We start from the raw sequence: 60,948 nt of genomic DNA on the forward strand, positions 1-60,948 counted from the left end.
ACGCACAAATGTTCAACGCTTGCAAAGACAAATGGCATTTGAGAATGATAATGTGCTATATAAATATTTTTGATTGGTTGATTGAGAAATGAAATTTCTACATAGGTCAAACTGTATTCCACAGCCCTGCTATTATTTCACATACACATGAAATTAAACAATAATTAAGGAACTAATGTTAAAAAACATTATTAACAGATAATTACTAGTGCATGTAGTGGTATCTTGCATATCTTTTAAAAGTATCTGCAGTATCTTCTCTTGCTTTATGTAATACGTCAGTGTGGAGATCAATGCAGAACATTAATGGAATTAGTGCAGTCGAGTGTATTGATGCAGCTGTGTTGCGTGCAAAGAGGAGTAGACAGTGCCCAGTGGGACACAGACAAAACACACATAGACAAAACACACATAAACACACAGTTGGCACCTCTGGGCCTGCCCATGAAACTGCTTCTTTTACCCCAAGTTTGCTCCACCCGTTCCATGTAGAGGCTAATCAATATGTGTAATGACTGGCAGTGACTGGCACTGCACAACCAGCGAGTGGAACATTCGGAGGGGAAAACGTGCAGCTTCATGGGCAGGCCAGAGGTGCCGACTGGGTCTATGGAAGCCTGAGCTTTATAGACATATCATTTGCCATTTGTTTGTCCTAGTAACATGACCCTTGACATTGCAGTCAGTCATGCTATTAGCAGTTAGCACCAGCCGTATAAGTGGTTCCATAGATGTGAATGAAGCACACAAGCAAACACACACAGAGACACTGCACATACTGTACACAAACACACATACACGTACACACACACGTACACATACACATACACATACACAAACACATACAGTACACATACACATACACATACACATACACATACACATACACATACGCATACACATACACATACATATACACATACACATACACATACACATGCACATACACATACACCAGGGGGCATGTGAATCCCTGCACTTGTGTGGCGTTCGATGGAACTAACCTAAGCTCTTGCCAGGCCTGTGTGGATCCATATAGCTCAACGTAGGGGACCCCACAAGCTCTTATCTTTTATAAAGCTCTCCAATCTGGAACTTGATGACGTGATTGCAATAACAGTATTCTAGACCACATATTCTATAACTGATTCTACAAAAGATGAAAACAGAATGGCTTGGAAGGAATTGGCACTGTAGCCAGGGTGGACAGGGAAGCCAAAAGGCAAAGGGTCCAGTTGTCCCGGGCCCAGGGGAAGTGGGGATTGCATTGTATGGAGTTGCTAAGGAGGATGGACAAATGGTACATTAAGCTGCACCTTCTTAAAATGAATCCAACATGTTCTCGATCTAAGGGGTTGAGCTCGCAAAGTTGTGTGGGTCTGGTGGAATACCTCAAAGCCGCAAAAAAAACATTGCTAAGTCTGGAAATATAGACTAGTTTTGGTCTTCACTCACTCTATAGCAGGGCTATTCAAATGACTGCCCTGGTGCCAGATGCAGCCCTTGGACGGCAAGGTTCTGGCCCCAATAAGCCAATAAGCCAGAGATAAAAGTACTGGTTCCGTATCAAGCTGAAATGGGACACGGGATGTTAAAATGCAGGAAATTACATCTAAGAAATGCTAAACTTTCTGGGGGAGGACCACCACACCCCCCACCTCAATGAACTGTAAAATGCTCATTGACAGTCGCCAACGATAATACATACATAGCCTGTAGTCTGGCCCCTTTACTGGGAGGAATTTGAAAAACTGGCCCTCGTTGACATTCAATTGAATAGCCCTGCTCTATAGGTTGACATCAGAGTAGTTTCAAAGAAAAGTACAGATAATGACAATATACTGTTACTTAGTGCAATAATACCGGTATACCGCTGACTGAGGGCAAAGTGAATACAGAAATGCCTTTCACCCTCTTTGAGACATAGGTTTATGAAACTACTGTTGGCTACTTTGTGCAGCTTTTTAAGTCCATGCTGGTTCTCACAGCCATTAATGTGACACAGGCTTGCCTTTTCATACTTTTCTTCACATTTTATTTTTCAGAAATTATATAGGAAGGCTATTCTGACTTTTTTTCAAAATCAACCATGGAGGATTTTTTTGACATGGTGGCACTAAATCAAAAGAAGTTTTTGGATTTGTTGCCTTGTTATGACATTTATGTATATCGTAAAATGTAGTGTCCACATTCATTTTTGTTTACCAAAGGCGATGTAAGAAGCTTAAAATGAATCTATTTGATCGGGGAGATGCTTATACAAATCCCCGAGCTGTCAGTCTTCATGCGTGATTAACTGTTTCATAACAACTTATCCCCTTTTTTGGTGGAGTAAAGGGACATCTCTCCATTTAGGAAAATTACACTTTTTGGGAAATTACAATGACACATCTCTGCCTATCACTTACTGATCCAATCTGCGATAGTCTGGATCTCTAACTCCAATATCTCTCAATCTCCTAATGAGAGGGGAGGGGGGTGATGTCGTGTTGCTATGGTAAATATTGCCATGTTACTTCTAATTCAATTTCTTAGGACTTCTAGGACCACTTTTCTTCTATTTCTAGGACCACCAAGAAAAGTGTTTTAGAAGAAAGAAAATTCGTACACTCGGTGTTGAATCAACACTGCATTTTTTTTTCTGAGAGCGGTTTGGTGTGTGTATGTGTGTTGGTCCTCAGCTGGCTGGCTGCTGCTGCTGACATGTCCAGGGGACTAATCCCTTTCTGAGAAACAAATCAGCCGCCGTGGTGGCAACAGCACTTTCCATGGCTAAATTTAGAGAGGAGAGGAGAGGAGAGGAGAGAGGAGAGGAGAAGAGAGAGAAGAGAAGGAAGGAGAGGAGAGCAAGAAGAGGAGAGGAGAGGAGAGGAGAGGAGAGGAGAGGAGAGGAGGGGAGGGGAGAGGAGATGAGAGGAGAGGAGAGGAAAGGAGAAGAGAGGGGAGAAGGTAAGACAGGAGGACGAGAAGAGAGGAGAGGAGAGGAGAGGAGAGGAGAGAAGGGAGGAGAGAAAGGAGGGAGGAGAAGAGGTGGCACCACCAGCATCAAGCTTAGGCGGCAAACACCACCATAGCGTCATCACAGCAGCAGCAGCAGCAGCACTAACCGAGGCATCCATGCAAGCCAATCATCACCAGCTTGACTAGACACAGCCGGGACTACCGCCTCCCACCAACCCTCTTCTTTATTTCATACAGCCTTCCAAGCCCCCCACCCCAGCTGTAATGGACAAAGGCAGGGGACAGAGCACAGGGGAGGCAGCAGTGGGAGAACCAAGACAGGGCCAAGTCACAAGGCACATTGGCAGGGCTGGATCAACACACAGGCTAGATATGGTTGCAGCCTAGGGGGGCCCACGCCTGCCAAGGTGCCCGTGATTGCCAAAAAGATGTTTTTTTTTAAATGCAGAATTGTGACGAAATGCAATAGAGAAAATTCATCTATTGTGTAGAGTACAGTTGTTAGACACGCTATCCTGAATTCCTAGCTCATAATTATGACACTGTCTTCATCATTTTTTGGCAGAATTTACCTTCTGGGGGGGCCTCACACAAACCTGTAGCCTAGGGGCCCCAGGCTGTCTTAATCCGTTCCTGCATATTGGAGCTGCCAATCCTTTCCGTAGACACACACACACACACACACACACACACATATACACACACACACACATACACACACACACACACACACACACACACACACACACACACACACACACACACACACACACACACACACACACACACACAGCCTTTTCAATGGCTAAATTTACAGCAGCACCACAGTGCCACCCTAGGAAGCTGGCATCACTACCACTGGGTCTAACATCACTCAACCCTCCATGGTGCACAGGCTTTGTCCTTCAAAGGGCAGAGCCACGTGCCAAGCAGTTCCCAGACTAGTCCCCAATAGAGTTGTTCATGTACATTGGTGCCTTTTTCCTCCCTTGTTTTTTTGGTTCAGTTGTATTTGGGTCAGCACTCTAACCTGTTAGGACACGCCGTTATAAATTTGCTGTTACCAGAATGACAATGACCAAGTCATAGTGCATTATTAAAGGCCCTCTGTTGCGCCATAGTAGTGTAGTACTTTCAGCGTGCCACAGGAGGTACAGCGTGCATTAAGGGGCTACAAACAAATTAATTTTGGTGACATCTGCTCCTATGACCTTACCATCACCCCTCTTTGCAATGTGCAAACACTCCCGATGCCACTGTTCCACTGTGTCCACTCAGACCCAACAGACCGAGCTACTTAATGGCACGGAAGGGGCTGGAGCCACTTAGCACTTGGAGCCAAAGTGACAGGCAGCTTTTTAAGTATTAACACAGCCATAGAAGTTCTTGCAAATGGAACTGTAATCGCCTCTTAACAACTCACTGAGGGGCTTGGAGCTGAATAGACAGACAACAAGGAGAGGCGCAACCACACGAACACACGCACGCACACACAAACACACACGCAAGTAGTGTATAGTATGGTCGATGTGATGCATGCTGACTCATAGCCTGCCCTGAACGTTTGACCGCATCAACTTTCGCTCCACTCAACTGGTGACGAACAACACAAATCGCCAAGGTCAAGTGGAAAAGACACAGACACAGGGGTGGTAAAGTTCAGTAAAGTTCCAGGTTGCTGGATGAACACACTGGATGACCCGTGGTGAACACCTGCAGGGTGACTCTATAGGGAGGGCTGAGTGGCTGGGCAGATTGGCTCAGGTCTGTGCACCTGTGTATGCATGCCTGCATACGTCCATGCATGTGTGTGTGTGTGTGTGTGTGTGTGTGTGTGTGTGTGTGTGTGTGTGTGTGTGTGTGTGTGTGTGTGTGTGTGTGTGTGTGTGTGTGTGTGTGTGTGCGTGCGTGCGTGCATGTTTGGGAGGGCTCCCAGTGAGCACCAACTGTCAAAACATGCCCACACTCACATCCACACCCTCCATTCACACTCACGAAGGCACGATACTGAACTCAAAAGCACTACCAGGAACAGACAGAACCAATGGCCGCCGACTGGGCAAGCTGCTGTGAACCATCAATGCCTAAAATAAGACACAGACGCAGCATTGAAGCCTGTGCAAAAAGATAAGATGGTTATTTATTTATTTATTTATTTATTTATTTATATCCCCCTTCGATGAAAGCTCCACAGTGGTGTATTGACGAGGCAGATGGGGGGTCCTGGCATTAGAGCAAAATAATCAAAGATCCAACAGCATGGAAGCTCACCAACACCAACGGCCCAATCGGTGGGCTGGCTAAAAGAGGGGGTGATGATGGGGGCGATAGAGGAGTATACAGAGCGCACAGGGGCGTAATAGTACAAGGCAATAGTACAAGTCTACTCACTGCAGAATATGGGGAATTTTGGGATTGGAGCTTTGACATCGAGCCAGTGCTGGTGGCCAAGCTAGAGCTTTAGATTTGTTGTGTGTGTGTGGGTAGAGATACAGGCATGGCCATCAAAACAACCTTTCATAACAAGAAATCACTTGGTGCGAGACCCTTCTGAAACTTTTTTGAGCAAAATGAAGAAAACAAATACTTGCCTGATCTCAGAAGGTGGTTATGCATGGAGATATGGCACATGCTGGGGCACAGACGGATTTAGTTTACGGTGCGAGGGAGGAAAGAGGCGACTAAAACATAAAAGGACCAGCCAACCCATAGCTAAAGTACACACGGAGCCCTCCCTCCAGGCACAACTCTGACGTCTTCCATTGATGTGTTCAGCATTTTGGGCTATGCAGGTGAGTCAGTGGGGGGAGATCAGTGGTTGTTGCTTCTGATGTGCTGCTTATGATCTCCATAGTAACTGACATGCAATGGCCACCCTGTCTGCTGACAACCAAAGACTGGTAAGCAGATATCCTTATCCTACTGCCTACTTTTCTGTCATATGAGGAGGGTTTAGGGTCTACAGACAGTGACCCAGAGATATACTGCACCTGCTCCAAAAAGAGGTGAAGGAGAAAACCAAAGTTGCACACACAGTAATGAAGCAAAATAGCATTTGTATTCACATTAGAATCTTCAAGCTTCATAAAGAAGTCCAGCTTGTTGATCATTTATGGTCCCTGCGATCAATGAACTAAAAGTAAACAATCTCCACTCCACTATTTATTCAGAAAAGAAAAGAAACTATGGAAACTTTTCACATTTATAGAAGCCATGTGTCAGCGAAATCTCCAATGCTGGCTCGGTGTGTCTGAGAGCAGACTGAGTGTGGGCTGGACTTCTTTCTCCTTCCCCTTGCCAGCTCACTACATTCGGCATGGCATTGATGAACACCCACTGCCTGACGTGCTTATTATACGCCAGGTTGGACAAATGAGAAGCGAGCGTGGCAATCACTAAAGACTAAAGACTCTAGAGATGAGCAAATGAGATAATGAGAGTAACTTCTTGGATGAGGCCAAGAAAGAGCAGACAGACGCCATTATAGTATCTGGCTGAATCATGCCGCTCCATTAAGCTTGGAGAAAAGAGATTTGGGATAAAAGAACTTCAACTATCTTTGTCCAAACAGGACCTTTATCAAACACTGGTGTAGAGGAGTACAAAAACAGATGGAATAATGGCAGGGTGGTTTCAGACAGTGGTGGGCCTTTTTTCTGTGTGTGGGTATCTCATCTGTTGAGCTATCATGCTTTAGTATTGTATTCAGAAACTGCCCTTCCCACCCAACTCCCCAAACACTCAGTGAGAAAAAAACAGTCAGACAGACACATGCATGGACACCTGCGCCCACACACCCACGCATACACACACACACAAATACTCTCACACACACACACACACACACACACACACACACACACACACACACACACACACACACACACACACACACACACACACACACACACACACACACACACACACACACACACACACACACTCCTGATTCCCCAGTCACATCAGAGAAAAGAAGAATAGATTAGGCAGGTAAAGAGGTCCCATTGAGCTTCATTAGAAACCAGAAGACGGACATGTTTTGAGAGATTGTCTTGTAAATGACAGACTGTCCTGTTATCTCTCTCTCTCTCTTTCTCTCTCTCTCTCTCTCTCTCTCTCTCTCTCTCTCTCTCTCTCTCCTCTCTCTTGTCTTGCAAACGACAGGCTCCTCTTCTCTCTCTCTTTCACTCTCTTTGTCTAACTCTCTCATTCTACTCATCGTCTCTCCCTCTTTCTCTCTCTCTCTCTCTCCCTCACTCAATCTCTCTCTCTCCCGTATAGTCTCTGTCTCTCTCTTTCTTGCTCTCCCACTTGCTTGCTCCCTCCGATACCTATCTCCTTCATTCCTGTCGTCTCCGCCAATTACATTCTTATAGGGCTCCCAATCAGCAAACAGGGGAGGCCAGCGCTAGACAAACACCACCACTCACCTCCTCAATCACAGAAAAGAAGCAGCAAATTAGCAAGTGATTTGTGGAAAGAAAAACTGGTCACCTTCTTTTCAGCAGCGTCATTGTCTATGATGAGGTGTGTGTGTGTGTGTGTGTGTGTGTGTGTGTGTGTGTGTGTGTGTGAGAGAGAGAGAGAGAGAGAGAGAGAGAGAGAGAGAGAGAGAGAGAGAGAGAGAGAGAGAGAGAGAGAGAGAGAGAGAAAGAGAATGATGTGTGTGTGTGTGTGTGTGTGTGTGAGTAGTTATAGCCTGTGGCGGGCTCCAGAGTTGAACAGTGTGTGCTGTAAACAGGTAATCAGTGATTGGGTGACACCTAATGAGCAGGGAGCCGTAATCAGCAGCTGTGCCCTCAATATTATATCTGCACGCTCAAATAATACCGCTGACTCACCCATCACACTGTGTGTGTGTGTGTGTGTGTGTGTGTGTGTGTGTGTGTGTGTGTGTGTGTGTGTGTTTGTCAGTCATTAAGCAAGCATTGAATGTCATCACTCACACACACACACACACACACACACACACACACACACACACACACACACACACACACACACACACACACACACACACACACACACACACACACTACCCGCTATTCTTGTCCTGGTTTTCCACACATGAGCACGTTCGTTGTCAGGAAGGATGTGGTCTCAGGCCTCCAGTATGCTGCTCTGTCATCATCTCTCTAAATCCCTGCATGATTACAATGCCATCCGCTGGGCTAATTACCCTCTTGGCCATTTGTCTCAATTTCCTATTGGCTTGCAGATTCCAATGTTTAATTACCTCACATCATCGTCTTTTGCTTTCTTGCTTATTTTTAGTCCCATGCGGCAATTGTACACGTTGCTTTGTCGGTCGGTTGTCAGTCTGGAAAAAAAACATTTTTTCACACCATGAAGGTTTGTGGTCCTTGTTTCAGATATTGAGGAGACACACTGTGATACACAAGCTACTTCTAAATAGATGATTTTTAATTGTGTCTGAAAGCAATCTGTGTTGTTGCACATCCGTCTTTAAATCTGCCTTGAGATTTCTGTTGTGTTGATTTGCTTTATGTTCAGTTGTGTTTTTTTCAGAAACTAAACCTAATAATTTAATAGCGATTCTGTCTAGGTACATGATGCCCATCTGTCATGCTTCAAAAGCATGCTCCTTCACAATGAGATTTCTTTGATCTTTGTGTCGAGTTGTATTACAGGGACTGGTCCTGATGCTGACCAAGAACATTTGTATCAATTTTCTGTTAGATTGGAGATTTCATAACGTTAGCCATCAGTCTTCATCTCCCCCCCCACCCCCCCCCNCCCCACCCACGCTCAAATTCAGGGGGATTTTTTGTTTTTTGGTTTTTTAAACTATTCACTTCTTAAAATTGTCTATGTACACACAACCCCCATGGGGATTATTTAAACACGGAAACATCCAACATCAGAACTGCCTAGAGATTTCTTCGATCTTCATGTCAAGTTGCATTATTGTGCCTGGTCCTCACGCTATCCAAGAGCATCCTGGGAGGCCATCCTGGGTTCATCTCAGTCCAAGCGTCTCAGGCTAATCAGTCATAGAAAATCATCCGTCATGTCCGGCTGACACATCCCCTCTGAGTAACCATGTCTCGTTCCGCATCAGAGATGGACAGGAAAGATGAGGAGGAAGAGGAGGAGGAGGAAGAAAAGAAGGAGGAAGAGAAGGAGGAGGAGGAGGAAGGAAAGGAGGAAGAAGAAGGGGATATAAAAAGGCTTGTACAGCAATGGAAATGGAAATAGCCTGAAAGCAACATGCCCAACGATCACTTTGATGCCACACTTCACTTCAAACTGAATCAATCAGCCTTGTGGCTGCCCATCTCTAGAGGGGTGGAATTGGTGGTCGTAGGAGACGTGGAATGGGGGGGGGGGTGTTAGGGGAATAAAAAGCAGAGAGTGCTCCACTCTGCCACTCGCCTGTTCGCTCGCTCACGGACAAACTGGCATGCTGTGTTTGCTAAAGGCTGGCTATTGCTGGATATTTCTGGGTAGTCATGTCTGGTGGGGGGGATCTGAGAGCCCTTTTCTCTGGTCCCTGGGGAGGGACTATAAAAGCACAGTTTTACAGGTAGGTCTCCAGAGAAACAGCCAGGTCTCTCCATGAATGAGAGAGGGGGGGGAGGGAGAGAGAGAGAGAGAGAGAGAGAGAGAGAGAGAGAGAGAGAGAGAGAGAGAGAGAGAGAGAGAGAGAGAGAGAGAGAGAGAGAGAGGGAGGCTAAAAGTGAAAAAAGGCACCTGAAGCACTACAGTGAACTGACGATACCCTCCACTCCCATCACAAGAGTACTCCCTCTACACACACACACACACACACACACACACACACACACACACACACACACACACACACACACACACACACACACACACACACACACACACACACACACACACACACGAACAGCGGCCGCGAGAATGGCGGCCACCACTAATAGCCAATATGGAAAAAATGGCCCATCATCAGTGACTAGACTTATGAAAATCAATATTTGCTACAGTGAAAAACTGCTGGGCTGACTTCTTTTCCTCAGCAAAAAAAACACATTATGAGGACAATTTCAGTGCCACAAACTAAGCAGGGGTATTTTCGGGTAAATTCCTCCTTAATCTCTACCCCCCAACCCCCTACTCCCCCTCCTCCACCGTGCATTGACCTTTTCTGCGGGCAAAATGAAAAAGAAGAAAGATTTCCCTGCTTCACCACCCAACCCAACATATTTTCTTGGAGTTGTAATGGCAGGAAGTGCAAAACAAATAATGGGATTCAATGGCATAAAAATGAAGTGGACATGATCCCCCACTCTGCTGCTCACTAGATATAATAAGCAGAGGAGGAGGAGAGAGAGAGGGGAGAGAGAGAGAGAGAGAGAGAGAGAGAGAGAAGGAGGAGAGAGAGAGAGAGAGAGAGAGAGAGAGAGAGAGAGAGAGAGAGAGAGAGAGAGAGAGAGATTCCCAAGGCAGTAGGGAGAGAGCCATGTACGTACCTGCTGCAGCTCAGCTCTACAGATTGACCTGCCAGTCAGGAGGCTCACAATGCTCTGAGGCACTGGAGCATGCTGCTCACTCAGCTGTGCACCACAAATACACACTAACACGCGCGCACACACACACACACACACACACACACACACACACACACACACACACACACACACACACACACACACAGTGTCCAGTGCAGCATTATTTAAGGATCAGGCATCAGGGTCATCAGGGTCATCTGTGGGGTCTTGGCTCTGTGCAGTCAGCGGAGCGACACTCTAAAAGCAACACACTCTGATTGCCCTGCTGGAGGACATTTGTCTGTGTGTGTGTGTGTGTGTGAGTGTGTGTGTGTGTGTGTGTGTGTGTGTGTGTGTGTGTCTGTGTGTGTGTGTGTGTGTGTGTGTGTGTGTGTGTGTGTGTGTGTGTGTGTGTGTGTGTGTGTGTGCATGTACAGTGTGTGTGTGTGTGTGCGTGCATGTACAGTGTGTGTGTGTGTGTGTGTGTGTGTGTGTGTGTGTGTGTGTGTGTGTGTGTGTGTGTGTGTGTGTGTGTGTGTGTGTGTGTGTGCATCCGTCTGTCTGTCTGTCTGTGTTGTGTGAGGGAGGGTAAGCTAAGGCAATGCCACTTGGCTGACCTTGCCGTCATTTGCCCAAAGTCTGACAAGGAGGAGGAGGAGGCTTCAATAAGCATTTGGCTCTGGAAGTTGGACAGAGGGGGGTGGACGGGAAGGAAGCTGGGAAAGGGCTTTCATTTGCTAATGGCTCCCCTCCTCACCCAAAAGACAAGATCTAAATCTTATCAACACACACTTGTCTTACTTTGGACAGCATCCTCAACTCACTTCTGCTTCTTCTTCTCCTTCTCCTGTATCCCACATTCTTTCTCTCTCTCCCTCTGACGCTGTGCCTTCCAGGCGATCCATTTGCCTACTTGCCTGATTAGCTGGGGGGGGGGGGGGGGGGGGGGATCTTTAGTGGGTTTTGCCAAGATTTATGGCCAAATCAAGTCTGAAAACTGTCTTGGCAGGCTGCTGGTCTGAGACAGATGTCTACAGGCACTTTGGTAGCCAGAGACAGAATAATACCATTAGGGACAGATGCCAGTGGACACACACACATACCCACACTGTAAAAAATGACATCAGTGATAAGTCATGATAACTTATATACCGGTAGTTATTTTGCCATACATTGCAATGGTAACAGCATGGTTTAACTTGAAATCAAAGGTTTACCAGCGGCCTCAGAATTCCAAGTCAATTGAAATCTTCATTTTAAGTTGTGTGGAGTTGTGTGTGTTGTTCGAACACAACGCTGCAATTCAGAGCGTCACACAACTTACAATAAGGATTTAAATTCATTGGGAATTCTGAGGCAGCTGGTTTCATTTTCATGCATGAACGCACGCACGCACGCACACACACACACACACACACACACACACACACACACACACGCACGCACACACACACACTGCAGACTGTTCACCCTTCGTCTGCCAGCCCATCATCATGCCCCATCATTCTGTCCCCATTGTCCCCGCTGGGCCACCGTAGCTGCTCGTTGGCCCATTATATAACCTCCATAATGGCGCCCAGACAGCGTGAGATCTGCCTCATTTATACCATCTTGCATCGCCCCGCGTGTTTCTCAATCTCCACACTGCTGAGTCACTGAGGAGGAGAGTGTCCACTTAATGAGCTCTTAGTCCATTACCTTTGATTAATGCACTGGGCCTCTCCTCCACACCTCCTAAAAGTACACAACTGGGTATTTGCGTATGACCATAATAACCTTTCCTACTCCCAAGCCATCCCCCAACCAAAGCCCCTTAAGGCTTTCCACAATGGCTTTTTAAAGGTATTACAAGTAGTTGTAAAAAGTTTGGAGGCATCCCACTGTGTTCAGAAGGGAGCCTGGATTATAAAAGGCACTGATACAATTTTAATTGAATTTTGGGAGAGGGTTGGAGGGGCTAGGAGGCACAAAAGGCTTCCTGTGAAAGAGAATAATGAAGCGAACATCCTCCTTTTTAATGGCTCCAGGAGGTGTAAGCACTGGGGTATTTTGGGGGTATTTTGAACATTTTAGAGGAAGCTGCTCAGCTCACCTGGCTTCCACTGGACTCTGCAGAATGATCTCTGGGTTGCTGGTGGGCTTGAGTGCAGGCCGGGTCAAGCGGATGGGCTGAGGAGACGAGGGCCTGGAGCCAGTCACTCCTGTCTGCTTCACAAGAGGGGGTGGAAAAGAAGAAGAGATGAGGGAATGGTTTGTGAGGTTAGGAAAAGAAAAGAGAGAGGGAACCTGGGGAAAAAAGAGGGCAGGAGAGAGAGATAGAGCGAGGGTGCGGTGGGGGGAATATATGCAGACTGAGAGGGAGGATGGAAGAATAGAGTGATATGGACACAGGTGGTATGCAAAGGACACAAACTCGCTATGCTTCCATGACACTGCCACCTACAGGAGAGCATGGTTAGGACATGTGCATACGTGTACGTGTGTGTGTTAATGTTAGGGAACACACACGCACACGCACACGCACACATGCACACAATCCACACATTTCCCATTGGATTTGACCCAGTCTCACCTTTTGTCATTTACACTGGCCCAAAGGCGACTTTTTCCAACAAGCTAATGTGAATTGCTCTTTTTATTTCTATTTTCTACCAGTCTAATCTTTTGTAGCACATTAACAAGCCCTCTTCAGAGAGGCTAAGAGGCCTCCCCAAAGGGTCCACAGCGGAAAAAAGGATCTAATGCCACGGTACAAGAGGCTACTATGCTGCACCAAACACAAACAAACAAGGCTATTTTTTTAGATGCGTCCCACGCATCTCTATAAGAGGCTTTGGTGTCCGTCCGTCCGTCCGTCCGCCGTCCGTCCGTCCGCCCTCCCGTGATGGGTTTCTGAATTGTGATTCCCTCTTGTGATTCCCTCTTGTGTCCACAAGGTGGCAGTCGCTCAGTTTTGGCCTGGAGCTCATGCGTGCAAACCAAAACGTCTACCATAATGGTTAGCAAACCGGCTACGCAGCTGATTGATTGCATTATCGGACACAACTGCAGAAGCACAGAAGTCTGTATGCATATTCCATTCATGTGTGCCATGAAATAGGAAGGCATGAGACATTTGCAGATAGCGTTTCCTATGTACACATCTATGGCCAAGAGACCGTGCTCTTTGCCAGTGAGAAAAACATGGCGGCACTTCCTGTTGATTTTCACATGAAAGTTTTGCTTAATTTAAAGTCCCTAAGCGACTATAAATGTTGTGGCTTCCATATATTGATGTAAAAGTGCCCCACGAAGTAATGAAGCACAACAAAGTTACTCCACATTACCATTTGACCACTCGTTTTTCTATGCTAACAGGGTAGCTAATGTAGCATTGTAAATGATCCAGGGAGAAAGGGGGAAATGTTGTGATTTCAGTCCGCCTGAGGCAACGATTTTCGTGGGGAAGATGACCTGCATCTCGGTGGCATTGAACCACGCCCCCGTGCCTTATTTGGCTCGCTCAGCACGTGCGTCCTCAGTCCAATCGCAATGCTTTATTTTCCCCAGACGTTTAATCGCATTTAAGTGAAAGTGCCATGTATACACATCGCAAAATAACTCTTAATCCGATCTATTTAAATTGCATTTATTAAATCGGACTTAAAAACATCATGTACACGTAGCCAATGTCTCATTGATTAGTTTATGGAACTTACGGTTTGTCTGTTACGGTCCACGAAGACAATATCCACGTGAAAACGCAAACGCCTGCAAACCACTGTTTTGACAGAAATACAGTTCACCTGTCGCCTACTCTGTTTTCTTCCCAAAGCGGCATTTAAAAGTATTCCATGAAATCCAACATCAACGTCACTTCAAATAGGTGACAGCATCATGCACACACATGAAATAACACTTCAGTGAGGGGGGGACATCACTGCTCTCATATTAAAGTGAAAAGAGAATTTCACATTTTAGTTTATTTAATGTAGCCTAGGCCTATGCAAAATTGCAAATAGCCTATTCATTGAAATCTGTCCAGAAAGGGTTGTAATGTTTGCCTGTTTTTTATGTTTGTAATTATTTTTGTTTTTAAAATAAAAAATCGTGATTAAAAAAAAAATAGCCTAACAAAAATAGAGATTTTATGTTAAAAAAAAATGTGATATGGGATGGACCGATGGCCCCCCTAAGCTAAATTCGCCTTAGGTCCCCACATTGCTAAATGTAGTGTAAGGGATTATTTTGAAAAGACAGTAACATGTAATCAGCAATGCATTACAGTTTTTCAGTAAATTGCCCAACACTGTTGAAATCCTATGGTACTTTTTCAAATCCAGGCTTATACAGTACATGGTAGGCTTATTGATAAATTGCCTTGACAGGTTATGAGGAGGCAAAGGGGGCGTTTGGGCAAAAAAGGTTCAGAACGGGCATAGACGGACGCATCTGTTGTCCGCCTGTCGGACTTGTTTACTTAAGACTCATTTGTAAACCACTCCTCCCTCTCTGAGGTCTTGGAGAAATACTTTGTGTTTTTGACTGAAACAAATTTGGGTAATGGAGAGATGAGAATGGCAGTGCCAGTTTTACCTTATCATCCTCTGTCCCTTGTGGGCTCTGAAGAGTCTACCTCGATTCAAAGCCAGTATTAGTTTGAGAGTATGTTTTCATCTCCTAAAATTACAAAAGTGTGTAAAATTACACTTTTTTAATTGCAAAATCATCTTTAATTCGGAAGGTGAGTGTGGGTATTCTCATTTGTAAGCCCGTAAATCTGTGAAATAAGACCTATTTGATATGGGCCATACACACCTGCTGTGGAAGCCAATTCCTGGCATTGACAGAGCACCATGAGCAGCCTCAAAGAGTGTCGAGTTTACTAATGATTGTTTGCTTCCCAACATAGTGGGAGGAGTTCCCGAATTTGAGGGAACTCAGAAAGTACTTGCATCGCTCTTGACCTGGGCCTCGTTTCCGGATAACGATGGTTGTTAGCCTTAAGTGTGTTGTTAACCGGTGATTCTACGAATGTTCTTAGATTTTCTACGACTGTTTCCCAAAGACACTCGTACATGAACGCGCGTGCACAGCCTCTAACGGTAGGGACACATAGGAGGCGAAGCAAGCGAAGCGAAGAGAGGCGAAATCCAACCGTCATCAGGTCGTCGCGGCGAATCAAATGGAATGGAACAGTTATGTTGTTGATTTGATTGGGCCGCGGCAGGCGAATTCGCTCCTCATTTGCATAACATTAAACTTTCTTTAATAATTTTGCGTCGCTTCGCTCCTGTTCGCTTGCTTTCGCTTGCCATCGCTTGCCTTCGCCTCTCTCATAGGAATGAATGGCAAAGTTCGCAAATTCGCGTGAATGTGTCCAAGATCATTCGTAGCGTCGCTCTTAAGGATCGCTGTCCACATATGTGGTGCTGAAGTGTCCTTGGAGTGAACTGCGCCGTCATGCTGCTAAACCATTTACAAAATGTAAGGCGTGTGTCAGTATCAAAAGTTGTTTTCTATAAGGGTGGGACTACATTTGTAGCAGTTTGCAACTATCGACAGGAGTTATTGTTGGCAAATTAAATAAAATGCACACACACAATGAAATCATGCAACACCGTTAAACCAGACAAAGCGCGTGCAGTTGGCTACCGTGCTTAATATTTAAGAAGACAAGTAGGCCTAGAAGTTCCAAATTGGGATGCGCATTTGGGGAGCGGCGCACAAAGTATCGTGCACTCAAGGCTTTCACAACCGTGAGGAACATTTTGCACGGCAGTCTGCTGTTATTAAAACAAAAAATCTGCACAAATCCCCATCGCTGCCTTTTTTTATGTCATAGTTTACCCTTAGCCTACAACTATCGTGTATTTTCGGTACTTGAAAATGAAAGAGGGCGCAACGACTCGCTGACCGTTTTTCTTTTTTTTAATGTTTCGGTAGTGGCCTTCCGACATCACCACTCTTGTCTCTGGTCGCCGAAGCCCCCTATTTATTTTGCGTGTGGATGCCTTGTTCTTGTTCACGAAGCACCCACACAAATTATGATTGATCACAGTTTAATAATGCCCTGATTTATCAAACACAGCTGAACTATTTTACTGCCTGTGAAATATTTTCCAAACACATTGCTTTTATTTCATAGGGCTACACTTACACACAATTAATGTTACCTGCTTATTTTCGTTACAGTATCAACTGTGGTGCCATGATATTTACACTACCGTCTTAAAACATCAACTTGAAGAGCAAATTTCCTCTTTTCCTGTGGGTGTCTCCACTGTGCCATGCCACTCGCGTCTTAAAACAGCAATCTTATGCGCAAGTTTCTTCTTTTCCCTTCATATCCTGTGGCTGTTACTCTGTAAACTTTCATGAAAAAATCAAATTTCGCAATAGGCAACCAGTTTCAATGAGAAGCATAGTTCTACCATAGAAGACTCGATAGGCAAAATGAAATGAAAGATATTTATTGATATACAAGGAGGTAACAATTGTCTTTAGCGCAGGTCCCCGACCGTCCTGCAGAATAAAATTGTAAAGGGGGCTCATATCCTGCCGATGATGAGGCAGGGGGCCAAGCCTACCCCCATTACAGGACAGGGACCAACTGGTGACGGTGGCTCATGGGGATAAGGCAGAAGGTGGCTGAAGTGGAGCAGGGAACCAGGGCATCCGGAGAAGGAGGTTGAAGGAGATGGAGGTTGAAGGGGATGGAGGCGTCGGCGTCGGCTTACTCTGAGTAGCAAAGAGCGGAAACAAACAGAGAGTTTTAAAACAAACGCGTATGCATTCTATTGGCTGAACGCTGGGGATGAGCGAGTGACGTGGCGGGATTCCCCAACCGGGAGCTGTGATTGGATAATTAAGGGCAGTGATGAGAGTGAGGTACCGTCTCGTCTTCCTAGCAGGACTTAACGCCACAGGCTTACATTTCTACCATAGAAGACTCGATAGACAAAATGAAATGAAAGATATTTATTGACATACAAGGAGGTAACAATTGTCTTTGGCGCAGGTCCCCGACCTGCAGAATAAAATTGTAAAGGGGGCTCATATCCTGCCGATGATGAGGCAGGGGGCGAAGCGTACCCCAAAGAGTGTGTATGAAATATAATTACTCACCGGATCCCGTAGGGAAGATCGCAACTGTAATGCGCAAGGTGATATTAAAATAACTTGCTTGGGGCGCCCGGAAAGGGCGCAATGGTTATGGAGACTGCAATTAGATAATCGTATTTAACAGTTGAAGGTATTAACGGCATGACAAGGAGACTGAGGAGTGTGCTCATATCCTGCCATGGGAAGGCAGGGGGCGAGAGCCCAACCCCAAAGAGAGGGGATGTGTACACATAGGAGAAAGAGGTGGCGGGGGGGTTAGGATACTCACCCAGGACTGCGGATGAAAGCGGGACCTAGAGAATTGGGCAAGGACAAAACAAAGAAAAGTTATGACGACAGGGAGAGTCGTGCGCAATTAGCAAGAGAGAGACGGAAGGAACACAAGACAGGCAAAAAATGACAATGAAATTCAAAGAAGGCGACGGGCGTACGGTCGAGTTGGGCCAACAACTCTGAGCAGGCCGGGCTACCGGCCGGGCTGGGCAACCAGCCGTAAAATTATGCCGGGCTACCGGCATAGCTGGGCAACCAGCTGAAAACCGAAGCCAGGCCACCGCCTGAGCTGGGCAACCAGCTGAAAATTGAAGTCGGGCCACCGACTGAGCTGGGCAACCAGCTGAAAACCGAAGCCGGGCTACCGGCCGAGCAGGGCCACCTGCTCCAAGGCGCGTGTACGACGGTCGATCGGGCCACTGATGACCGAAGCCAGGCCACTGGCCTGAGTGAAAACGGAGCACAAAAAGAATAAAAATAAAATACGATAAAACAGTAAGGCCGGGCTACCAGCCTCCGTGGAGATTACCGGGCTGAACCGGGCCACCGGACTCGGCGAGCGAGAAAAAAGACAAATGCGATGGTCATTGCGCGAGTCTCGGAAATGAGTAAATAATTAAATAGTGACAATAACAATAATAACAATAATAACGTGAGTGATAAGAATAATTGCAATAGCAATAATATAATAACATATCATGATATCGATCATGCACGGTTTAGACATGCACACATGAGGGCTAAGCAGAGCCAGATATAGGCTATATCAGCCTATGTTAATTGTGACTGGAGCCTTGGTTACCATCGTTGGGTTCAGAGAGAAAGGGAGAGAGAGAGAGAGGAAAAGAGGAAACACTCGTACCTTACATTGAGGAGATAACGCGCTGAGCGGCTGCGAGACGGACGGATGTACGAAGCGTAAGCTTCGGACGCCCATCTTCCTAGGAGTTTGATTGCTGACGTGGAGAGACCTCTTTGGGCGGCGATAGTAGCCGCTCCGATCCTAAACGAATGAGCCGTGTATTTTGCCGGTGATAGGTTGCACCGGACCAGCATTGAGGCCAGGTGGCCACAAAACCATAGACGATGCAGGGGTGAACCATCGGATAGTAGGAAAAAGGGGGAAGAGACAGACCTATCGCAGCGAAGTTTGAGATAATCCACCAAAGAAGAGAAGGGACAGAAATCCCAGTGCAATCTAGATATGGAAACTGAGAGAATCAGATTTAGAATGCTTCAGGAAGATGGAGCAATGTGAGGGGGAGAAAGTGAGATCAGATAGAGTGAGATCAGTAGAAGGGTCAAACACTGGTGAGGGCGAAGTAAATTCTCTGCAGTGCAGCAGCGCAGAAAGTCATAGAAAGCAATGAGGAAGACAGCTTCCAATAATTTATCGATGTAATGTGAAAAGACCCCAAGCCTTAAGGCGGACACCAGCTGGTGGAGAATATTGAGGGTGATGGGAAGACGGGAGTCGGGGGAATGAGGGCAGGATTTAGACATGCCTTTCAGAAGGAGTTTAACTGAGGGATTGGAGAATAAACTTGGGGTTTCGGGGATACTGAGTCTGGCGTTAAATTGGACGCTGGCTAACAATTTGTGAATATAGGCAGGTTGGAGGTGCCGAGTGTCGAAACAGAACACTATGAAGGCGCAAACGGATGGTACTTCCGGGCAGGGGAAGAGGAGAGAGAATATAGGCGCAGCAGAACGCAGAGAACATAGACCAAGCTGAGGCATAGCATTTGAGAGTAGATTTAGCAACTCAGTTCCATGTAACCCCTCGCCGAAGCAGACAGCGATGAGAGGGGGGGCCTAGAACAGGACGAGTTCTGAAAAACTCGGGCATGGGAGAGGGGTCGAGCTGGCCGAAGGGCATAGTCTGCGGAACTCCTGCAATTGGAGATGAGAGAGAGAATCAGCCATAACGTTAGAGTGACCAGGGACATGAGCAGCAGAAAACATAAAGTTACCAATAACTGACTGCCAGGTAAGGCGCGCCATCAATTTAGGACACTTGGAGCGGCCTTTGTTAATGATGGCCACGACGGCGGCATTGTCGCAGAAAAACGTAATATGCTTCCTACACCAACCAGACCCCCAAAGGATGCACGCGACCACTATTGGGTACATCTCGAAGAGGGCGGAGGATTCGTATCCAGAGGTGAATGTGTAACAGGTGGGACCACAGACATCATATATGAAGACTAGATGCGTCGTCCGCGTTCCCGTCATGCAAGTCGAACGTCCGCGCATGGCGGCCATGTTAAAGCAGCCTTCTGGCTCAACCAGTTGCAGTGAGTTTTGGGTGTTGTATACTCTTCAGATGGCCATAATTCCCTCACATTTATATCGATTTTCGAAAGGGTTGTTTTTTTATACAGTATAAAAAAATCCAAACGAAAGTATATGTTGATACTGCATAGTGATGCATATTCACATTATTATTATATTATATTACATTATATTATAATGTTCATAGGTCTAAAATCATGTATAATATAATTCAGTAGGCTTATTCAGGCAATTAAATGGATCCCATAAACAAATGCACAAAGTAATCTTTTGTATTTTCAGTAAAATAACAAATAAACGTTCACTTGTGGTCTACATTCTACTTTGGTTTCGACAGCTCCACCTTGTGTCCAAAATGAGTCGTGACGCTAAAGCCATCCAGATAGAATAAACTTGTTGCGTGGTAGGCCTACATCTCTTTTCCAGTAGGCCTACGTTATCTCTGTCGTCTATAATTTGATTCAATGAATATATCCATGCCGTCAACGTAATGCACGTGGTTAAAATGTGTATTTGCTGTAGGTCTATCTATTTTTTTGGACAAATAGGTTAAGTGGGAAGCATAGGCCTATTACTCTCCTGGGCGTTTTCCCCCAGTCTACACGTAAGTTTTAAGGAGCCCTACCATTTATAAACACGTGTCAATATTTCAGCGAAGCAACAGTATACATTTTCAAGTATCCCAACGTTTCAACTCTTCCGTTTACTTCAGGTGTAACGGAGGGTCTGTGGAGAGTTTAGGCTGCGCTAATATGGCCGACCTGTGCGGACGCGCTTGAAATACGCGATGACGTATCTAGTCTTCATATATGATGTCTGTGGGTGGGACTGTCACTGTTACAACAAAATTGTCCCTCCATGGCTTCCATAGCCGGTGATGTCATCGGACTCAGCTTGCTGCTGATTGGCTAGCCAGTTAATGGTGGCTAAGGCACCAGTTTTATAAAAACAGCCAGAATGGGTAGACTTGCTGGAACTCTCCAGGGATTTGTTTGTGTTCAGCATGGTGCGTGTGTGGTTGCTGTAGGCTGAGGTCTGAGGTCTGATGGTTTCCAGCCTACTGCATGTCTCCTCTGTGAAGATTTAAGGTATGCCTGTGTAAACTGTGTATTTGTGTAAACATTCGATGTGCCGGTATGCCTCATCTGTACATCTAGACCTATGTATTCACTAAGCCTATTGTTTTGTTGTTGATTGCCAGGGTAGCCAGGTGATCCCCTGGCACATGGAGCCTGTCTTGCGCCGTATCCACCAATGTTGAGGTATGCGTGAACATTCTTTTGTATGTTTTCTATGGTGTAAATGTGTACCTAGTGGTTGCAACTGCTAACCTTTCTGTTGTAAATGCTTGACTCCTCAGAGGGTATCATCGAGGCATCACCGGCTATGGAAGCCATCAAGGGACAATTTTGTTGTATTAGTGACAGTCCCACCTGTTACAAATGCAAGGAATTCCTCTGGCCACTTGTCAGCGAACCGACGTACGGGGCGGCATCAGTGTACAACTCGAGGGAGGGAGAGGACTCAGCGAAATCGTTATAAAAGACTGAGATGCCATTCCAATCATTAATGAGCTTTAGCCAAAAGCCCAGATCAGAGTGGCATCCTTGGTAGAGGGTGATTGGGTCCGACAAGTTAGGGACGGAGTGTGCCAGATCTAGAATGCGGGCAATAAACGAACGGCCGTGCGGAATGATACGCATTGCGAAGTTGAGGTGGCCGAGGAGGGAGAGGAGATCCCTCTTAGTCATGGTTTCGTTGGCAGATAACGAGGCGCAGATATCAAGAATGCGAAAGAGCTTTTCCTCGGGGAGCAACGCCCTCCTAACGACTGAATCGAGCACTATGCCCAGAAATTCCAGGGAAGTGCATGGGCCCAGGGTTTTCTCAGGTGACAGGAGGACGCCCACTTAGCAGAACACCGAGCGTAGGGTGTCGAGGGCTGTGGAATTTGGTATCGAGGGAAAATCGATAAGGAGGAAGTCGTCTAGTAGGTGTAGGACGAACGGCAATTTACACACATTCAGCAGTATCCAGCACAGAGCCTCAGAGAGGTTGTTAAAGGTTAAATGTGAGGACTGCTACAACACCCGAATGTGAGCCTGAAAGCAAAATAGAACGAGGACTGCCATTTAACGCAATAAAGCGGCCACTCAGCGGGGTGAATGGGCATAGTTTTGAAAGCGTTGGTTATGTCAGCCTTTGCCAAATGCGCACCCCTACCTGCAATCTTAATTAGCCTAATGGCGTGGTCCACGGTTGCGTAATGCAAGGAAAACGGTTCCAGGGGGATAGTTTTTTGTTAACGCTAGCCCAGGAATCAGAGGGGGGGACGACATGTCAGATATCAACCTCTTTTTTCCGGAGTATTTGCGAGTGGCCAGGCCGAGGGAGTTTTCGCTGAACGGGTTGAAAGGAGGGGCGGAGAATGGACCGACAATGTAGCCTTCATTTAATTCTTTGGACAGGAGCTCGGTAACTACATCGGGTTCTGTCAGAGCGAACCTAAGGTTTCGCACAACGTAGGAGGTGGACAAGGGGGAGGAGATGCCCACGCGGAACCCTTGAGATAGACCGGCCAGGAGGTAATCAGTGAACACGAGATCTGGGTGGGTAACCAGAAGGCGAGAGAGAGGGGACAGAGATGGGGGTAGAGGGGTGGGATTTAAACATTTCTTGGAAGAATCCCATCGAAGGCCAAGCCGGCGGGGGCAGACATTCTTTGGGTGGGGGTCCCTGCAAAAGCTACATACATGCGAAAACATGCAATTAGAATGGGATCAGACAGCTTCGTTGAAGTTATTACAAATAGCGTGGCCGTTGTAGTACAACACAGGACGCCCCAGTCTATCCTTAACCTGTAGGAGCCACATTTTAAGTTGATTTTTCTTGCACTCATGTTTTCTTGTTTTTGTGGATTTTGTGAGAGTGCGACCCCTTTAGGTGGAGAATGGTGCCACCTCAATAAAAGAGATGCCAGCTGCGCATGACGGGAGGAGAGCAGGCCGCAGAGATACAATTCTTGACCTCGCCCGCTCAAACACCTGCCTGACTCGCTGCTGCTAAATTGTCTTGCAGTTGTAAAACAATAGACTTTATCATTTCTGCATCTCATTGCAACTTTTGTTTGTATTTATTTTTATTTGTAATAAAACCGGACACATTCTCGGATAAAACCATCTCCTTGGATTTTTGGGTGTGAGTCAAAATACTGCCAATACCTGCCTTCTCAAAACTGGATGAAAACGGATAGGACTTTAGGACTTGGCTACAGGAAAAGCCAGAAACTGTTTTTTTCTGCCAGTACATGCCCTTACAGGCTGGGCTTTCCAGGAATTCGACGTGGTGGTCGTGGTAGTGAATGCTTTAGCCGCGGTGACGCGGGGGACACTGAAGACAGTTCTGGGGCACATGACAGCCGAGTGACCGCGTGACGAGCAGATGTTGCATGCGAGTGTGCGCTAGCCGCTGAAGTGGCGGATGACAGTTCCGTGTCCACGATCGACCAGTCCAGGCGCAGATTAAATAGGCTGACGTACGAGGCAGTCTTAGCGGAGAAGGATTTGTGGTACTCGTTAAACAATGTGCCTCCATATCGGAGGTGGAAATCGGCTAGCATGGTGAGGTAGGTGTCCAGTTTGGCGCGACGGTCTAGGTATGCGCCGCACAGGACGTCACGGAAGACCCCAAACGCCACTACGAACTCGTCAAACGAGAGGTTTTTCAGGAGACGAGGGTCGGATGTCTTGAGTATCACAGAGACGCCGCCGCAATTAACCAGTTGCCGGTCGATGGGCGATGTCGGGATCAGAAGGGAGGCAAGGTTGACGTCCTTACCATTCACGATGTTGGTGCGCACCGTGGGCGAAACAGACGCGGCAGCCTGGGCTATAAAACTCCTGCCTTGGAGGGGCGTGGGCTGCGCAGATGCCAGGGAGAATACCGGCGTGGAAGCCGGGCCAGCAACGGACGGCGCCAAGCCCGGGGAGGTCCGGTTGAAGGGGGGGGGGGCAAGTTGAGGGAGGAGGGGACATGTTGAGGTAGCGGGGGAAGAGGAAGAGGGGCGGCGGGGAGGAGTATGTTGGCCATTCCGGCCTCAGACGTGGAGTGCTCGGGGCGCGCGCCGCGCCTTTCCAAGGACTTGAACTTGGTGGTAGAGAGAGACTGGAGAACCTCAAGGATAGGGCCCTCCGAGGAAGCAGGTTGAGCAGGGAGCTGAGCGGTGCGCCGGGCAACCGAGGCGGCTGCTGGCGGTCTACCTCTACCCTTGGGCTGGGCGACGTGCTTGGCCTTGGCCTTCCTCTTGCCAGACTGGCAGGGGTTTTTTGTTGGGCTGCGGAGCCGAGTCAGCGGCAGCTGAGTCGCTGGGAGCTTCCGGGTTCCCCAGAGTGGAATTGGCGAGTTTGACGAGATCTTCTCTGCTGAGGTCGTCTTTGGCCCGGATCCCTGCCTCGAGGAGGGCCGCTGAGATTTCCTCTGTGGAGAGGGATTGCCACCCAGTTTCCGGGCGAAGCAGACGAGCGCTCTTCCTGAGAGTTGGCTGGGACGACCTCTCCAGCTGAGAGGAAGGTACAAAATCATCGTCGTTCTGAGAAGAGGACTCTTCGCCGAGGAGATGAGGATCGGCACCGCCCGACATCATAGCAAGATGCTGGGCAGCGGACAGGTGGAAAATTTGGTTTTAAGAATACAGCGAGACGAGAGCGATATGCGTTGGCGTCGGCATACTCTGAGTAGCAAAGAGCAGAAACAAACAGTTTTAAAACAAACGCGTATGCATTCTATTGACTGAACGCTGGGTATGAGCGAGTGACGTGGCGGGATTTCCCAAACGGGAGCTGTGATTGGATAATTAAGGGCAGTGATAAGAGTTTTGAAAATGCTTCTAAAATACAGCAAATACATATTGTTTGTTTGTAAATGATGGAATTAAGATGCAACTAGGCCTATCAGCATTTCAATGAAGTTCTTAATCTTCTGGTTCATATAGTATACAGTACAATCTTCTGGCCCTTTGCTGTGGTCTTCTATGTTCTGTATGCTATGTTATGTATGCACTAGAGGTGATGTCATTGCATGATCTCATGTTGCACAGTTAATTGTGGGATTGCCGTTCTGAAAGGGTGAATTATTACTCTCCATATCGGGTTTATTTCAATAAGTGCAATGTTAAGACAGTTTAATGTAAATATTTGTCAGATAATATAAGCAATTTGGTATTATAACATCATTCACAGTAATATTAGGTGTCTATAGACAATAAAGGGTTCATTTTACAAATGCCTCAAGGGATATCACTGGGTGTAACGCCGCATTATGTAATAACGGTGCAATATGTAATAATGTAACAAATTATTACATAATGTGGTGACAATCGCCGCATTGTGTAATAATTTACGCATTTCGTAATACATTTCTTGAACGCATTTCGTAATAACTTTTTTCTCATCTTGTAATAAATTATTACAAAATGCGAAATTTATTACGGAATGCGGCCGCAACTTTTTTTTTTGATGGAAATGTAATAACATGGTGCATTATGTAATAATCTATATGGATATGTTTTTTCTGCACTTGGATTCAGTAGGCGCAGCACACACACATAGTCTCAGTGACATGGTATAGTCACTGCCCTCTCTCTCTCTCATTCTTCTCAGTTCTCAAACTGCTCGAGAGTCGCGAATGATGCGGTTAAAACCGTTAAAGTGTTTATGAAACGAAAACAAACGGTCATTCCCATTAAAGACTTGTTTTTTCTGATAGCATCGATGAGACTTTGAACCCAATCATCCCGGAGGAACTTGTGAAAATGGCAACTCAAAGTGTGAATTCTGTGAAATTTGGGGTGACTAATGAGCTGGGCTGTGACATCAAAGAGGAGAGTCCCTGGTTTGCTAGTATGGCGATCTGAGAAAACAACACACATTTGATGGACCCACATCTTACAAAGGAACCAAAATTCTGATACAAACATTAGCGTGTCGAAAAACCACACATCCAACCTCATGAGAAAAAAAAACAGCAGCACAAATCTATTTCAGAGGCACTGATACATCTGCAGAAAGTGACATGTCTGACAGGCAAAGTGACGATTGTTGACATAGCCTGACAGTTTGTTTTGTTTATGGTTACGGTTGCTAAGGGCGCTTTGCCATGACCCAAAGATGACATGGCGTGTGTGTTTGTTGACAAATGGGGGGCATTTTGATTCAATTGCGCGATATAGTGTGATTGAAATGCATGTAGGCTACATGCAAAAATATCATCAACTAGAGAAAAAATGGAGGTATTAGGCTGTTGGAAAAATACCCTAGATAGCCTGAGTCCTCAGCATATTTTTAGCGTTTATCATTATTATTATTTTTTGTGCTCAAAGTCACAGGCGTCGCATGTCCCTCAGCCTGACTCTGAGGACGAGGTGTGTCCAAACGTCAGCCACACGTGCACCACAATACTAAAAACAAACAATCAACGCTTCAAAGTAGGCCTACACTATGTGCATCTCCGTTTATTCGCTAAGCAGTAGCCCAGTCTGTGAGTTGGCTGTCCTCGACCGAGAGCACCACGCTGATGCGCGGATATCCTCACAAAACCAATTTATTGACCAGTTGAATGGCAATCAACAAAAAGTGCATATTCCGAGAGCATTTGCATCGGTTTGGCATGTAATGTGCATTACCCTTTCCTGAAAACAACATACAAAGCAGATGGACAAGGTAAAACGAGTAGCCTAAAGCAAAGCAGTGCACTCACCTGTCTTCGTGCCCGAGCAGTTACAGGGGCAGTTTCAGTCTGCACGCCAGCGATGTCAATTGTTGGAACTGCTTGAGGCAATAGCATTCCCTTCAGTCCAACCATGCCCACAATCTCCACATTTGTGGTGAAGCTTGCTTCAAAACCACACATTGGATCCACAGAGCCCTAGCTTGTTTTAGCCTTCTCCTTGTTGGCCACAGTTCCATCATTCTTCACAGAAGGGAACTTGTGCAAAGATATTCCTTCTGTCAAGTAGCCATTTTTGCAGCTGGCACCGTTCGGCCCTCCAGCAACACACTGCTTGACACTGCGCTTTGTTTTGGTACTAGCCGCCATTGATCTGAACAAGGTGGAATGAGGTGAACTCACCCCTTCTATGTCACGCATATCATTTGCATAAAATTTGCATGTCACCAAAAAAAGTAAACATAACACTTTTTGGGAACGTTTTAACATGACTTTTAGGACAAAATAGCACCCAGACAATATCCCATTTTATTCACAAGGCTTAGAACTTTCAGAATCTGTCCTGGAAATGGTCAAATTCCTTTACTTTGTTTTCGTTTCATAAACCCTTTAAGAAATAATTTCACAACTTGTTGCGTGCAACGAGTCCAACGAATGTCTCGCACTTTCTGCTACATTACACCAATTTACAGCGACATTAAATAGGCCAGGTCTAAACACTTCACGAGGTGGTGAAAACTAAATTAAATATCTAAATTAAATATCTTGGATAGCCTATATAGACCTAGGCCTAACTAGATTTGTTGCAATACAGATTCATTTTCTAGAGCCAGAAGTGTTCCGCTGGACTGACGAAACCGAACACGATCAAGTTTGCAACTTCTTTCCCTCGTGCGCTGTCCGTCAGCACCACCTGTCATTAGACGTCCGATTAGCTTTCATTACGTGCTGAGGGAAAAACTCCCGCCATTAGGCCTATGTGCTGTTGCACTGTTGTGAGGGATATCACCAAATAATTTAGATAAAAGTCAGAACATTATTTTGGCAATGAAAGGCACACAGGTGGCTGGAAGCTCAAGCAGTCTTCAGTCTGTTCATTTAAAGATGGCCTCTCAACTTCATTTAATTAATATTGCCGTGTTCCCAATTGTTATTGAATGTGTTACGCGTTGGTCCTGTTTTAAAAAACGCCCTGGTTGCTTTGTTTCAAGACGTTTTTGCAAGCTGGCAAGGTGGCTTGTGGAGAAACGAGAGAGTGTTCCGTGTTTCTCGTGGAAATGCGTCTCTGATTGGCTCACTCCTCCTGCTCTCAAAGAAACGTGTCTCTGATTGGCTCAGTCCTCCAGTGCTTGGAGCGAATGTAATGCGAAACAGAGTCGCCACTTCCCCGGGTGGTACTGCACTATAGGGGCGCCAACGGAGGCGTGCAGGCTCCATTCAGGGCTGTGCTCTTTCGACAGCGACCCCTAGGCGAGCTGCAGGCACGGAGCAACCGGAGTGAGCAGGCTTTATGCATGAGGCTTTGTGCTGTGTGTGTACCTGAGAGTAGCAACCAGCTGATAGCTAAGCTAAGCTATGTTTCGGGCCACCAGACGTTGCTTGTTTTGAAAACAAGCAGAAAAAAATTACTCGACATGTTTTTAGATAAATGGGTCGATATAAACCTTTGTGGGCAACGCCTTCTTTCGACGTGACGAAACACAGAAAGGCTTTCGTGATTCGCTCGTTTCTCTGCATTATTGATGTAAATTGGGAAACACCGGGAAACACAGCCAGGAGAGTTGACGCACCGCTATGAGAGCCTTGCAAGTGAGTTTAACTTGGGGTGACCGTCCGATCTTCGAAAGGAGTGAGTAAAACTGAGTTTTATCGGAAGTTGGCCTTTAAGCTTTTGGGTGCTCTTGGATATCGGGGATCAGTTCATGTAGAGAGAAGAGTTCATCCAGGCACTCCAAAATAAGGTGCCCAAACGATAAGTTACATTAAAAAGCCTTTAATGGTACTGGGCTGGGGTTACATTAAAAAGCCGACATGTTTCGACCTCACCAGGTCTTCATCATTGAAAAGAAAGGCCTCCCTTAAATAGTGACATCACCACATGTGACCCATTACGCACTACACACATTTGCGCACACCATAGAAAACAAAGATTAAAATAGCCTGGGGTAATAAGTGATGCCACAGAAAAAATGACCAGAAGTACAAATAAAAATCACAAAAACAAGTAAAATCAATATCCTCATTTAGACCAGTATAGCGCATGGCATCCAGTTGGTGTATCCAAAAAGTCTGCCTCTGATTAGGCCTAAGTCTTTTTAGCCTGTCCCCACCCCTCGGAAGAGGTTTGATATGCTCGACGCCCTGTATGCGCAGCAGAGAATCATTTTTACCATGGTATTCATATGTTTCGCCATGGGATAGTCAAAATTGCCCACTCTGATACCATATTTATGTTCTGCTAGCCTATCTCGCATGCGCCTTTTTGTGCGCCCGATATAAAAGAACCCTTCAGCGCGAGGACAAGTTAGGCGGTATATGACAAATGTAGAATTGCAATTAATGAAATCTCTCTGTCCATATTTATTCGTGGTTTTAGTATCCACAAAAGATTTGGCTTGTGTAACATTTGGACAGTGGGGGCAGTTCATACATCTATGAACTGTCGTAACAAAAAAAGGACGGGACTGCTGCTGGCGATGATGTTTGTTTTTGGTCAATAACGTGTTGCGTTGTAGGGAGCGCGCTTCACTGTATGCGTTTTGGGTGGCTTCCTTGGAATATTCATTAACTAATATTCACTTTCTGGATTTGACGATATATAAAGACGCGGAGGGACAGCTGCACACCACCTTATTCAGAAAGGCGACCTCTCGGAACACCATTCTGAGAGCGGATTCATTCCATTTCCCGCATCTCATTAGAAATATTCCACACGGCCAATTCCAGAGATTAGGCGTATCTGTGATTTCGAAAATGATTTTCACGAGCAGGCCGAGCTGATGGAGAAAAGATTCAGTGATAGAGCCTATCACCTAGGGTTGTGCCGATAGACGATATCATCGTCCATCGGCGATGGACAGCTGGCATCACGATGGACGGCAAACATCGTGATGCCAAGGAATCTTTTGAAGCCGCTGCTATAGTAATCATTACGGTACTTGACATCACATTACCGTAAAATCCGTAGTAGTAGCAGCGGTTTTCAAGACAAGTTGTGAACACAAGCCCCAAGCGGAGTGAATTATATAACTACGAAAAAAACACAATGGATTTAAAAAAAAAAAAAAAAAAAACTTGTGAACTAAGCCCAACTATTGTTTGCTGCAGATATATGTAAGTAGGCCTAAGTGATATCGTTCATTTATTTCTGTGACCTAAGTTGTTGACTACAAAGGGGACTCTTTACGCATTACCTAGCTGGCTCCTCCGGAGTAACATGACGATAAGCAACACGTTCGGCAATTGCGACAGTTTAACATTTCATGTTTAACGGTTCACCTCAAAATGTTTAATCGCTATTCGCGGTGGAGATGTCTTGTGAAGCAGCCACTCAAGAGTGTACACTTCTGATAAGCCCACTGTCAATAAGGTGAGCAAGCGGTTCCATGTCCGCCCACTCGTCTTCATGGCTTCACCGCCAGAACTACTTGTAGAACTATCCATTGATCAACTCCATTGATGAGGGGAAAAAAAGTCTCGATATGACCTAAAACAAAACATTCCGTATTCTAGTGCAAGGAATTGACAAAGTCGGGGCTAAAATCCATTGCAAAGCCTCTCGAGAGGGCACGCAATCACGCATGGGTTCTCATCTCTTTCCCATTTAGTTTTCTGGTGAGCGAGAGGGGCTAAAGTTATAGCCTACTAGCCTGTGCAAAAACGCAGCGCATATGTCGTCTTAAAATAGTTACACAGATAAATAACTCACAGATGTAACACATTTATTGACAAGTCTCCCAAAAACGCCACGCAATGAACTGATGGTAAAGTAGCAAGCACTGTGCTTGCAGGTGACACGGGAGGAGAGACGAGAAGGGCGAGGGGGAGGGGTCAGCGGGGGATCTCTGCATCTCAGCGACCATCTCACAAAGCAGCTGAGCAAGAACGCTGAGGAGGTTTAAAAAAAATTCCCCCAGAATGTAATAATAATATTCATATATTTCACTTACTCTTAAATTAAATAGAATTAAATAATAACTTAGCTGAAGATGAATAATAAAAATAAATACAAAATATATCTTTTTTTTTTTATTATTATTACCCCCCCCCCCCCAAGACGATGTCATCGTCCATCGCATCGTCTCACTGTAAACATCGTCAGCTGTCAATTAGGGGGACATCGCCCAAGCCTACTATCACCCTAAAGCCATCCAAAACGCATACAGTGAAGCGCGCTCCCTTCAACGCAACACGTTATTGACCAAAAAGAAACATCATCGCCACCAGCAGTCTCGTCCTTTTTTTGTTACGACATATAGTACACAAGCGACGCGGATCAGGCAAATTATTAAGAACAATTGGTCCATTATTGAAAGTGATGCGCAACTACGTGAGGTGTTCCCAGAACCACCCATGGTGTCTTTAAAGAGTGCACCCAGCCTAGGAGATAAATTAATGCGCTCTCACCTACAGGTGAAAAAGAGAGAAACCTGGCTGCGTAAACCCATTGGCACCTATAGATGTATGAACTGCCCTCACTGCCCAAATGTTACACAAGCCAAATCTTTTGTGGATACTAAAACCACGAGAGAATACGGACAGAGAGATTTCATTAATTGCAATTCTACATTTGTCATATACCGCCTAACTTGTCCTTGCGCTGAAGGGTTGTTTTATATCGGACGCACAAAAAGGCGCATGCGAGATAGGCTAGCAGAACATAAATACCTGTATGCTATCAGAGTGGGCAATTTTGACTATCCCATGGCGAAACATTTCAATGAATATATACCATGGTAAAAATGATTCTCTGCTGCGCATACAGGGCGTCGAGCATATCAAACCTCTTCCGAGGGGTGGGGACAGGCTAAAAAGACTTAATCAGAGGCAGACTTTTTGGATACACCAACTGGATGCCATGCGCTATCCTGGTCTAAATGAGGATATTGATTTTACTTGTTTTTTGTGATGCTTATTTGTACTTCTGGTCATTTTTTTCTGTGGCATCACTTATTACCCCAGGCTATTTTTTAATCTTTGTTTTCTCTGGTGTGCGCAAATGTGTTTAGTGCGTAATGGGTCACATGTGGTGATGTCACTATTTAAGGGAGGCCTTTCTTTTCAATGGTGAACGTAGCCCTGATGAAGACCTGGTGAGGTCGAAACATGTCGGCTTTTTAATGTAACCCCAGCCCAGTACCATTAAAGGCTTTTTAATGTAACTTCCCGTTTGGACACCTTATTTTGGAGTGCCTGGATGAACTCTTCTCTCTACATGAACTGATCCCCGATATCCAAGAGCACCCAAAAACTTAAATGAACAGACTGAACAGATTGCCAAAATAATGTTCTGACTTTTATCTAAATTATTTGGTGATATCCCTCACAACAGTGCAACAGCACATGGGCCTAATGGCGAGAGTTTTTCCCTCAGCACGAAATGAAAGCTAATCGGACGTCTGATGACAGGTGGTGCTGACGGACAGCGCATGAGGGAAAGAAGTTGCAAACTTGATCGTGTTCGGTTTCGTCAGTCCAACGGAACACTTCTGGCTATAGAAAATGAATCTGTATTGCAACAAATCTAGTTAGGCCTAGGTCTATATAGGCTATTCAAGATATTTAATTTAGACAGAATCCTTTCAAGCCGTGCAGCATCAACGTGGTCATATAGCCTACTGTCTGCACTTGTTCCGTTGCCTGCTTCATAGCAGAGAAGGAATGGCTTGCTGTTGTTGAGGATTTGTAACGTGGATTATCGAAACTGAAGACTTGATTTCTTTTATTGATACCTTTTTGTTTGGTATAATTACGGACAATGCAAATAACTGATTTTTGTGACGTTCGGACATTTTTGGAAGGAATATAATCGAATTAGTCCCGCCGCTTGGGTTATTGTTTTTCGCGTGCATGTGGATGAGCATAGGCTATTGAATTTGATTGCAGCCTAATAGGCCTACTGAACAGTGGACTGAAATTGAAAATATGACAAAGAGTGGCATTTTTCTCGGGTGCTATGACTTCTTGCTTTGCAAGAAGACAGTCTCCTCACTCCACGGGCAAAAAGCACCATGGTCAGACCCTGGCGCGCATGTAGGCAGACATGAAAGACTCACTACTCCACGGGCAAATATCGGGAAAAAATTAAGCACCACCAGCATGGACAGCTCCCCACGAGTCACTTATAATGGTTGGTCTTTTCCTGGGATTTGATTCATGTTGTTTGGGGGAAAATATTAAAATAGCCTTTGTAATGTTAAGAATATTTCCAAAGAGCCAAGATGGGGCTTAAGATCAATATGGGCCAGGTTTGTCTCCGTGCGTACACACACACACACACACACACACACACACACACTCTCTCTCTCTCTCTCTCTCTCTCTCTCTCTCTCTCTCTCTCTCTCTCTCTCTCTCTCTCTCTCTCTCTCTCTCTCGCCACAGACCCACGCAAGTGCAAGACAAGTTTTCACCTCCTCGTGAAGTGTTTAGACCTGGCCTATTTAATGTCGCTGTAAATTGGTGTAATGTAGCAGAAAGTGCGAGACATTCGTTGGACTCGTTGCACGCAACAAGTTGTGAAATTATTTCTTAACGGTTTTAACCGCATCATTCGCGACTCTCGAGCAGTTTGAGAACTGAGAAGAATGAGAGAGAGAGAGGGCAGTGACTATACCATGTCACTGAGACTATGTATGTGTGCTGCGCCTACTGAATCCAAGTGCAGAAAAAACATATCCATATAGATTATTACATAATGCACCATGTTATTACATTTCCATCAAAAAAAAAAGTTGCGGCCGCATTCCGTAATAAATTTCGCATTTTGTAATAATTTATTACAAGATGAGAAAAAAGTTATTACGAAATGCGTTCAAGAAATGTATTACGAAATGCGTAAATTATTACACAATGCGGCGATTGTCACCACATTATGTAATAATTTGTTACATTATTACATATTGCACCGTTATTACATAATGCGGCGCTACACTGGGCGTCATCTGAAATCTTGAAAACCTACCTAAAATCTATAAGATAAGGCAAAACAATAAAAACTTTATCAAAAAATGCTGTGTTCAACCCCACGGCTCCCAACGATTTGTCTCTCAAATTTGGAATAACAGGCTTTTGGGTCAATGCCCTGTCCCCAAACATGCATGGCCCTACCCCCACTGATGACCACCGCCAGTCATTGTTAGCATCATACCATGTCAACAAACACAAAAATAAGTATGGTATAAGGCAGTGTTTCCCAACCAGGGGTATGTGTACCACTAGGGGTACGCGGGTATACCTCAGGGGGTACACGGAAAAATGTAATAATAACAGATATATGGAGTATAGTCACAGTGGTATATAGAGTATGAGAGAGAGGTACTTATCATACGACAAAATGGCTTAGGGGGTACGCTGGGCAAAAAAGGTTGGGAAAGACTGGTATAAGGTATTAGGGCAGCATAACATTAAGAGGGGCAGAAACCTGTTGTAACCTATGGCTGCAGCACATCCAACATAAAAGGCTCAAAATCTTGAAATGCTCAAGGGACATCACCTGGCATCATCTGGAATCTTACTAGATACACCTTGGGCAAACTGCAAAGCCAGGTTCAGCTGATATTTGGCTTTCGGCTCCCAGACTATTAGCCAATAGTGAGTGAGTAGTCAGTGACTCCCCTCCAGGGAACCTCAGTTCAGGGAAAAGATTCAAGACACATTGGTTGAGCTACCTTTAGACACAGCAAGTCTCTATCACATTTGCTACCATGAAAACCGAAGTTGCAAGCAAAGTCCTTATATTGTTGGTTGTATCTTTCACAAAATCTTCAGCAGAGAGAAAAGGTAAGACACATATTGTCATTTCTGAATACAGTATTGTCTTCCATTGTACTCTTCATCACCATTCTTCTCCCAGAACTTATTTGTACATAAACTGTGTGGAGTTATAGTACAGCTTATCTACAGTATATACAGGCTTTTCTTTTTATGCCCCATACCTATGGAATGAGTTGCAGAAGATATTATGTATGGACTCTCTGCCCTCATTAGAGACGTTTAAGAGGGAAATTAATACAGTATACACAGAGGAGTGTCATTGTTTCTGACTATGCAGCACATAGGCTACTTTTTTATCTCATAATACGTTTTATGTAAACTTATTCTTCTTAATGTGTTTTTTGTACATTTATTTCCCTTTTTGTCTATGTGTTTGTCTGTGTCTGTAACTATATGTATGCTGCCATTTTGACCAGGACTCCCTGGCAGAAGAGACTCTAGTCTCAATGGGACAATCCTGGCTAAATAAAGGATAAATTAAATGAAATGAAAATACATATCAGTATTTTCTGCAGTGTACACCCACTTACCTGCACTAGCTGTACAACTGCATTCAATGAATATACTGCTGTACATACAACATGTATCATGTTCCACGTCCGCTATTTGCACTTCTGGTGTGCTAAACAGCATTTCCTTGTCGTGTATTTATACAACAGCAATGTTAACAAACGTTGAATCTAATCTAATCTAACACTGCATCAGATATGACATTTGAAATGACTAATTACCACTGTGTTGTTTCACTGCCGACTTGATTCCACAGATCTCACAGGAAAGATGTTCACTTTTCCTGCGGAGTCTAATACTGCTCATGTCGTCCTGGTACCACCAACCCAAATCAGGACCCTAACCGCTGTGACTGTCTGTCTGCGTTTCTTCTCTGATCTAACCAGTAGAGCTCAGCCCCTCTTCTCTTTAACAACCCGGGCAAATATAGATAACGTATTCCTCATCATGAAAGAAACCAACAACAACTACAACATATGGGTGAACGACATGTATGTGACATTCAAGGCAATGGAGGACATTCAAAATCAGTGGAATTCAGTCTGTGCTACTTGGGATTCCAAGACAGGCCTAGCGCAGCTTTGGGTCAACGGCAAACCAAGCGCAAGAAAAGGAGTGAATCGTGGACGCACCATCTCGGAAGAAGCCAGTATCGTCCTGGGTCAAGATCAGGACAGTTTTGGAGGGGGATTTAATAAAGGGGACTCTTTTGAGGGCATGCTCACAGATGTTCACATGTGGGATTCGGTTCTTTCTTATTCTGAGCTCGCTTTGTACATGAACCGCATTCCACTGACACACAATGGCAATGTGATCAATTGGGAGTCACTGGACTTCACTTATGAGGGCTATGTGATTGTAGAGGACCAAGTGAGTAGTATGATTTGAAAAAAGTGTGTTTGTAAAAGTAAGAGTCAGCTCTGTCTTTCTGTCAGTCAGAGTTCAGTTTAGGAACCAGCTCAGAAGTAGGGTATGAAATTCTTATAATATAGGCCTACTTTGAAACACTTGTAAGGTTGGTTTTCAGATCATGGAGCACACAGTTACATTTGATTACAGACTACTTTTTTAAAAGCCTGCCCTGAACACTTCCAAAGTAGGCCTTGATATAATCTCAATAATGTTCAAATACTTGGTTGTACTTTTGGCTTTGTATCAGACAACATGTTACATTGTTTTAAGTAAGTAGATACTGTATTTTCTTTATTTTGACAATTAACATATTCAAGCTCATCAAAAATAATCATAATCTGTAGCGAAGACTTTGTCTCATTTTACTGTTATTCTCTGTTCCTTTTGCCAAGTTTTCACCAGAGAATTATTTGACATCTGTAGTAGGGGGACACATCTTCAAGGTTGCCTCGAATAAGAAGCATATTGGTGGTAGGACTTCACCTATAATGGCTATATTATTGTAGAGGATCAAGTGAGTGGTATGATTTGGGGAAAAAAGCAAGTTTGGGTTTGCATTTGAGAAAAAAACTTGTATTTTGTGTATTGAATAATTGCGCATATATATATATTTTGTACACAAAGGGGATGATTTTGCATTTGGGTTAACTATTGATTGCACCATAGTGTGCATTTAGTTATAAATCATCTGTCTGTAACACATTACTGAAGATGAATCTTGGTGAAGTTTTGTGACCAAGATCGCTTTTGGGGGAAATGCTATTTAAAATGAATTTTTATACGGTATTGGCTTTGTATGGTTTTAAATCTGAACTTTTCAATTCATAGATTAAAACACTGACCTTTATCAACATCCAACACTTAATATGTCATGTTAATCCAAATATTGTACAATTGTGCATTAAAGACCATATTCACAAGACACGTGGTGGTTTTTTGTTGCCACACCATTAATCACTTGTAGCCGGGCAATGACAGGCAATGGCCACGTTTAGGCCTACAGTTTTTTAATTTACATTGAATTTTCACTAAACTCCAAATTGTGAAGTGTTTACATGATGTTTTCAAAGCAGAATTAAGCTTTATTCAGAATTAAATTGGTTAAATTGAATTCTGAAATAAAAGTCTCATGTAAACGAGGTCATTGTAGGCTTCATCCTGTGCATGGGTTAGGATCCCCAGAGAAGTGGCAAACATGTTGCTCAGAAACCAAATTTGATTTTAATTGACTGTCACCTCACCAAAATGGCAAGGGCCAATTTGTAATACATTATTAAAGGTGCTGTGTAATTGAGGTGTAGTACTACAGATATAAAGTATTTTCAACTTACTTCCAACTTTCAGCTTTTCACTTGCTGAACTGCATGCATTATGGGGCTACACACATGGACATACCCACACATTTGGTCCTTGTGTGTCTCTGTGCCAAATGCACGCTTACAGGGTTTTTTTATTTTATTATTGTAACCCACCTCTGATTTGTTACCAGACACACCGCATACACACACAGCATGCATACACAACAGTGCACAACCAGTAGCGGCCGGTGGCTGGGGAAACAGGCAGGGCAGAAATTTTGGCGATCAAGTCCATAATAATTAAATCAATACGGTATCATTTACGAGTTGCATTGCGTGTATAGGCAAGACAGGAGAGCGTTTTCCCATAGTGTTTGGTGTGTTAGTAAAACTCCACCTCCCGTGATACACCGCACCAGACATGCGCGTTATCTCTTCAACTTCTGTTCTGAAGAAAGCTGGTTTTGACAGTTCTCTCCACGCAGCTAGTTATCTTGCTCATTTAAGCAGAGTGACTGCATACACATGTTAAGACATTACAAGAAAAATGCTTTGTCTGCTCGCGGAGTTGGAGTTTGCGACAAGCAACACGACACGAATATGCACACCACGCAACCGGGCAGCAACAGCAATCAGGAAAAGGCTAGCACAGCACAGCATCTCGCCTTCACCGTTCGTACATTACATTGATGCAACCAAAGCCCTGCAACACTATTCAATTCAGTCAGTCGTCCCCTTGCTGCCGGTTTAAATGCACCACAGAACCAAATGCCATCAATACCGGGAAAGGACGTGCCTATTTTCGAAACGAGTAGCCATGGTTAAAACTTAACAGGGGAGCTCACTATCCAACAGACTCGCTCCTGTTCTGCAATGCTAGGCAGGACCGGGTGCAAGTATTTTTTTTTAGCTTTTTCGGGGACACAGCATAAATGAAGCTGTCAACAACATCCCAAGCTCAATAAGCTCAGATATTTCATTAAATAACTTCCAGTTTCCCTATTTCACAAAGACTTGATTCATAATCCCTCGCGCTTTGTTTAAACTATATAGTAAGCCCAACGCAGCTTCTCAGAGAATGTCGTCAACTAGTCGGCTAGTCGTGGGGGTAGCAGCAGCAGACTTTACGAAGCTACACATTTGCTTGCTGTCTCAACATTGCAAGCCCTCAAAATGCATTAAATAACAGACAGTTACCCATTATGCAAAGACTTCGGTCATAAAACCTTAGACTTTGCAATAGCAAATATACAAACTGTACCTACCCCAAACGTGAATCCTTCACCAGCCAACACATATCCTTCGTCAAATCTGACATGGTTATCCGTTTAATCCACCGATTTTGTGAGGGAAATTTGCGGCAATGGAGTTAATAAAATCCCACAGGTTAGAGATGAGCGGAGTAATATGTTTGTTGTGTCTTTTTCAAAGCAGGCAGGGCCACCAACGTGTCATTGGTCAGGGCAGATCATACATCTGCCCTGATAGCATCCATAAAGTCGCGCTTATGTTATGATATTATGCTAAGTAGGCTACAGTGCTAATTTCGTAGAATGGGATCGGGGCGAGGGGGCCGGGCTTAGCTGAGGCGCTGAGAAATCTGCCCAGGCCCGTGGCCATAGACCCTAACGTTAAACAGCCACACTGGGTGTAAACTAGACTTCTCAACAAAAATAAAACCCGATTCCACTCGCAAAGATTGTCACAAACCAGAACATTGATGTAATACGATTCCCAGTGTGATTGAGGTTGCAATACATATTTTATCTAGGATTTCTGAATGGATCTACTTTTCTCAGAGGAAGAATCTTTGGAGGGGCACTGCCCATCTGCCCTTAATGAACCGGCCGCGCCTGTGCACAACACACACGCAGAGGTAGAGCTGCTCCAGCTGTGCAGCTCGCGGTCGGCCCGTTGCTAGGCGACCACTTTGTTTAACGACTTTCACTTCTCTTGATTCTTGACTGAGACCTCCACGCTTTTTGATTCTCTGAACTTTCATTAATTGATCTTTCATCTTTCACACTTCCACCTTCTTTCAATTTCCCACACTTCTTTTACTACCTACCACTATCAACTTTTCTCTTCGGACCTTTTCTCTATTTTTGGATTTGAAGACTTTTGATTTCAACCGTGAAACTCCGGTGAGTTGTTATTAGCATTTCGCTAATAACATTTAGCCATTTCTAAAAACCAATCGGAGCTTTTAGACTGTTATGTAATGAATGAAACGTTGTTTCCATATTTTTAAGATACTGATATCGTATTGTATTATTTAGGAAGATAACTGTAAGTAGCACTTCTATTATTTTGTGAATAGAAGACGATAAAAGTACAGTAATGTTGATAAGATTTGTATTATAACTTTGCTGTATCCCTAGTAATTGACTGTGATATTCAAAGGTAATTCGAGAGATATGAACCCCTAAGTCTCTTGTGGCGATATATTTTGTTGTATTTTTGTATCTTTTATGTAATTCATATATGAATCAGTTAAACGGACATTGAAATGAAATCCTCGCGACCAGCGAGGAATTGTTGAATGGTTTCTAGAATGGGCTCGCGTAGCCGCGGCCCATATGATGTTGCCATAAGCATCAGTTATTGTATGACGAAGACTGATTATTGATTTTTATCACTGCTGTATGCAGATTGGTTTTTTAAGTACGCTTTGAACCCTCAACCCTGATTGAACCCTGAACCTGATGGCGAGCCTACCCTGTGAACGACGTCCCTGACCCGCGACCAAACCCTTGAAGACTGGACCCCCTGCCTTTCCCCAGATAAGCGTCACATACATTGATACAAATACACTCGACACTCCCTCGGACTATTTCCCTCCTTTTATTTTATTTATTTTCCCTTCCACGGACATTACAAGTTTCCTTTTTTAATCTTCATGGACATTGGCCATTTTATTATTTTACAGAGCTCTGATTTTATTTATTTATTTTCACTATTTATTATTTTATTGTTTTGGGTACTTTAATACAGCTACAAGCTGAATACTTGAACGTAACTCCCTCATTATTGATTAATAAATACTGTAATTGTTTTCTTGTATATCGACTGTTGTTTGTCAGATCATTTGCTTCTCCAGTAGCGAACCTATAGTCTCTAGGCCCAAGGATATTTCCTCTCCCGTTCCTCTCCTTCTAACTCCCTCCTGTAGAATAATACTTATAACTCTTGTAACCCATTATAGTAGTGGTGTAGTGGGGTTACACAAAACTTGGCGAGCCCTGCCAGGAGAAGCACTGATTTGACATTCAAGTGGAATATACACTGTTATTTGCATAATAGGTATACTCTTATTTTCTAATTCTATTCTATCCTATCTATTTCTTCTTGAACTCACATCTATTTATTACTGATACTGATATCTACTGATACACATCTATTTATTACTGATACTGATATCTACTGATATACACTTATTTATTACTGATACTGATAGTTACTGATACACACTTACTTGTACTGATACTGATATTCACTTTCATATTATTAACACTGTATTACTGATACTGATAGTTACTGATATACACTTACTTGTTACTGATACTGATACTGATACACACTTTCGTAATACTAATACTGACAGTTACTGATTGTTGAAATATCTCTTCATTTTATGTAAACATGGAGATAATTGCACAACAGAATATTAAAATCCCTAACTCTGTCTTAGTTAGTGGGTTATGTGATGACGACCTTGATGGAGAATTTTACACATTTTTAGAAGAAAATGGACCTTTCTCACGTATCATTAATATGAATAGCACTGACTCTGAATTAAAAAACACTGCCATTGTTGAATTTGACTCAGGGCTTACAGTACGCGAATTAGGGCCATTACCTCTTTATAGAGCATCCCCACTTGATCCCAACAAAGTATATTGCGTTCAACTTCTTTCTAGTGTATACTCCAAATATGTAAGTAGTAGTATAACTAAAACTTATCTGAATTCACTGAAAGACATTGCTGAAATGAGCGGCCTGGACTTGCAGTCACTTCTGCAGAGTGAGCTTTCCCATCTCTCAGTTTCCTTGGGAGCTGGAGCCCAACCTGCCTTGGCATCCACAGTCGAGAGTTCAGGTGTATCCACAATGCAGAGCCCCGCCGGAACTTCCAAAAGCTGCCATACACCTCTGGACCGACACAGTACAGAAGACGGCCCCTCTGCCATGGCAGCTGACGTACCTGGTGCCATTCACTCTGCAAACCAGCTGAACTCTGATGGTTCCCCACTCCACAGACGACCCTCCTATACACCCCCTGTGAGTGAACTCATGACCCCGGAAGTGCAGAAGGTGGTGGTTGAACACGTCATTCGAGCCAACGACTCTGCATCTTCTCACAGCAGTGCGAAACTGAGGTCTTTTTCTGGTAGAATTCCCATTCCCCACCATGAAGTGGATTACGAAACATGGCGCAACCACACCAAATTCTTGCTGTCTGACCCCAGTCTGTCCTCACGGCATGTCACAAGAAGGATTGTGGAGAGTTTGCTTGCACCAGCTGCGAATATGATCAAGCGCTTAGGTCCCCAAGCAAATGCTCAGGCCTACCTACGTGTTCTGGACTCTGCGTATGGCACAGTGGACGACGGTGATGAACTCTTTGCCAAATTCCTCAACACCCACCAGGATGCAGGAGAGAAACCCTCTGCTTACTTAAGCCGCCTGCAGACAGCTCTCAACCAGGTGATTCAAAGAGGAGGTTTGCCACAGAGGGACCATGACCGTCAACTGTTAAAGCAGTTTTGTAGAGGCTGCTGGGACAACACTCTCATCAACAGCCTACAGCTGGAATTAAAGAAAAATGCTCCACCTCCCTTCTCTCAACTTTTGCTGCTCCTCCGCACTGAAGAGGATAAGCAGGCCGCAAAGTCCATCCGCATGTCTCAGCACCTGGGCCTCCCTCGGCCCAAAGTCCAGTCTAAAGCCCACTATGTCTATGACTGCAATGACGATCTAGACTCTCAGCTCAAAGACACACTCTCTGCCGGTGAGAAACAAATGAAAAAAGAAATAGCCGAACTGAAAGCTCAACTTGCATCACTGAAAGCTTCACAGTCCGAGCAAAACAAGAACACCGCAATGCAGAAAAATGAGTCCAAAAGACACAAACCCAGCTCAGCCCGAACTACTGACCAGCCCTCATTTGCTGAGACCATGTCCAAGAGACCGAAACCTGGCTACTGTTTCAACTGTGGAGAAGATGGCCACCTCTCCTCAGTGTGCAGTGACCCAGCAAATCCAGTGCTAGTTGACACAAAGAGGAAAGCACTCAGAGAGAAACAGCAAGCTTGGGACATAGCCCATGGTGTCTCACGCTCTGCACATTTAACCCTATCGCGCCGGATGCATCATATATGTCTCATCAAATTCAAAGCCCTCTCCACGCTGACACAAAAAAAAATCGATCTGAAAAACATCCTGCGTGTCATTTCCAAACGTCCTGCAGTACACGGAAACCGCCACAAGAGAGCAGCGGTCGACAACAAGTTGACCACAGCTCGGCGAAAAACAGGAAAATGGGGTAGAAGCGGTTTCCCTGACCGACGCTGAGATTTCGTCAAATTGCATAAGGTTTGTGTACAAATTTCCGAAATATAACTTTACATCCTTTCATTTGAACACTTGCTTTGTGCAATTAAGCAAGGAAGAGTTTATATTTTTACACCGTGTTGCAGAGAGATCGTGCTAAAACTGATGAGACATATAAGCACCATCCGGCGGTGGCAGGAAGTCAGCCATCAATGCATTTGCTCCATAGGGAAACTTACAAAGCACACCACGACGATCGTTTAACAAAACACACAAGTTGTTTTACTTCAAGACAAAGATATTGCCTTAAGAAACAGGTTTTACTTGCAATTTTGAAAATGTAATGCAAAATGTTGAAATTATGATCTCGTAAAAAATGCATTGAAGTGAATGGAGAAATGGTCCAATTGTAGTAATGGACCCATATATTCAAATTACACATCAAAAATGAATAATGATCTATATTACACTCATAAATAGGTTGTTGAGCATTCGATCAGCTATGTTTTTACATAGATTTAAAAAAAATTACCCAACCAGGCTGTGGGAAATGTAAAATATGGTCCTGCTAAAACAAGGATAGGCTTAAAAAATGGCAGGATCTCACTAAATATTTAAAGATAATCCTCAAATTAAATTGTCTGACAACTTTTTTAAATTAAAAAAAAGTTGTAAATGCATTAAAAGTCATTTTTCAATGGTCATGAAATTGAAATTTTCATTCATTAAAAGCCTGATGCATCATATATGATGCATTAAATATCTCAGCGACCTTAACAAAATTTTGAATTTTTTTTTTACATTTCTTATAAGGGACCAATATTGAAGCAAATTCCAAAAAATTAGAATTTTCTCTCATTGCTTTCATGGTTCAGGTTTCACAGGGTTAAACCAACAGTAGTTTCTGTTATGGGGCAAACGGAAACTGAAACAACCCCTGCCTCACCAACACCCCAAACCCCCCACTTCACAAAGACACCAAGAACCAAAGCAAGACTCTGTTATGCAGGCTCGAAGCACCAGTCCCACCTCCCAAAAGGGCTCATTGGTCAGAAATGCACAGCAAAACTCACCATATCAGGCATACAGTGCAAAAGCTTGCTGGATACCGGTTCTCAGGTGACAACAGTATCTCTGTCTTTTTATGAAGATCACCTGTCCCACCAACCCATCCATCCCATGAGCCACCTCCCTCAAGTTGAGGGAGCTAACGGGCAGACAGTTCCATACCTTGGGTATGTAGAGATTCATGTGAAGTTCCCCAAAGAATTCATCAAGTCTGCACCTGAAATAGACACCCTGGCTCTAGTCATCCCTGACATCCGCTCCAACAGTGACATACCTGTCCTCATTGGCACCAACACACTGGACCTGCTTTATGATGAGCACTGTGATTCCCCTACCACCAGCTTGACTTCCACTTTACACGGATACGCACAGATACTGAAAATGCTGGCATACAGAAAGACACAGCGAGTTAGTGGACATCTTGGAACAGTAACACTGAGAAGTAAAGTGCCCAAAGTCATCCCAGCTAGAGGAAGAGTTCCACTGGAGGGTCACGTGAGCAGCAGCAATGTCAACACTGAAAGCTATGCCCTGATAGAACATCCAACCACGTCAACTCTGCCAGGTGGAATCCTTGTAGACTCTTGCCTCATCACTTTGCCATCTCAGCACTCCTTCAAACTTCCTGTCTGGGTGCGGAATGAAACAGAGCATGACATCACTCTGCCCATGAACTGTGTCATTGCTGAGCTGACCATCCCCCATGAAATCCTTCCCAGTCCCCCTCCGGAATTAAATCAGACCGAAACAGTCAGATGTTGTCAGCTGTCCTATCAGCAGCCATGTTCAGCTGAAACACCTGATTTAAAGTTTGATTTTGGTGACTCCCCACTCTCAGAGCCCTGGAAGAAAAGAGTCACAAACACCCTGAGCCACTTCTCTGATGTCTTTGCCCATCATGAATTGGATTATGGCCATGCAACCAAAGTGAAACATCGCATTCAGCTTCATGATGACACTCCATTCAAACTGAGGTCAAGGCCAATCCACCCCCAAGATTTTGAAGCTGTGAGGAAACACCTGAAAACACTCCTTGATGCAGGAGTGATTCGTCATTCAGAGTCCCCCTACTCCTCCCCAATTGTTGTAGTCCGCAAAAAGAATGGAGATGTGCGGCTATGTATCGATTACAGGAAACTCAATTCCTTGACAGTACGTGATGCCTATGCACTCCCCAATCTTGAAGAAGCCTTTTCAGCCCTTGCTGGATCCAAATGGTTTTCAGTGATGGACCTCAAGTCTGGTTATTACCAGATTGAAATGGAGGAGCGGGATAAAGGAAAGACAGCTTTTGTATGCCCGCTGGGGTTTTATGAGTTTAACCGTATGCCCCAGGGGATTACCAATGCACCCAGTACTTTTCAAAGATTGATGGAGAGATGCATGGGAAACCTCAATCTGAAAGAAGTGCTTGTATTTTTAGATGACGTCATCGTTTTTTCTAGCACTCTAGAAGAACATGAAAGCAGACTTTTACATGTACTCCAACAGTTAAGAGAACACGGCCTGAAGCTCTCGCCTTCAAAGTGCAGCTTTTTTCAAAGCTCAGTGCGTTATTTGGGGCATATCGTTTCAAGCAAAGGTGTGGAGACTGATCCTGAGAAAGTCAGTGCCCTCCGCACGTGGCCCAGACCCCAAAATCTCAAAGACCTCAAGTCATTCCTAGGCTTTGCGGGATATTATCGTCGCTATGTGAAAGACTAATCCAAAATCATCAAACCCCTGAATGACCTCACAAAGGGCTACCCACCCAACCAGAAGGGAAAGAGAGCGACAACAACCTCTGGACCATACTTCAATATCAAGGAGCCATTTGCAAACCGCTGGACAGATGAATGTCAGCAAGCTTTTGAAACCATCATAGAGAAACTAACATCAGCACCTGTACTTGGATATGCAAATCCAAAACTCCCATATGTCCTCCACACGGATGCGAGCACCGTTGGGCTAGGTGCTGTCCTCTATCAAGAACAAGATGGTGAAATGCGAGTAATTGCTTATGCAAGTAGAGGACTGTCCCCCTGTGAAAAACGCTATCCAGCTCACAAGCTTGAATTCCTTGCATTGAAATGGTCCATAGCAGAGAAATTTCAAGATTATTTGTATGGCAACACATTCACTGTAGTGACAGATAATAATCCTCTCACCTATATTCTGAAGTCTGCCAAGCTTGACGCTACCAGTTATAGGTGGTTAGCAGCCCTTTCCACATTCGATTTCAACATCAAATATCGTGCTGGGAAGTGCAATCAAGATGGCGATGGTCTTTCCAGACGACACCACGATACTCTGCCAGACGACCATGGTTCTCTCAAGGAAAGGGAACGGATAGAACAATTCACCTCTCGTCATTTACCTCCAGCCCCTGACCAGAGCCTGTCTGTTGAGACCATACATGCCCTTTGTCACCGACATCTCTTGAGTGACGCGGATGATAACCTGCCCTCCATCACCCTGGTAGAATCTCTTTCACTCCATGCCGATGCAGTGCCAGATTTGTACGAGGAGGACATGGCATTTGGCTGTCCAACCTTACCTACCTACAGCAAGGGAGAGCTCCGTCACCAACAGAGAGCAGATCCAGTCATAAGCGCTGTGGTTGAGCTTTTGGAGGCAGCCAATGTAGCGAAACCCAATGTGAATACAGAATCCTTGGAGTTGAAGCTATTGCTGAAACAATGGAAAAAACTGGAAATGAGAGATGGTCTTCTTTATAGAACTCGACGGGCCGACAATACCATTACCTTCCAGTTTGTGCCCCCCAAAACCCTGAGACCCACCATTCTCCAGTGCCTTCACGATGAGATGGGGCACATGGGCCTGGAAAGAACTGTAGATTTAGCCAGTTCAAGATTCTATTGGCCCAAAATGGCTGAAGATGTGGAAAACAAGATTAAAACATGTGGACGCTGTGTGCGCTGTGTGCGGAGGAAAACACCACCTGAGAAATCCGCACCCCTTGTGAATATCCAAACAACTCGTCCCATGGAATTAGTATGCATGGATTATCTGTCCTTGGAGCCTGATAGCCACAATACAAAAGACATCTTAGTCATCACCGATCATTTTACAAAGTATGCAGTGGCTATACCTACCAAAGACCAGAAGGCTACCACAGTTGCCAAAGTACTCTGGGAACAGTTTCTAGTGCATTACGGGTTTCCTGAACGCCTACTGAGTGACCAGGGCAGGGACTTTGAATCCCAACTGATCAAAGAATTGTGTGTCCTTGCTGGTATCACCAAAGTACGCACCAGTCCATATCACCCTAGGGGGAACCCAGTTGAGCGTTTTAACCGAACTCTTTTAAGTATGTTAGGTACCCTGACAGACAAGAAGAAAAGTCACTGGCGTGACTATGTGAAACCCCTGACACATGCTTATAATTGCACTAAGAATGAGGTGACCGGGTTTAGCCCATACGAATTGATGTTTGGGCGCCAACCAAGGCTCCCTGTAGACATTGCATTCTGTTTGCCTGCTAAGAAGTCCGCTCACAAGACTCACTCCCAGTACGTTAAAAGTTTGAAGTCCTACTTGAAAGAAAGCTACAACATAGCCATCACCAATGCTAAGAAAGTAGCTGACAAGAACAAAAAGAGATTTGATTTAAAAGTGAGAGAGTCATGTCTGGAAGTCGGAGATCGAGTTCTTGTCCGCAACCTCAGACTTCGTAACAGGCATAAACTTGCTGATCGATGGGAGCCCAATGTGTATTTCATACAGAAGAGAGCAGGAGAGCTGCCAGTCTACACGGTGTGTCCTGTGGGCCAGGATGGCCCAACACGTACTCTACATAGAGATCTCCTGCTGCCTTGTGGTAACCTGTGTGAGCCTGAGGAAGACGAGCCAGTAAAGTCGGGACCTCGGCGGCCACGAACACGACGGAGTCAACTTCCAGCTCCAGAGGAGAGCCGTGATTCAGATGACGATTCGTCGTGTGACAAGCCAGTGAAGCCGAGACCCCGCTGCTCACGAACCCGACAGAGTCAACCTCCAGCTCCAGAAGTGAGTTCTGACTCAGCGGATGATTCGGCGAGCTGCTCCTTCCAGCCATCCGCCACCCCTGAGAGACGCCTCAAGGTGCTTGATGTCGCTGCTGCAACCACCCAGCGCCCAGTCCTTGCTTCTGCTGCTGAAGGTCCTGGCCATCCTGCTGCAACCACCCAGCACCCAGTCCGTGCTTCTGCTGCTGAAGGTCCTGGCCATCCTGCTGCAACCACCCAGCGCCCAGTCCATGCTGCTGCTGCTGAAGGTCCTGGCCATCCTGCTGCAACCACCCAGCACCCAGTCCGTGCTTCTGCTGCTGAAGGTCCTGTCCATCCTGCTGCAACCACCCAGCGCCCAGCCCGTGCTGCTGCTGCTGAAGGTCCTGGCCATCCTGCTGCAACCACCCAGCGCCCAGTCCGTGCTTCTGCTGCTGAAGGTCCCGGCCATCCTGCTGCAACCACCCAGCACCCAGTCCTTGCTTCTGCTGCTGAAGGTCCTGGCCATCCTGCTGCAACCACCCAGCGCCCAGTCCATGCTGCTGCTGCTGAAGGTCCCGTCCATCCTGCTGCAACCACCCAGCGCCCAGTCCGTGCTTCTGCTGCTGAAGGTCCTGGCCATCCTGCTGCAACCACCCAACGCCCAGTCCGTGCTGCTGCTGCTGAAGGTCCTGGCCATCCTGCTGCCGTCAAGGATCCAGGCCCTCTTACTGCTGCTCTTTCCATTGACCATGGAGTGAAGCCTCAAACAACAGAGATCATTGAAACTGCATTACCAGAACATCACAATGCCATGGAAAACGAGCCTCGGGAGGAAGACCTGGAGAGAGAGTCGTTGAGAGTACCTGAACACAATGAAGTGGCAGATGACGCAACGCAAGATGTGCCAGATGATGACGTGCCTTCTGATGATCTTCCCAGGAGATCAGAGAGAATGCGGAGAGCTCCCAGCCGCCTTCAGTACTCCCACTTAGGAAACCCCCTGATCTTGTTTGCTCACAACCTTTTAGACAGTTTTAGTACAGCCCTAACCTCCTTTAACGAGTTAGATAATCACTCGCTCCTTAGAATCTAGCTTTTAGTGCAAAAGCCATTAGAACCCTTGAAGGGACTCAATGTAACTTTAAGGGGGGAGAGTGTAACTCGCAAAAGCTTTTAGAACCCTTGAAGGGACTCAAGGTAATTTAGGGGGGGAGCGTGTAACCCACCTCTGGTTTGTTACCAGACACACAGCATACACACACAGCATGCATACACAACAGTGCACAACACACACGCAGACATAGAGCTGCTCCAGCTGTGCAGCTCGCGGTCGGCCCGTTGCTAGGCGACCACTTTGTTTAACGACTTTCACTTCTCTTGATTCTTGACTGAGACCTCCACGCTTTTTGATTCTCTGAACTTTCATTAATTGATCTTTCATCTTTCACACTTTCACCTTCTTTCAATTTCCCACACTTCTTTTACTATCTACCGCTATCAACTTTTCCCTTCGGACCTTTTCTCTATTTTTGGATTTGAAGACTTTTGATTTCAACCGCGAAACTCCGGTGAGTTGTTATTAGCATTTCGCTAATAACATTTAGCCATTTCTAAAAACCAATCGGAGCTTTTAGACTGTTATGTAATGAATGACACGTTGTTTCCATATTTATAAGATACTGATATCGTATTGTATTATTTAGGAAGATAACTGTAAGTAGCACTTCTATTATTTTGTGAATAGAAGACGATAAAAATACAGTAATGTTGATAGGATTTGTATTATAACTTTGCTGTATCCCTAGTAATTGACTGTGATATTCAAAGGTAATTCGAGAGATATGAACCCCTAAGTCTCTTGTGGCGATATATTTTGTTGTATTTTTGTATCTTTTATGTAATTCATATATGAATCAGTTAAACGGACATTGAAATGAAATCCTCGCGACCAGCGAGGAATTGTTGAATGGTTTCTAGAATGGGCTCGTGTTAGCTGCGGCCCATATGATGTTGCCATTAGCATCAGTTATTGTATGATGAAGACTGATTATTAATTTTATCACTGCTGTATGCAGATTGTTTTTTTAAGTACGCTTTGAACCCTCAACCCTGATTGAACCCTGAACCTGATGGCGAGCCTACCCTGTGAACGACGTCCCTGACCCGCGACCAAACCCTTGAAGACTGGACCCCCTGCCTTTCCCCAGATAAGCGTCACATACATTGATACAAATACACTCGACACTCCCTCGGACTATTTCCCTCCTTTTATTTTATTTATTTTCCCTTCCACGGACATTACAAGTTTCCTTTTTTAATCTTCATGGACATTGGCCATTTTATTATTTTACAGAGCTCTGGTTTTATTTATTTATTTTCACTATTTATTATTTTATTGTTTTGGGTACTTTAATACAGCTACAAGCTGAATACTTGAACGTAACTCCCTCATTATTGATTAATAAATACTGTAATTGTTTCTTGTATATCGACTGTTGTTTGTCAGATCATTTGCTTCTCCAGTAGCGAACCTATAGTCTCTAGGCCCAAGGATATTTCCTCTCCCGTTCCTCTCCTTCTAACTCCCTCCTGTAGAATAATACTTATAATTCTTGTAACCCATTATAGTAGTGGTGTAGTGGGGTTACATTATTATTTCTCCTTTATTTTACTAGGGTAGTCACATTGTGGCAGTTGCCTCTTTCCCAAGTGGGTCCTAGTTCAGCAGACACTCTTTGGAGGAAATTCCTACTGCTGAACATGAAACCAAAGAGGGTAGAGTAATAAAGAGGATTCAAACCACGCCCATGCAAAAGAGTGTGCTCAAGTTGGGTCTCCTAAGGGGGCGTTGTCCCCTCCTTCTTCTTCTCTTTTTGAGATGTTTGCACAAGAAGTGTGTTACTGCTATCTACAGTCCTAGGGGTTTATTCTGAACCTCAACACTCCAAAGGTCTCCTAACTGAAGGTCTTGTGGTAAATATTTTTATTCTTATATGATTCATATGCAGATTATTATATGTACATGTCTATGCAGGAATATTGAGATATGTGTATATGACTGTATGTATATGTCTGTGACTGTATCTATATAGTTCCAGTTGTGTTAAAGGCTGTCTGTGGGTTGAGGTGTGAGTGAGCTAATTAGCATCTGTAAAGGGCCAAGGAGCTGGGTGTGCCCAGAGTATAAAGATGCTGGGAGCACACAGGCCTGGGCGCATCCCAACTAGGTAGATCAGCAAGACTGGTGTATCATTAGGATGTTGTCCTGTTCCAAATTTCAATGGAGCAGTATAAATAAAGATATCTGCAGAAAACTCACCGGACCGAAAGTGCTTGTCTGACAGTAATAGAAAAGAACCCCACATTTAATGGTGTCAGAAGTGGGATGATGATGGAGCTGCAGACAGGGGAAAGATGGACTATTCCAGGAAGGACAACATCTCAAAAAACTTGGCCAAGTAAGAAGTGGAAGGAACCTACTGGAAGAAGTTCATCAAAGACCTGCCGACGGCAAAAGTTGGACTGCACTCTGGGCCCGGTGAGTAGATTCCAATAACGTTAATTATTTCAAATAATTGTATTATGTTAGCTAAGGAAGTGGGAAGTTAAGCTGAAATGTACAGTTGTTTGAAATGATGAGGTTGGGGACGATAAAGAAACCAAAAATGGATGATCCAGCATATTACCGAGAATGAGGGGGTGTTTGAGTTATACAAATGGCGGGCACTGCACACTTTTATGTGGCCTATTAGAAGCGGTGTACAATATGAACGGCGTATGTGGTAGGTGGTCGATTTCAAGGTCTTAGGCTGGACAGGCTCATATTTGGATATGATTTGGACGATCAGCAAATTTAGATGCTCAAAATATTGTTCTTTCGGTGAGGGAGAGTTGCGTAAACTAGGGTAGCACACTGCACACTGAAATATGTGGCCTTAAAAGCAGTGTTTAAATTCTGAAGGGCATTTATGCGAGAGGTGGTCGATCCCAAAGACGTATGATGGGCAGTCGTATTTTTGTGAGAATCGGCCAAATGGAGCGCTGAGTGATGAATGGATGATCTTATGTAAGGATGTTATCGAAGGGTGTGTGGCGAATGACAAGGTGGCTAGATCATGTATTTTATGACCAGAAGCTATGATTTATGAACGAGGTTTGAATTGGTAGAAGGACCTTCATAATATCTTGGATGTAAGACAGGCACAGTTCATTACGAGAGATCTCGGTGTGTATGAGTGTAGGCCTACTATGTGTGTGTGTGTGGTATTACTCAAGGAGAAGAGGAAAGAATTGTATGGACAAATTTAAATACTAGGTGAAGATGTTTAGCTTTTTCCCCGTCGGAAGATGACAAATAATTTCAATTATGGATCAACCTCTGGTATAATTTTAATAGTGGAAGTTAATAATTTTTGCTGTATGTGAATTTGGGCAAAGAAAGAGAGAGAGATAGAGAGAGAGTATGTCAGTGCTATTGTGTGTGTGTGTGTGTGTGGATCCACAAAAAGAATGTATGTGTGTGTGTAATTTTGTGTTGCTCTGTATATGGTGTGATATCAGAGAGAGAGAGACAGAAAAAGAAAAAGAGAAAGAAAGAAGAAAGAGAAATAAAAAAGAGAGAAAACATTGATTGGCTTGTAGGTAATGATTGGATTGAAAGATGAGAAGAAAGTATATAGAATTAAAAGGTTTTTGAAAGTGTGACAAGATGGAAAGAATTATTTCTTTTGGATGGAGATATCTAGTGTAGAAGGAATAGGTCAGGTAGGGATAACAAGCAAAGGGCTGAGAGGCCATATAGACTGTGTTGGCTGGAATTATTTCAGTGTATAATATACATGGCAAGATAGGAAGATAGCCTACTTTGAAACTTGGAATAATAATGGAAGAAGGAATAAAGAGGAGCACAAGGTAACTAAAGAGTGGAAGCTAACAGAGTGACGACATGACGAGTAAATTGGTTGGTGGTTGCGGCTGTATATGATCTGTTCAATAAGCTTTGACTGGGTTGAATGTGAAATCATATAGGCTAGCAGGAAGTGTGGAAGTCAGAATGGCTATGCAGAAATTTGAATTGGGGTGAAAATGCATGCAGTGTGAACTGATAAGGTATTTTAACATCATACGAGGAGAAAAAGTACATTTCTGTGGATGTGTGTTACTCTGTTTGGCCACTAGGGGTTAATTACCATGGCAATGGGGAGAGAGATGGAAGCTGAAGTGACTGAGCTGGAAGCCGGAACTAGCTTTTTAATTTACATTTGAGAAGAGCGGAATGGAATGGAATATTCCTTGTGGGAAAAATAAAATAAAATATAGTTAAAAAAAAAAAAAAAAAGAGAAACATATGGGCAAGAAAATAAAGGTTTAAGAGATTCACTGAACAGAGAGTTAGTGCTTGGTTTGGGTGAGAGAGATCTGTTTCTGCCCCAGCATGGAAGAGGTTTGTGAGTGTCTTTATAGATGTAAATGGAGTGTGTCAAGGAAAGGTGCCGAGGAGGCTGGAAGGAAAACATTAACATGTCTGATCTTAAAGAAATAAAGAAAGCCATGGATGTTAATGTGCTGGCAACTGGAAGTTGAGAATACTTAACATATATTTGCAATGCATTGATGACCAGGGGGTGAGGAATGGTTGATAGCCTATAAGGGGTGGATACCCAGTGTGATTGGAAAAGCTGTGGGGCACTCCCAGACTGGCTGGGCCCTGTGGGCAATTGTGTTATCATTGGTTTGAAGTGGTTCTTTAAAGTTGGCTGATAAACACTTGAAAGGAAGAAGGGACTGAAAGAGCTCAAAGTTAACAAACAATTCAGCATGGAGTGAATGAAGAAGACAGGAAGGTCTTAGCTTAAATTGGATTATGATAATGGGCTGCGATGAACAAAGGGTGAAGGTGTTTGTCTGCTGAGAGGAGAGAGAAAGGGCGAACTTCAAGGCTATGGGCAAATGCACCAGTGTAGACAAAGGTAGGGCCTAATTGACAGAGTCAGCATTTCTTGGCAAGGAGAAAAGATCAAATAGGCTAGTGACACATTGGTAATGGGCGTAGCAGCAATTGGTGGATTTAAGGTGAGAGAACATTTTGAAGTGATAAAGCAAAATACTATAGAGTTTTATGGGTAGCATAGAGGTGCATTAGGCAGCACAAATTCAGGATACAATGCTCAAAATTCAAAGTACTTATTGTCTAATAGGTTAACATGTTAGATAATGGTCTGAGATAAGAAGCTTGTATGTATGAGAGTGGGTCAAATGCAAAGAGTGAAAGAGTGAGAATGACTGGGGTGTGTCAGCAGAGAGAGATGGATATTTCTGGGTATGGTTGTATTAGATATGCCAAGTTTAAAGATATCAGGAACTACAGAGGAGTGTAATGGCATTGGGACATCAATCAATAGCATAGAAATTGTATGGAGAGAATGTGTGGAATAGGTGGCTGAGAAATTTGGTTTACACAATGGTATGCAAATATGAAAGTGAGGGAGATTTGAATGTATGAAGTACAATTTTAATTGCTCAATGGAGTATTTGGAATTACCGGATATTTATCTGGAAGAGTGGAGAGATTGGTGAGAGGGAATTGACATTTTAGCTAAGAGCAGGAGCCTTCACCCAGGGAAGAGGGGTTTGCATTTGAATACTGAATGGCCACAGTATTGATTGAAAACCCTGATTAACTGGAAGAAGTCACAGAAGTGGGGTGAAGTGGGGCTCCAGCAGGAGGTGAAACCAGTTTGAACTAATAAATTATGCAAGCAGACAGAAGGGGCAGGGAAAAGGTCCTGCATTGGCATGTAAATGGTTAATCTGGCAGAGGTGTGGAATGAGAGGTCCACAAGGTGAACAAAACTTGCAAAGGGAATAGTTGATCTGATATAATTGGTGAAAAATTAAAATAAAAATCTGAACGGTGCAAGAAACTTTGGCAACTTCAAAAAGGAAGCAAATTTGATTGGGGAGATATGGTAGTGAACGAAAGGAAAACATTTTTTGAAAATACAGGGGTGTGTTTGCAAAAGAAAAGGGGTTGGAATCATTTCAATGGAATCAATTCAAGCAAGCAATGACTGACTGGACGAGACCGACTGACAGAGTAAATGGGGTTTGAAATCATTTGTAAGCAGCAGTTGGAAACGCCCTAGTGCATGTCATTTTTTGCAGGAAGCTATGAAAATATCTAACACAATCTAACCCCAACTAACATCTTAATTAACAAAAGGTAATGTTTCCCCACTGAAACTAACAATGGGTCTGTTTCCAACCGCTGAAATAGGAATCATATGAACCGTATTCCAGTGAGAAGGCTGGAGAATTGGGAGTTACAAATGTAGTTTTCACAATTGTAGCTTAGGCTACAAAAGTGAAAAAGGGGGGTGCATAGGTTGATTAAACATGGAAAGAAAAGAAGATTTGATTAAACATGGAAAGAAAAAATAGAAGATTAGAAAATTGGCAAAGAAAAGTGGAAAATTGACAGGATTTAGAGAAAAAAAATTGAAGAAATTTGACATTTATAGTTGAAAGAGGTTTTCATATTTCATGAGGTAAGTTAAAGGAGAGATTTAAGAAAATTGCTATAGAATTTGACAAGAGAATAGAGAACAAATTGTTTAGATTGATGATAAAAGTGAGTAGATGAGACAGAAATTAAAAGTGGTTAGAGATTGAAGTGTGTGATTAATTGGAGTGTACTAGTTAGATTGTGTATGTCTGAGTTTTGCTAATGAATGAGAGTGTGAAATTGAGATAGTCTATCCAAAGAATTGATACTGCGCTCGCTGTTTGTGTCTTCACAGATGGCCAGTGGCTTACAACGGAGGAGACGATGGGGCTTAGAGGAGACAGTCGTCAGCCAACAATGAGGATGGGAGCCAGCTGAGAAGGAACCAGAGGGTGTGGCCACCAGACCAGGAGGCCAGTACAACAGGAGACAGGAGACCACAACAGGACAACAGTCTACCCGTGGGCTGAATCGGGGGTTCAAGTCAACAAAGGAAGAAATTTCACACCTGAGGCAAAACTAGGAGGGATTCAAAGTGAATTAACAAACCATCAAATAGACTGGGCACATCTACTGTCGAAATGGGGGAGCTGTTTTCGATGTGTAGCCGAAGGAAGAAAAGGCATCAGACAATGCATACATTTCAAAGGACTTCAGAAATCTTTAACACATGAAAGCAACCGAAGCACAACACTTTGGTACACAAATATTCAACCCCGAAAGGAGCTAAGACAGGATTAACGGTCATTAACACTTTGATGATAAAAGACACAACAAGTAACAGCAAGCCAAATTGCATACATCACAGAGAACAATAGACTCTGGGATACTGAGCCATTGAGGATGAAGCAGTGACAGAAAGCAAGAACATGGACATACAGTATCAGTGAATGAAATTGAATAACTGTGTTTGAACTTTGAATGAGCAGAATGAATCAGTTAGGAATGTCATGATGAGAAAGTTGAATAAGTTCTGACACAGAGCTAGACGAGGTGCCATATCATTCACAGTTAATGTACAGAATGTCAGATTCGTGCCACTTACACAACTTGATTATTTAACAACGAATCATATAACAACAGAATAATTCATTAGAGGTCAAATCACGGAAATAGCTGAGTGGAAACAGTGTGATATTTCATATTCATTGATAGGATGACAAAGTGTGTGCAATGTATTTGTGAAATGATATGATTGGATATTCCTGGTAGTCTGAAGACAGTAAATTGATAAGCAAATAGCGAAGAAACATATAACTAATCAATATTTAGTGTAACTCAATACAATGTAGAATGGTCAACAGAATCATGGGTTAATCACAGATACATAAACCATAATGTAATGTGTAACACTGTAACACGGTTAAAGGGTTGCAGATGTACTCCGTTAAAATTTTAATGCAGAATGGTTACAAATTCATGTTAAATCAATTCTTAACTGAACATGCAGGGCTGTCATATTGAAATGAAGCCATCGTTGGAATTTTCCCTTCACGTCTTGTTTTTCCCTTAAATTGGCAGACTTGGGTTTTTGCAAGATGAAGATCAAGGTTTTCGCCAACGATTTAAGAAATGTGAAGATTTAAGAATTGAAATTTGAAGATTGAATATTGAAGGCATATAAGATAAAAAATGTAACCCTTGTGAGTCTTTTTGAGACTCAAAATGGGGGATTATGTGGTAAATATTTTTATCTTATATGATTCATATGCAGATTATTATATGTACATGTCTATGCAGGAATATTGAGATATGTGTATATGACTGTATGTATATGTCTGTGATATGTGTATGTGTATATGTCTGTGTCAGAGTTCCAGTTGTGTTAAAGGCTGTCTGTGGGTTGAGGTGTGAGTGACCTAATTAACATCTGTAAAGGGCCAAGGAGCTGGGTGTGCCCAGAGTATAAAGATGCTGGGAGCACACAGGCCTGGGTGCATCCTGCCTAGGTAGATCAGCAAGCATGTTCTATCAATAGGATGTTGCCCTGTTCCAAATTTCTTTGGAGCAGTATGAATAAAGAATATCTGCAGAAACTCACCGAACCCAAAGTGCTTGTCTGACAGTAATAGAAAAGAACCCCACAGTCTCCTACAGGGGCGTTCACCCACCATCACATGGATACCGGAAAATAACTAGAATGAACTAGAATCTAGAACTAGAATCGTAACATCAGAAGGTTGTAAGTTCAAATCACACCCTTACCTCTTCTTATCATCCTCCATGGCAGAGGTGCCCTTGAGCAATACACCTCACTCCACATTGCTCCAGGGGCTTTAACCAATATGTACACAATAACTATAAGCTGTTATACATAAGGGTTAGCTTAGTGTAATGTTATGTAATGTAATGTAATGGAGCAGACAATCACAGTCTTTCATGTGTGTGCTACTGCTTGCCAACCGCCTCATGCCCCCTTAAAGATACTTTTCGTAATATTCAAACCTGAGTTCAGGGCAGAAAAACAACAACAACAACAACAACAACAACGATAATTCTGTACCTGAAATGACCAAAGTGACCAAGGGCCAATCTTTTAAACATAAAGGGTCTATGTTTAAAAAATTTCTCATCTGAAATATTGCCTATATGACCACAATAACATCCAAGCACACAGCCATAGCCACACCCACATGTGGAAATTCATAGTGCTGCCAGGATTAATACAATAGGCCTACTTGTGTTAAGTGGCTTGGCAATTGAGGACCAGCAATGAAAACAACCCTGCAATATTGAATTCCATGAACAGGCCAAGGCATGCAGGGTAGCAGATAACATTTTGAAACGCTAGCCAATAATGAGTGAATACTCAGCTAGTCCTCCAGGGAACCTCAGTTTCACTGAAATCCGAACAGGAAAAAGATTCAAGACACATTGACAGAAGGTCTCTATCACATGTTTGCTACCATGAAAACCAAAGTAGCATATAATGTCCTTATATTGTTACTTGTATATTTCACAAAATCTTCAGCTGAGAAAAAAGGTAAGACACATATTATTTCTGCATACAGTATGTATAGGCTATTGCACTCTTCTTCACCATTCTTCTCCCATTACTTATTTGTACATAAGCTGCATGGAACTATAGCACACCTTATCTATATACATACTACTCTGTTACTAGTGTATCCCCACTTACCTGCACTAGCTGTGTATCTGCATTCAATCTTTAAACACTGCTGTGCATCCAGCATTTAATCTGCATCATATTGCACGTCTGCTATTTGCACTTCTGTGGAGCTAAACATTGCCTTTCCCTGTACAACAGTAATGACAAAAAAGTTGATCTAATGTAAAAACACTGCATCAGATATGACATTTAAAATGACTAACTGCCACTGTGTTGTTTCACTGCCAACTTGATTCCACAGATCTCACTGGAAAGATGTTCACTTTTCCTGTGGAGTCTAATACTGCTCATGTCGTTCTGGTACCACCAACCCAAATCAGGACCCTAACCGCTGTGACTGTCTGTCTGCGTTTCTTCTCTGATCTAACCAGTAGAGCTCAGCCCCTCTTCTCTTTAGCAACCCGGGCAAATTCAGATAACGCATTCCTCATCTTCAAAGAAACCAAAAAGAACTACAACATATGGGTGAATGGCATTTATGTGACATTCAAGGCAATGGAGGACATTCCAAACCAGTGGAATTCTGCCTGTGCTACTTGGGATTCCAAGACAGGCCTCGCACAGCTTTGGGTCAACGGCAAACCAAGCGCAAGAAAAGGGCTGTCTCGAGGAGGCACCATCTCGCAAGAAGTCAGTATTGTCCTGGGTCAAGATCAGGACAGTTTCGGAGGGGGATTTGATACATCCTCGTCTTTTCTGGGAATGCTCACAGATGTTCACATGTGGGATTCAGTTATTTCTTATTCTGAGCTCGCTTCGTACATGAACCGCATTCCACTGACACACAATGGAACTGTGATCAACTGGAATTCACTGGAATTCACCTATAATGGCTATGTCATTGCAGAGGACCAGATGAGTGGTATGATTTGAAAAAAGTAAGTTTGTAAAAGCTAGAGTCAGCTCTGTCTGTCTGCCAATCAGAGTTCAGTTGAGGGACCAGCTCAGAAGTGGGGTATGAAATTCTTGTAACATACTTTGAAACACTTGTAAGGTTGGTTTTCGGATGGATGGAGCACACAGTTACATTTGACTACAGACTACTTTTTTTTAAAAAGCCTGAAAACTTCCAAAGTAGGCCTTGATATAATCTCAATAATGTTCAAACACTTGGTTTTACTTTTAGCTTTGTATCGGACAAAACGTTACACTGTTGCAAGTAGATACTGTATTTTCTTTATTTTAAAAATGAAATATTCAAGCAAAAATAATTATAATCTGTAGCGAAGAATTTGTTTCATTTTACTGTTATTCTCTGTTCCTTTTTCTAAGTTTTCACCAGAGACTTATGACATCTGTAGTAGGACACATCTTCAAGGTTGCCTCGAAAAAGAATCATATGGCGTGGTGCCTCTTCACTTAACTTTGTGACCTGTGTCACGGGACTTCACCTATAACTTAATGGCTATATTATTGTAGAGGACCAAGTGAGTGGTATGATTTGGGAAAAAAGTATGTTTGGGAGTTTGAGTTTGAGGATTTTTTTTATACAGAATACTTGTATTGTGTATTGAATATACAATTGACAGATACATTTTTTTGAACAAAATGGGTATCATTTTTGATTTGGGTAATTAACTGTTGATTGCACCATAGTGTGCATTTAGTTATGAATCATCTGTCTGTAACACATTACTGAACATGAATCTTGGTGAAGTTTTGTGACCAAGATCACTTGTGGGAAATGCTATTTAAAATGATTTTTTACATATACAGTATTGTCTTATACTGTATGGTTTTACATCTGAACTCTTCAATTCATAGATTAAAGCAATGACTTTTATCAACATCCAACACTTGATATGTCATGTTAATCCAAATATTATGCAGTTGTGCATTAAAGACCATATATTCACCTTGCGGTGCGTTTTTGTTGCCACACCATTAACCACTTGTTGCCGGGCAATGACAGGCAATGGCCACGTTTAACATGTTTTTCATTTACATTGAACTTTCATTTAACCCTGAATTGTGAAGTGTTTACATGACGTTTTCAAAACAGAATTAAGCTTTATTCAGAATTAAATTGGTTAAATTGAATTCTGAAATAAAAGTCTCATGTAAACGAGGTCATTGTAGGCTTCATCCTGTGTATGGGTTAGGATCCCCAGAGAAGTGGCAAACATGTTGCTCAGAAACCAAATTTGATTTTAATTGACTGTCATCAAAATGACAA

The 60,948-nt window shown here is 43.9% G+C and overlaps 2 protein-coding genes across 2 annotated transcripts; both read left to right on the forward strand.

The window, feature by feature from the left end:
* The first annotated feature begins 34,260 nt into the window (after positions 1 to 34,260).
* Positions 34,261 to 36,521, forward strand: LOC134454817 (serum amyloid P-component-like). The gene is made up of 2 exons (XM_063205974.1): positions 34,261 to 34,276; positions 35,596 to 36,521. Exons 1-2 carry the CDS (start codon positions 34,261 to 34,263, stop codon positions 36,225 to 36,227), a joined length of 648 nt encoding a protein of 215 aa, XP_063062044.1. The 3' UTR covers positions 36,228 to 36,521.
* Positions 36,522 to 58,450: 21,929 nt separating this feature from the next.
* LOC134453548 (mucosal pentraxin-like) lies at positions 58,451 to 60,611 on the forward strand. Its single transcript, XM_063204335.1, has 2 exons — positions 58,451 to 58,625; positions 59,014 to 60,611. Exons 1-2 carry the CDS (start codon positions 58,538 to 58,540, stop codon positions 59,643 to 59,645), a joined length of 720 nt encoding a protein of 239 aa, XP_063060405.1. The 5' UTR covers positions 58,451 to 58,537; the 3' UTR covers positions 59,646 to 60,611.
* The last annotated feature ends 337 nt before the right edge of the window (positions 60,612 to 60,948 follow it).

Source organism: Engraulis encrasicolus, chromosome 8 (assembly GCF_034702125.1).
Source record: "Engraulis encrasicolus isolate BLACKSEA-1 chromosome 8, IST_EnEncr_1.0, whole genome shotgun sequence".
NCBI classification, from domain to species: Eukaryota; Metazoa; Chordata; class Actinopteri; order Clupeiformes; family Engraulidae; genus Engraulis; species Engraulis encrasicolus.

Coding starts and splice junctions, on each gene's coding strand:
- LOC134453548 (XM_063204335.1), top strand. CDS start 58,538: ATGTTTGCTACCATGAAAACCAAAGTAGCATATAATGTCCTTATATTG. Junction 58,626..59,013: donor ATCTTCAGCTGAGAAAAAAG/GTAAGACACATA, acceptor TTGATTCCACAG/ATCTCACTGGAAAGATGTTC.